This window comes from Lactuca virosa, chromosome 1 (genome assembly GCF_052849685.1).
Source record: "Lactuca virosa cultivar CGN04683 chromosome 1, Lactuca_virosa_CGN04683_v6, whole genome shotgun sequence".
Taxonomy (NCBI): Eukaryota; Viridiplantae; Streptophyta; class Magnoliopsida; order Asterales; family Asteraceae; genus Lactuca; species Lactuca virosa.
The window spans coordinates 168,617,008-168,689,096 of record NC_136426.1 but is presented as its reverse complement, the minus strand read 5'-3'; the positions used below and the strand labels follow the sequence as shown (position 1 = coordinate 168,689,096).

At 35.5% G+C, this 72,089-nt stretch overlaps 2 protein-coding genes across 5 annotated transcripts; both read right to left on the bottom strand.

Annotated features, from left to right (window-relative positions):
- Window positions 1–32,228: 32,228 nt before the first annotated feature.
- LOC145161016 (putative receptor-like protein kinase At5g39000) lies at window positions 32,229–35,522 on the bottom strand. Its single transcript, XM_079080442.1, has 3 exons — window positions 34,511–35,522; window positions 32,473–33,408; window positions 32,229–32,360 (listed from the first exon to the last, which is right to left on the bottom strand). Exons 1-3 carry the CDS (start codon window positions 35,450–35,452, stop codon window positions 32,346–32,348), a joined length of 1,893 nt encoding a protein of 630 aa, XP_078936568.1. The 5' UTR covers window positions 35,453–35,522; the 3' UTR covers window positions 32,229–32,345.
- Window positions 35,523–38,365: 2,843 nt separating this feature from the next.
- LOC145160997 (uncharacterized) lies at window positions 38,366–51,961 on the bottom strand. 4 transcript variants are annotated; one of them, XM_079080433.1, is made up of 20 exons: window positions 51,676–51,961; window positions 50,764–50,847; window positions 48,741–48,976; window positions 47,737–47,806; window positions 47,324–47,401; window positions 47,162–47,221; window positions 46,611–46,715; window positions 46,427–46,537; window positions 46,046–46,087; window positions 44,513–44,706; window positions 44,292–44,413; window positions 43,431–43,537; window positions 43,280–43,322; window positions 41,789–41,880; window positions 41,250–41,298; window positions 41,079–41,149; window positions 40,012–40,131; window positions 39,435–39,523; window positions 38,729–38,774; window positions 38,366–38,609 (listed from the first exon to the last, which is right to left on the bottom strand). In XM_079080433.1, exons 3-20 carry the CDS (start codon window positions 48,854–48,856, stop codon window positions 38,577–38,579), a joined length of 1,548 nt encoding a protein of 515 aa, XP_078936559.1. In that variant the 5' UTR covers window positions 48,857–48,976; window positions 50,764–50,847; window positions 51,676–51,961; the 3' UTR covers window positions 38,366–38,576. The 4 variants fall into 4 exon arrangements, with proteins under 4 accessions (XP_078936559.1, XP_078936546.1, XP_078936537.1 ...); XM_079080420.1 differs by having other exon boundaries at window positions 43,431–43,540; window positions 50,767–50,847; XM_079080411.1 differs by having other exon boundaries at window positions 43,431–43,540; window positions 51,676–51,960.
- Between the last annotated feature and the right edge of the window lie 20,128 nt (window positions 51,962–72,089).

Below are 72,089 nucleotides of genomic sequence, written 5' to 3'. Positions count from 1 at the left end.
AAATCAATGACACATGCCCGCAACATGTCCTCGAGGGTCTGAATAGTCCGCTCGCTCTAGCCGTCTGTCTGCGGGTGGAATGCTGTGCTGAAGTGCAGTCGCGTGCCCAGCTCCTCGTGACACTTTTGCCAGAAGCGGGAGGTAAACCTGACATCCCGATCATAGACAATGGAGACAGGAACCCCATGGCGAGACACGATCTCCCGAACGTACAATTCGGCCAATTTCGCGGCCGATGAGCCCTATCGTATAGCCAAGAAATGGGCGCTCTTGGTCAATCGATCCATGATGACCCATATAGCATCAAACCCCTTTGCCGTCTTCGGCAATTTGGTAATAAAATCCATCGTGATTTGTTCCCATTTCCACATGGGAATCTCTAGGGGCTGCAGCTTTCCATGCGGCCACTGATGCTCGGCCTTGACCATCCTACAGGTCAAGCACCTCTCAACGTACCAAGCGATTTCCCGCTTCATGCACGGCCACCAATAGCTCAAACTCAAATCCCGATACATCTTGGTAGCCCCCGGGTGAATAGAGAAATGAGACTTATGAGCCTCCTCCATAACCGTCTGCCTAACCCCACCCGTCATTGGACCCAAACCCGACCGCATCGGGTTAATAGTCCCCGACTATCCTGCATAAACCGGGTGTTCTCGCCCTTGATCCTCTCCAGCTTCCAATTTTCCGGGCGGATGCCCTCAACCTGGGCATCTCTGATCAAACTCACCAGCGGAGAATCCACCGCTATCCTCATACATACCGCTGGGGTGGAAGACCCCGCTGACTTGCGGCTCAAAGCGTCCTTTACTACATTCGCTTTACCAGGATGGTAAAGGATCTCGCAATCGTAGTCCTTGACTACGTCCAGCCACCTGCGTTGCCTCATGTTCAGGTTCGGCTGATCCATGATATGTTTCAAGCTCTTGTTGTCACACCCCGATCCTTGTCGGAATCGATCGAGGCGTGATATATTGTTCAAAGTCTCATGACAACTATGTTATAATATGATTAGATTCAATTAAGTACTAAGTATGCAAACAAGATCCACAACATACAAATACAAATCCAAATATGAACAACATTTATTACATCAAATTTAAATAGTCTTGTGGATTTCTAAGGCACAATCTATTTTTCATCAACTTCATTCTTCAAATCTGCATCATGGGTAAAAACAGGTCAACTACGAGAGTTGGTGAGTAATCTAATTTTAGTAGAGAAAATTGTGAAGTTGAAACCTTTATAATTGGAAATTTGTTTTCTTTTGTAGTCGGCAAACAATTGTATTTGAGATAACGGTTTATAAATCAAAAATTGATTAACAAATGATAACAACAACAATAAGTCCTCACCCTATATATACATATGTATATATATATATATATATATATATATATAAATATATATAGGATGGAGCATCTAATCATCATACACACTCAACCACGTGCGATCAATCACCTTAGCGTCCCAAGGCGGGGTGGTCAATCCAATAGCGCTATTATTGTCCATAACGTACCTCAAGAATACGGGCATAGTCATGGAGATTAGACTAAAAATGGTAATGCACTACAAGTAGATGTAGCGTAAACAAACAATAGTTATACAATTAATGACTCACGTATAAATGTCCCAACAATGTCTCAATTGTGATAAAACAATAAAATGAAGTTGGAATATATTAGAACCACATGATACACCCCAAAAGTATTGAAAATTATAAAGTATGGGGTAGATTACTCACCAACTCTCGTAGTTGACCTGTTTTTACCCATGATGCAGATTTGAAGAATGAAGTTGATGAAAAATAGGTTGTGCCTTAGAAATCCACAAGACTATTTAAATTTGATGTAATAAATGTTGTTCATATTTGGATTTGTATTTGTATGTTGTGGATCTTGTTTGCATACTTAGTACTTAATTGAATCTAATCATATTATAACATAGTTGTCATGAGACTTTGAACAATATATCACGCCTCGATCGATTCCGACAAGGATCGGGGTGTGACACTTGTGATCCGTGTAAATGGTACAACGGACCCCATAGAGGTAGTGTCTCCATATCTTGAGGGCGAACACCACCGCCCCCAGTTCCAAGTCATGCGTAGGGTATCTCGTCTCATGCGGCTTCAGCTGCCGCGATGCGTAGGCTATCACTCATAAAATTCAAGCCAATTTTTTCATAACATAATGTAACACCCATAAAATTCAAGCCAATTTGAAACTTTTTCAAACATCCAAAAACCATTATTTATTACAAAATGTTTTCAAAATAGTTTTATGTCAGAGTATCCGAGAAATCCAAATCAAAATATGAGGAAGTGTACGGTCACGCCTTCGCATTCTCGCGGTCATCCGTTGTACCTGAAACAAAAATCGATAAATGTAAGCTCGAAGGCTTAGTGAGTTACCCCCAAAATACCAACCTATACAACTATAACAATATCATATCAAACAGACAGCATACTATGGTTCCAATCAACCATCGGGTTGGAATACCCCGGACCCTCAACCATCGGGTTGAAATGCCAACACACTATGGGTCCAATCAACCATCGGTTTGGAATACCCCAGGCCCTCAACCATTAGGTTGGAATGCCAACACACTATGGGTCCAGTCAACCATAGGGTCGGAATACCCCAGGCCCTCAACTATCAGGTTGGAATGCCAACATATTATGGGTCCAATCAACCATCGGGTTGGAATACCCTAGACCTTTAACCATCAGGTTGGAATGCCAACACACTATGGGTCCAATCATCCTCGAGATGGAATACCCATTACTGTCACATACATGTGCACCTATAACAGATAATCATACAACAGTCTATAAAGACAATATACTAGGGTCCAATCATCCTCAAGATGGAATACCCTCAACTACCAACCAAGCATGTGCACATATAAAAGGCAATCACATACAGTCTATTGACAGCCAAAACCGATCTACAGATCACTAATCATGATAACACCCTAACTACCAGGGTACCGATCTAACAGATCATATATGCATAACAACATACTAAATCCAGGATAAAAATTCAAAGGGATCGGCCTAGTGTCGTAGACCCTGTCAGTATGGTGAGGAGAACTCACCTGGCACTGCTGAAGTCCCGCGGATAAAACTCCAACTGCTGGTTGACAGATTCCCGAACTGTCAACATCAAACAATACCCAATTAATAATTGGGTTCCAAGCCCAAAGTCCAACTCACACTCCAAAGCCCAAAAGTCAAGTAATGGGCCAAAGCCCAACATATGGCCCAATTTTCCAAATTGGGCCCAGACTTCTATATGATCTTCCCTTTAGGCCCATCCAATCATTCTAGTCCAAACTCTTAATATCCCCATGTCCCAATATCACATAATCATAAAGGCCCAATTATGGCCCAATTTTCCAAATTGGGCCCAAGTCCTTCACATGGGCCTTATCCTAAAGCCCATCCAATTATTTTGGTCTATTTACTTGTTCTTGGTTAGCCCATCAATAGCCCAATCACCAAAGCCCAATAGAAAGGCCCAACTCAAGCCCCAAGTGAAATTAGGGTTTTCACATGAAATGACGATTAGGGTTAAGTGTTCCTACTTAACCCATTAAGGACTTAATCCATTAAGTCCAATATTGCCTTAGGTTACTTCGCAAATGATTATTAATTAATATTTTAAGATTATTAATTAATTCCAGTGCGGGTCCCGATCAATGCCCAAAATTAGGATTTCATGACATTAGGGTTTTCCAAACCCTAATTAGGGTTTCCAACCCAATACTAGCCCATTAGTCACATAGTTGGGCTTTTAGATCAATTAGGGCTTCATTGGGCCCATTCCAGTTTCGTTGGGCCTACTAGGGTTTTATTGGTCCCACTAGGGTTTCATCGACCCATTCTGTCCAAGCATCCCAAACGAGTCAAAACGCAAACGAGGCACACCGCCACCCAACACGGCGGCTGGTGGCGGTAGGAAGCAGCAGCCACCACCTCACGGTGGTGGTTATAAGTTTTCTATTATTATTCTGGCCGATTACAGTACATTAAATTTTACATCCAAAAACTCAATAAACACACACACGTAAATAGCACACACACACACACAGCCGCATTGTGGCGGCAGGTGGTGGTCAGAGGTGCTAGCCAACACCTCATGATGGTGGTGGTGGTGGCCCTCTTGTGAAATCCGACCAAGATAACCACACACACGACATACACTAACAGTAGAACACCCCCACATGTCTTCTGCTTATAAACGGAACCCAGCCACCCACCTGGTGGCGTACGGCGGCAGCGGCGACGACTCGGAGTGGCAGGCAGCAACAGTGTCATCTGCGACAGCCACCATGGCCGGCATCCATGGTGGTTTTCTCGGGTTTTTCTGGCCAAACGAACAGATACACACGCATCCCATCTAACAACAACGAGTTCTTATCGTAAAAAGCATCCAATCTCAGCCACCCCTGTGGTCGCGTGAGGCAGTCGAATGGAGAAGTGGCAGTGGGATAGTCCTCGGAGCCACAGCAGCAACGCAGCACCGGAACAAAAACGGAGAAGGAGAAGAAGAAGAATACAGCAAGGAGGTGGCGGCGCCGGTGGGGAGACATAAGGTGGTGGTTGCGGCTGATGAGGGAGCCCTAGGGTTAGGGTTATGCGACTTTATATACCTGGTACCCATTGGAACTTCATTCCATAATGACACTATTAGTCCCTCATTTCCAGTTTTGTTTAAAACTAAGACCATAATTTACCTTTTTAACCCCTGTCTCCAAAAGTCCTTTCATAATGGGTCCCGAAATTACCAATCAGACCCCCTAAGCTTTCAAATCCTTTCAATTTAAGTCCCTTAATTACCAAACACACCCTGACTTCTGAAATCTTTTTCAAAATAAGTCCCGCAATTATACTTTAACCCCCGGAGATTCAAGACTTTTCATTTGGCTCCCCGAAACCAACACCTTGTTAATTATTATTTGAATTTTGGGCTATAATTACATAAAATAATAATAAAATTAGTTCTCGGGGTTTCGGTTTATTATTTAATAAATGGGATGTTACAACTCTCCCCCACTTAAATTGGATTTCGTCCTCAAAATCATTCCTTAGCATTCCTGTCACGCCAACCCACTCAAGTGACATGGCCATAGTCCCGAGTATACCCTACCCTTCCCAAGGCAATCAAAACTAACCCTAACAGGGTTTTAAAACCCGAAGATGAACAAATTCCTTGCAATATGATCACATTTACTCAATCCGAAATCGGAAGTCTCGAGATGGTATGGCTCCCTGATAGACCGCCGACACTGAATCATTGATGAACTCGTTGCACTTAACTCCCAACTGGCTACTCACTTTTGATAACGTGAGGTTCCTACTAGAAGACAGAGTCACAGACCAAATTTTCTTTGCAGTACACTTATACTTGACGAGAAACTCATCCGGAATACCGGATTCCTGCCCGGTTGTTGAACCAACGAGCGATCTTACAATCGCTCCACATAATTCCCGAAGGGAACTTCGACTAGCAATAACTGCCCTAGCTATATCGCCACTCATGGCTCCATCAATCCTTTTGGTCCATCCGACCATAATAGTCTGACAACCTCTCATCATAGAATCAAGTACGAAAAGTGAACGCTACTAGAATACTACAGTCTTACATCATACTTGTTCTCCTTCGACCTACCATTTCCTGATTCCAGTCGTGTCATGGTCTACCCACAATCTATCATCCAAAAACCTGCAAAGTCGAGCACGCACTCGGCCGAACACCTGATCTGAACTCAATTCATGACTAGAATCACAACTTGATTCCCCAAATTCTGCTATCAAGCGCCAAGCAGACACGATTCAAATGCTGGGGAGTTTTACCGAACTCTCAACTCACACAACCTTCAAACCAAACAGCCTCTTGGTCTCCTTTCTTCCTGACGGAAATGCGAAACTTATCCTAGTTTCAAAACCGATCCTACTTCTGCATTCCAGGACGATTCTCCCCCACTTAGGTTCAACTAAGTCTTCACAGTACACGAAAATTGGAGAATTCCCAATCCTTCTCACTTCCCAACGATCGATCTTACGACAACCAACTCTTTCCAACTAGTGCTCCATTAATAGCCGATCCTAAATGATCGCACACTTCTAAGAACTAGATGAACACTTTGTTGGATAAGGTGTCTAAGTACATAATTATATTTGAGTCATACTTGACCCGACCCGGCATGGTCCATTTGGGTTGCACTTCACCCGAACAATTTATGGATAATCTTTTGAGAATAGTATAAGCTATGATTTATTAATATATTATAAGTTCTAATATATTAATATAAAATCATATTATTTAATTAGTATTGATCTATAATTAATTTAGAATTAATTTAGTGATCAAAAGTATGACTAATTAAATATGGGCTCTTGTATTTATATAGTGTGGGCTAATGCTTATTTGGAATGGGCTAGGCTTGCAAGGAAAGTGTTGGATAAGGTGTCTAAGTCCATAACTTATTTGGTATATACTTGACCCGACCCGGCATGGTCCATTTGGGTTGCACTTCACCCAAACTGTTTATGGATAATTTTATGAGAATTGTATACTTACGATTTATTAATATATTATAAGTTATAATATATTAATATATAGTCATGTTATTTAATTAGTTTTAATCTTGAATTAATTATGAATTGATTTAGTGCTTAAAAGGAAGACTAATTAAATCATGGGCTATTGTATTTATATGGTGTGGGCTAATGCTTATTTGTTAATGGGCTAAGCTTATATGGAAGTCCATGGATGATCCATGGAGCTTTTAACCCATGGATCCTTGGAAGAGGAAAAGACATGGGTTATTAGGGTTTCACCCTAACCATGCACACTATATAAACAAGCTTATGTTGCATGAAAAAGACACTAATGTGTGTGTAAGTGTGGTGGCCAAAATCAAGAGTTAGTATACTCTCTCATACATTTTCCAAGTTTCTGGTGATTTGTGATTTCCATTTGAGGCATTCATATTATTGGTGCTTGGCTCTCAAACTCCAAGGAATAACCAATCAACAAAAGGTATGTAACTCATCTAGTTCTTTTATGTTTAAAAGTACCCCATGCCATGCTAGATAGGTTATAAACCTTGGAAAATAATATTTTGCATGTACCTTAGACAAACATAGATCCAAGGTTTATTAGGGTTGCATGTACACTTAGGAAGTGTTAGAATGCTCAAAACCCAACAGTGGTATCAAAGCCTAGGCTTGTTTGTTTGATACTTGGTACAAAATAGTGATAAAAAGTCGATTTTTTGCTGTCTGACTGAGGAACTCGCCGAGTCCATGGGGGGACTCGCCGAGTTCAGGTGTAAACTCATCCTACTCGCCGAGTAGGTTCGTGCACTCGCCGAGTAGGAGCCTCAGAATGCAGATTTTCGACTTTTGCTGCTAGAAATGGACTAGAAACATTACCCTAAACTGTTTTGGTGTTTTAAAACTTGTTTTAGTTGGTGTAATGGTAGTTCTAATCCATTTACAATAGCTTATATCAAAATTTCATGCTTTGTATGTGTTCATATAATTCTTGAAACTTTGATGATCATGTTCATGTTCTTATGAATTTAGAAGATGATAGGAATTATTTGCTGAATTGTTTAGGATTAATTCTTGATCATTTATGTGTTTTAATGGAGTCCATAATTTGTCCTCAAGTTATGGATATCCAAAGGTCACTTCTTTTAAACACACACTTAAAACACATAAGTTACATAAAATGAAGAGTCTTCATTTTTATGAACCTTTAATTCATAAGTTATGAAATGAAAAGTTTTGGGTAGTTACAAAACTTGCCCTCAAGTTTTGGAATTTGTAAAGTTTCACACACTTTAATAAACTTTAATTCCAAACCCTTAGAGTTTTAAAAGTTAAAATTCAACCCTTATACTATTTATAACATTAATGGTTAATTATTATATATATATGTATAAGATCAAGCCGTTTTACCGTTAGTAGGCCTCATTCACGAAGCCAGTCTATCAGGGGGGTATAAGGTTGTTGCCTATAAAATGGCAACTTAATGGGTGTCCATTCTCACCCACCGCTTCCTTGATCGGTGGAGGGTCGTTAGCCGAACGGGTAGGACAATGACTTTAAATTCTCATTAAAAGTATAATGAATATTATAAAGTAACTAAACCTTTTATAAATTCCCAATCTTAGTTAATTTAGGAAAATGTGAATATGGTGCTAACCCATGAAATTCACACTTTGTACCTTACCAAGTCGTTGGTGGAGCGTGTGTGGTTAACCGGCACACTAACTTGGACTAGTAAGGATCACAAAGGGTGACTTAATGTTTATCATAGATCGGTGGAGCGTGTGTGGTTAACCGGCACATCGATTAGGTGATAATATTAAGGGTACCAAGTGAGTTTGCATGGTTATTCACACCTTGTTTTGTGATCCTCGGCATCCCAGTCATAAAACCTAAAGGGCACAATCGAGATTGAAACATGCCATTGAAAAGTTCAATGAATCTCAAAAGATCTAGGAGTTTCAAATCCAATTAAAACCTAATAAATTATTTCGTTTTTCATGGTGGAAATTGGTGAATCGTCATTCACCTACCTTCAAATATTTTATAGCTTGGATTACGGCATCCCTCTTCCAAGTTATAAAATATTGTGTTGGGTCCTAGCCTTAATATTTCATATTGGGTGTTATATTAAGGACTTGAATCAACTAACTTGATTTTCTCCCATTGTAGATGTCTGGTTCAGACAACTATGATCTTCCCAAATCGCTTGAAACAAGCTTTCCTCTTGAAGATGATGTCCCTCAACATCATGCTTCACTCCCCCCACCTCCTCCATTTATTCTCCCTGACCCACAAGCCCGAAGACTTGAAAGGTTCAAGATCACTCAAGCTCTACTAGAAATGAAACATAAAGATGGAAGACCTGTGTGCACTCATGTCTTAGGAATGAAGTCACACATAGACAGGTTGAGAATGTTGGGTGCTGTCATTTCAAGGAAGTTCGCTATTGACTGGGTTCTTCAGTCACTTCCTGAGTCATATAGTGAGTTTATTAAAGACTACCATATGACAGATCCCGACATAACCCTAATAGATCTTTCTTATTTGCTTGTTGCTGCTGAATCAGCAATGATTTGGCGCAATGGTCGAGCAAATATTGATGGAAAATCTATTTCTCAAACTTCCATGGACATGGACAATGGTAACATTGGAAGTCCAGAAAAGCTTTCTCGTCCCAATGGAAGGGGATCGGCCTTGGTCAACCCGGTTGACCAAAAGGTAAAGGGAAAGGCTAAGTCTGTGACTGTCTCGTGTACCATTCCCAAAGAGTCTATATGTTTTCATTGTCATGAGAAGGGACATTGGAAGCGAAGCTGCCCTGAATACCTGAAATATTTGAAAGCAAGTAGAGACAAAATGTTTGACTCGGCTTCAGGTAAGTCCACTATCTAACTTTGTTAAAGTTCCTAATTGTTGATTCTTATTACATGATGTGACTAGGTTGCATCTTGATGTTTAGCAGGATCGAGCAAAAGGAAGGTTAAAATAAGAGTGTGCTGAATCTGATCACGAAGATGGATTTCTATCGCATGGTTCGAGGATCGGATTTTTGAGCTACTACTTAAAAGTTATGATAGATTGCTAGGAAATATGTAATATCATAGTTTTCATTTGAAGATGCATTGTAAGGAATATTTTTCCGCATTTTAATAAAGAAATAAAAGTTTTGTTTAGTTTATTTTATATTATATCCCCTTACAATGGCATTTATGGAAATTGATGTTTGTATGTTTCTAGCAATATTGGAAATATGAGTTTGATTCTCTTATATGTGGTAGTGTCTGAATTTACCAAATGAGGAAAGGTTCTCATCACCCAAGCTTCAGTTAGACAGAAACTTGGAATCATACAAGTTGTATTGTATGATGGATGAGAATTTTCATCTTTGTAAAAATTGAGACTAATTCATTGATCACATGCATATGTGAGTCGATTGAAGGACTAAGGAATTAGGTACACTGGGTGTGTGCTGGTCAAGGTCCACCACAAAGATCAATTCGTCATGATTTACTAAAGATTAGTAAATATGGTTATACTTATAAGGTTAAGTATAATTCTGTAACATTGGAAAAGTTTCAATGTATGGCAGAACGGATGAGAAGAATCAAATTTGGCAGAAAGATAAAAGTTTCTCAAATCTGAAAATATGGGAGAGTACTTTAGTATCATGTTTTTATGATCATCTTAATGATTATGAAACCATATCACAAATTCATACTCTAAGGACATCTTAGTGCATTGTTATGACTAAGATGAGGGGTCATGAATTGTTGGAATGGTTAAAATCAAGAAGATGGATCATACTTCGTTCCAAAACAACTCTTAGAGTCATAATCCAAGATTGTAACATTGAGTGACATAAAGTAAGGTTTAAAACACTTATCAAATGTAGTGTAAAATGTTTTCTACTCCTATACATTTGAAATTGGTAAGTTGTGATGTCTTAGATAAGACAAAGACCAACTAAGACCAATTGTGTGAAGTGTTTATCTTGATAAGAATCTGCACTATCCCTCGAATATTTGTTTTGTCAAGGAATGGTTCTTGACTAGGGAATCTTATATGTCAAGAGGACAGTGGGAGTCTTAAAGATCTTGAAAGGATTTCAAGATTTAATCAAGAGTAAAACCTGAGTTTTATCACTAGCACATGACTTAAGGTTTGAAACCTATTAAGTTGACATAATTCTTGTTTCTGTGTCTGTTCCTATTAAGTTGACTATGCATATGAGTTCTGTTAGTTCTAAACTGTGTGCATAACAGCTTGGAAGCATTGGTGGGCCTTGTGCTACCAGATGACAAGAAATTAAGATTGAACAAGTTCAATCCATGTAAGGCTGGATTTGTTACTAACCTTGTCTTGTGATTATGGTTTTGACAAATTCACATGGATAGGAACTCATACACCATAAAATCTAAGTGTCATAAGGTTTCTCTCCGATTCATGAAAATGATGGTGAGGAAATGCTTTCACTAAGAAGATTTTAAGTAGATATCAATTGTGATGTTTGCATTCTCAAAGTCGTTAGTGGAGCGTGTGTGGTTAACCGGCACACTAACATGGACTTGTGAGAAATGGAAAAGGTCTAAACAATTAAGACTATGATTACGGCATCCCTTTTCATAATTCTGGAAATTGTTTAGACACACATGTGAGCTATCTAAGAAAGGGTGTACGAATCTAAATTTCAGAAGTCCAGCTGATTTCTGGAAATATGTCAGAGCTAGTGGGAGCATAAGTGTTATGCTGATAATCATCATGTTAGTGGGAGCATGATTATTATGTTTAGTGTTGCAAGTTAGCAATGTTAATTATAGAAAAACAAAAGTTTCAATTCGTAAAGTTGTAGGGGTTGAAAAAGTTGTTTTGCTATAATTAAGGGAGAGGAAATTATACTTCATTTCAATTCTAAAAGCTTAGATTGAGTTTTAATCATCTTTAGTCAAGGATATATATATGAATTTTATGTTGGAATGGTTCAACATAAGGAAATTCTATATATATTGCGTTCTCAAGTTCAATTATGATCACGACATCCCTCTTCATAGTCGATTTTTGAAAACATGGAAAATAAAAAAAATATTGTAGCAAAAGACTGATCCAGTATCAGGTCTTTATGTGAGACATCGTGAATCGTGTCCCATATGCTTCGGGTATAGGATCGGTCACATGTGCTATAGTATTCATCCTTTCTAAATTTTCCAAATGCTCAGAGCATTAAGAAGGGAAAAGTCTAGAATTGGATAAGACTAAAATGATTAAGCAATTGTCGAGGACTATCTAAGGCTCACCAAAGATTGGTTGCTCAGGGACAGTTGGAAGTATAGTGTTAAATTTTGGAAGGACCATATGGATATATTCTGAAAAGAGGTAGCTCTTGTTCAGATATGATAATCAAAATAGGAATATGGAAATTTTCCATATTAGGAGTTGGATATTAAGAATCTATGAGAAAGTTAGAAACTTTTATGCAAGAAGGATGTTCAAAGCAATGTACTTTGAATATGAGAGTTCGTTTCCATAGAGTTGATATCCTTTGGAATCCTCTGTAATGACTGATGACAAGGTTTTGGTGACCTTGTGCATAATCATTACGAGAGGATCAGTGCATATAAGTTTAAAATCTAACAATTTTTTTTGGTAAATGGTAGGAATTAGGAATTCTTACATTTACAATAAGGATTTGGGATTGTGAAATGAGCATCATTGGAATCATGTTCAATTGATCTATTTCACAAAGTAAAGATCATAGACAAACATAGTGTGCATACTTGGAGTATGGCATAACTATTGTTTAGAAAAACAAAGTGTACATGCTAGGAGCATGGGACGACTGTTGTTTTTGTTCAAGTATTAAGTTGATTATTTGAAACATTATACAATGAATAATGTGTAATCAATATGGTGATAAATAAAAGGTGGTTTTATTTATATTCAAAAGGGTTCTGAGTACTCATAAGTCTAAACGTGTTTAGACATTATACAATCGAGTTTGTAGATGGCTAAACGTGTTTAGACATAACAATGGTTGCTACAACATTCATGAGTACTCATAAGTTATGAGTATTGGAATTAACCCACGCTCACTTGTATCACTTCATGGAATTTATCTCGAGTGATCGTGAGACGGTAATATCATATAAGTCTTCAAACCTAGAGATATGAGTTGTTACCTATGAGTTGGTTGTGCATTGATTGCACGTAAACGCATCAGTAACTTGATGTTATAAAACGTGCCTTTGTGTATAATTCAACAAGTAGTAGAAACAAGTATATGAGTCGAAGTTTATCTGTTCCTTCTAGTCCTTGGAGGATTAGAAGCGATATCTGGGCCCCTCGATGATTTTGTTTTGACCTATGTACCGGGCCCGGTGATGACCTAATTGATGTGTTCAATTTAGTTCTTTGTCAAACAAATCGGAAATCGGGAAACAAACTGCTGGACAATAAGTACGACGTTGTTCCATGTATTTGTCCGGCTGATATCATGAGAACAGAGGATTATATGATCACTTATCTAAAATGGCGCTTCATAGTTCAACATAGTTTTCGAGAGCTACGATTGCTGGTTGGTTCCTGAAGTAACATACGCAAATACAGTTATTAGACTTATCCAAGTGGGAGACTGTTGGATAAGGTGTCTAAGTCCATAACTTATTTGGTATATACTTGACCCGACCCGGCATGGTCCATTTGGGTTGCACTTCACCCAAACTGTTTATGGATAATTTTATGAGAATTGTATACTTACGATTTATTAATATATTATAAGTTATAATATATTAATATAAAGTCATGTTATTTAATTAGTTTTAATCTTGAATTAATTATGAATTGATTTAGTGATTAAAAGGAAGACTAATTAAATCATGGGCTATTGTATTTATATGGTGTGGGCTAATGCTCATTTGTTAATGGGCTAAGCTTATATGGAAGTCCATGGATGATCCATGGAGCTTTTAACCCATGGATCCTTGGAAGAGGAAAATACATGGGTTATTAGGGTTTCACCCTAACCATGCACACTATATAAACAAGCTTATGTTGCATGAAAAAGACACTAATGTGTGTGTAAGTGTGGTGGCCAAAATCAAGAGTTAGTATACTCTCTCATACATTTTCCAAGTTTGTGGTGATTTGTGATTTCCATTTGAGGCATTCACATTATTGGCGCTTGGCTCTCAAACTCCAAGGAATCAACAATCAACAAAAGGTATGTAACTCATCTAGTTCTTTTATGTTTAAAAGTACCCCATGCCATGCTAGATAGGTTATAAACCTTGGAAAATAATATTTTGCATGTACCTTAGACAAACATAGATCCAAGGTTTATTAGGGTTGCATGTACACTTAGGAAGTGTTAGAATGCTCAAAACCCAACAGAAAGTCCATAGATAGTCCATGGAGCTTTAACCCATGGATCTCATGGAAATGAAAAGACATGGGTATTAGGGTTTACATGGATGTAACCCTAATCCATCACACTATATAAAGGAGGTTTTGGTTCTTAAAATGGCACTAGTTTTATGTGTGAGAACAAGTGGGCCGATTTCAAGAAGAGTGAAGCTATTCTATCAAGGTTTCCAAGTTTGTGGTGATTTGTGACTTCCATTTGAGGCATTCACAATATTGGTGCTAGGCTCTCAAACTCCAAGAAATCAATCACTACTAAAAGGTAAGTGACTCTACTAGCTTTATTTGATTCAAGTACCCCATGCCATGCTAGTTAGGTTAAGAACCTTGGAAAAATAATTATTTGCATGTATCTTAGTCAAACATAGATCCAAGGTTTCTAGGATTGCATGTACACCATAGGAGTGTTAGAATGCTCAAAACTTATCAGTGGTATCAGAGACTAGGCTTGTTTACTTGATACTTGTTGCAAATTGCTTGAAAATCGAAGTTGTTGTTCACATCACGCATGAACTCGACGAGTCCATCGGGGGAATCGACGAGTCCATGAAGAAATGCATGCTACTCGTCGAGTTAGTTCATGTACTCGACGAGTAGAAGCCTCTGTGAGCAGATTTTCGAGTTTAGCTGCTGGAAATGGACTAGAAACATTACCCTAAACAGTTTTGGTGTTATAAAACTTGTTTTAGCTGGTGTAATGTTTATGCTAATCCATTTACAATGGCTATTATCAAAATTTCAAGTTTTATATGAGTTATTTATGATTCTTGAAATTGTTGATAATCATGTTCATACACTTATGAGTTTAGATGATCATAGGAATTATGTGCATTAGTTGCTTGAATTGAATTCTTGATCATGATGTGTTTTAATGGAATCCATAACTTGTCCTCAAGTTATGGATAACCAAAAGTCAATCTTTAATAAATCCATTAAAAGAACACATAAGTTACAAAATGAAGATTCTTCATTTTTTAATAAGCCATTAACTCATAAGTTATGAGAAATGAAAAGTTTTGTAAGTTTACAAAACTTGCCCTCAAGTTTTGGAACATGTAAAGTCTCACACAATTTGATAAAACTTTAGTTCCAACCCTTAGAATTTTAAAAGTTAAAATTCAACCCTTATACTTTATAATATTATAAGTTTAATAATATTTATATATGTATAAGAACAAAGTCGTCTTACCATTAGTAGGCCTCATTAACGAAGCTGGTCTATAAGGGGGGTATAAGGTTGTTGCCTATAAAATGGCAACTTAATGGGTGTCCACTCTCACCCACCGCTTCCTTGACTGGTGGAGGGTTGTTAGCCGAAAAAGGAAGGACAAGGACTATAATTCTCATTTAAAAGTATGATGAATATAATAAAGTAACTAAACCTTTTATAATTCCCAATCTTAGTTACTTTAGGAAAATATGAATAAGGTGCTAACCCATGAAATTACACTTTGCACTTTGATTAAGTCGTTAGTGGAGCGTGTGTGGTTAACCGGCACACTAACCTGGACTTAACAAGGTAGGCAAAGGGTGACTTAAAGTTTATTATAGATCGGTGGAGCGCGTGTGGTTAACCGGCACATCGATTAGGTAATAAACATTAAGGGTACCAAGTAATTTGCATGGTTACTTCACACCTTGTTTTGTGATCCTCGGCATCCCAGTCACAAAACTTGAAGGGCACACTCGAGATTGAAACATGCCATTGAAAAGTTCAATGAATCTCAAAGAATCTAGGAGTTTCTAAACCAGTTAAAACCTAATTAAAATATTTCGTTTTTCATGGTGGAAATTGGTGAATCGTCATTCACCTACCTTCAAATATCTTATAGCTTAGATTACGGCATCCCTCTTCTAAGTTATAAAATATTGTGTTGGATCCTAGCCTTAATATTACATTTGGGTGTTTTATTAAGGACTATCTTTATATCTAATCTAAACTTGTCTTTCTTCCTTTCAGATGTCTTCCAACAATGCTGCTTCTGGCTCTAACCCTACTGGCTCCTTCTCTCTCATGAACCTTTGTGGGAGAGTCATCTTTGATGGTACCAACTTTATGGATTGGATCTGGAACATCAGGATGGTCACTCGTTATGAGGACAAGGAATATGTCCTTGACAAGGAGCTAAAGGAAATTGATGAGTCCATTGCTACTGAAGAGGAGATCGCTGATTTTAGGGCACATGAAAGAGATGCTACCAAAGTGGCTTGCATCATGATGGCCACTATGACAGCTGAACTCCAAAAGTCCTATGAGGACTATTACCCTTTTGAGATGCACCAAGATTTGATGGATCGTTACCATCAGAGTGCTCGTCAAGAGAAGTATGAAATAACTCGAATGAAGGATGGTGAATCCATCACAGGCCACATGCAGAAAATGCAAAGGTATGTGGACCGTTTGAAGAAACTAAATGTTGACTTTCCTGAGGAGATGGCAGTTGATATCATTTTTCACTCCTTACCTTCATGTTATGATCAATTCCGAATGGCATACCACATGAACAATGAAGAAGTTACACTTAGTAAACTTCAAGGACTTTTAAAGACTGCAGAAAGTGGTCTTAAAGGTAAGTCGGTTGTTACTACTCCTACTCCTACTGCGGCTCCTGTCTTGGCAATCAGGCAAGGCAAAGGAAGGAAGAGGAAGAACCCTTCTAAGGGTACCAAGGGTAAGACCCTTGAAGGCTCCTCTTCAAGCAAAACCAAGAAAGGTTTTGTCACTCCTTCTGCTAACCCTAATGAGTTTGAATGCTTCAACTGCCATGAAAAGTCACACTATAAGCGAAACATCCCAAAGTATCAGCAAGATGTTAAGGATGGGAAAGTAAAACCCAACCATGCAGGTATATACACTATATTGTCTTATAAATCACCCCATTCTAAGTCTTGGGTCCTTGATACAGGTTGTGGTATTCACATATGTTCTGATTTGCAGGGACTAAGAAGAAGTAAGGATGTGGAGCATGGGAAGATAAACTTAATCATGGGAAACAGGAAAGCTTCACTTGTCACCAAGATAGGAGTCTATTCTTTGTTGCTAAGTAGTGGGTTTACATTAGATTTGAATAAATGTTGTTATTCGCCATAAATGGCAAGAAATGTTATTTCCTTTCATGCTTTGTACAAACAAGGTTTTACCTTTTCTTTTGATAACGAAAATGGTGGTATTTATGCTTTCTTTAATAATGTTTTTCATTTTAAAGTATTACCTTGTGATGGTGTGTATGAAACTGTATCTGTTGTAGATAACCTAGGAAATAATATATTATGTATTGATTCTTCCACTAGCTTGGATAAAGCATCCTTATGGCATTGTCGTCTTGGACATGTAAGCAAGAAACGCATAGGCTAACTCCAAAAGGATGGAGTCTTGGAGTCATTCGACCTAAAGTCGAATGATAGTTGTGAATCATGCTTGCTTGAAAAAATGACAAAGTCACCCTTCACTGGTACTTGTGCTAGGGGTGAAGGTTTGTTGGACCTCATACATACTCATGTGTGTGGACCCTTCAGAACCGCCACAAGGGATACTAATCGCTTCTATGTGACTTTTACTGATGGTTTTAGTAGATATGAATATGTCTACTTAATCAAGCATAAGTCAAAAACCTTTGAAAAGTTCAAAGAGTTTAAGCAGGAAGTGGAGAATCAGTTGGGCAGGAACATTAAGATGCTTTGATCCGATCGAGGTGGTGAGTATCTTAGTATTGAGTTCCTTGACTATCTTAAGGAATGTGGGATTTTCTCACAATTGAGACCTCCCAGAACACCACAGTTGAATGGTGTGGCTGAGAGGTGCAATCGGATCTTGTTAGACATGGTTCATTCCATGATGAGTCGAGATTCGCTACCAATCTCATTCTGGGGGTATGCCTTAGAGACTGCCGCCCATATCCTTAATCTAGTCCCTACAAAGAAGGTTGCCAAAACACCTCATGAGATGTGGACTAGAAAAGTTCCAAGTCTAGATCACGTCAAGATTTGAGGTTGTGAAGCTTTCGTGAGACGCGAGACTCACGATAAGCTCGAACATCGAAGTGAGAGGTGTATTTTCATCGGCTACCCACATAAATCCTCTGGTTACCTCTTCTACAGACCCAGTGACAATGTGGTCTTTGTAGCAAGGAGAGGAGTCTTTCGAGAGAGAGAGAGTTCATAAGCCAAGGAAACAGTGGGAGGCAAATTGACCTTGAAGAAATTCAAGAGTCAAGTGGTGAAGGAACCTCAAACCCTAGCCATCAACCTGAGGAGGAAACTCCTGTTGAACCGACTGAAGAATTTGTACCTCTGAGGCGTTCCACCAGGGTTAGGAATGCACCTGAGCATTACTATGGTTTCCTTATTAGTGCAAAAGGTGATACACTTATTAGTGATAACACACTGGTAAGTCTGCATGAACCTAACAGCTACACGGAAGCCATGGCAGGCCCTGAGGCTGCTAAATGGAAAGAGGCTATGGATAGCGAGATACAATCCATGTATGACAATCAAGTTTGGAACTTGGTTGACAATGTGCCTGATCGTAAGACAGTTGGGTGCAAATGGATCTTCAAGAAGAAGACCGACATGGATGGTAATGTACACACTTATAAGGCACGGTTTGTTGCAAAGGGTTTTTCTCAAACTCCGGGAGTTGATTATGATGAGACCTTTTCACCGGTGGCCAAGATTAAGTCTATTAGGGTTATGTTAGCCATTGCTGCATTTCATGATTATGAAATATGGCAAATGGATGTCAAAACCGCCTTCCTTAATGGAAATTTGGCTGAGGATTTTTACATGAGTCAGCCAGAGGGTTTTGTCATTTCAGAGTACCCTAATAGAGTGTGTAAGCTTGAGAAATCCATTTATGGATTGAAACAAGCACCTCGCAGATGGAATCTTTGCTTCGATGAGAAAGTCAAAGAGTTTGGCTTCTCAAGATGCGAAGATGAATCTTGTGTATATGCCAAGGCTAGTGGGAGTATAGTTAGCTTTTTGGTATTGTATGTGGGTGACATACTACTCATAGGAAATGACATCCCAACCTTGCAGGAAGTAAAGTCCTGGCTTGGGAAGTGTTTTGCTATGAAGGACCTTGGAAAAGCTGCCTATATCCTAGGGATAAGGATTTTGAGAGACCGGAGTAAAAGACTAATTGGACTTAGTCAGAGCACCTATGTGGACAAAGTGTTGAAAAGGTTCAACATGCAGAATTCCAAGAAAGGTGAGTTACCGATCCAGAGTAATGCCAGACTGAGTAAGACTCAGAGCCCGAGTACAGAGGCTGAGATAGCTGAGATGAGTCGAGTTCCATATGCTTCCACTGTAGGCTCGATCATGTATGCTATGACTTGTACTCGTCCTAATGTGGCCTTTTCTTTGAGCATGGTCAGCAGATATCAGGGGAATCCTGGAAAGGCACACTGGACAGCGGTAAAGAACATTCTCAAGTACCTGGGGAGGACTAAGGACTAGGTCCTTACCCTTGGTGGGAGTGATGACTTGAGAGTAGTAGGGTATAGTGATGCTAGCTTTCAGACTGATAGGGATAACTTCCGCTCTCAGTCAGGCTGGGTCTTTACCTTAAACGGAGGAGCAATTACTTGGAAAAGTTCCAAGCAAGATATAGTGGCTGATTCAACTTGCGAATCAAAGTATATAGCAGCAAGCGAGGCAGCAAAGGAGGCTATATGGCTAAAGAACTTCATCGGAGACCTTGGAGTTGTACCAGCTATAAAGGAGCCTATGGAGATTTTATGTGACAACAATAGTGCGGTTGCCTTAGCCAAGGAACCAAGAGATCATGGCAGATCCAGACACATTGACAGAAAGTATTATTTCATCAGACATCGAATAAAAGAAGGACTCCTCGTGGCAAAGAGGGTATCATCGGATGAGAACCCAGTAGATCCCCTCACGAAGGGACTGCGTAGGGTTAAGCATCTTCAGCATGCAAGGCGCATAGGGCTAAAGGATGATATTAGTTTTTAGAAGTTAGATAATTTTTGAAATTTGTAAAGTTTAATTGACATTTGATGATAAATAAAAGTTGTGGTTTATTTATGAGTAAAGTGTTGCTATCTCTTGCCAATCGTTTACTATTATTTCTTTTTGCATGTTTTGACTTCCAGAATAATTATGTTATGGCATATATCATATTATTCAAATTATCCCCAGTCGGTCATATGTTGGAAGTAGATATGAATTAAGATTGTCATGAGTTGGTTTGTAGATGTTCAATATGGTGAACATAGCAAAGAGTTGCTACAACACTCATGAGTACTCATAAGTTCTGAGTATTGGATTCAACCCACGCTCACTTGTATCACTTCATGAAATTTATCTCGAGTGATCGTGAGACGGTAATATCATATAACTCTTCAAACCTAGAGATATGATTTGTCGCCTATGAGTTGGTTATACATTGATTGTGCGAAAACGCATTGGTAACTCAATGTTATAAAACGTACCTTTGTGTGTAATTTAACAAGTTGTAGAGCAAACATATGAGTCGAAGTTTATCTGTTCCTTCTAGGATTAGAAGCGATATATGGGCCCCTCGATGATTTTGTTTTGACCTATGTACCGGGCCCGGTCAGAACTAAATTGATGTGTTCAGTTAAGTTCTATGTCAAACAAATCAGAAATCGGGAAACAACTGTTGGACAATAAGTAAGACATTGTTCCATGTGTTTGTCCGGCTGATATCTAGAACAAAGGATTATATGATCACTTATCTAAAATGACGCTTCATAGTTCAACAGAGTTTTAAGAGCTACGTTTGCCGGTCGGTTCCTGAAGTCATGCTTGCAACGATAGTTATTAGACTTATCCAAGTGGGAGACTGTTGGATAAGGTGTCTAAGTCCATAACTATATTTGAGTCATACTTGACCCGACCCGGCATGGTCCATTTGGGTTGCACTTCACCCAAACAATTTATGGATAATCTTTTGAGAATAGTATAAGTTATGATTTATTAATATATTATAAGTTCTAATATATTAATATAAAATCATATTATTTAATTAGTATTGATCTATAACTAATTTAGAATTATTTTAGTGATCAAAAGTATGACTAATTAAATATGGGCTCTTGTATTTATATAGTGTGGGCTAATGCTTATTTGGAATGGGCTAGGCTAGCAAAGAAACTCCATGGATAGTCCATGGAGCTTTAACCCATGGATCTCATGGAAATGAAAAGACATGGGTATTAGGGTTTACATGGATGTAACCCTAATCCATCACATTATATAAAGGAGGCTTTGGTTCTTAAAATGGAACTAGTTTTATGTGTGAGAACAAGTGGGCCGATTTCAAGAAGAGTGAAGCTATTCTCTCAAGGTTTCCAAGTTTGTGGTGATTTGTGACTTCCATTTGAGGCATTCACAATATTGGTGCTAGGCTCTCAAACTCCAAGCAATCAATCACTACTAAAAGGTAAGTAACTCTACTAGCTTTATTTGATTCAAGTACCCCATGCCATGCTAATTAGGTTAAGAACCTTGGAAAAATAATTATTTGCATGTATCTTAGTCAAACATAGATCCAAGGTTTCTAGGGTTGCATGTACACCATAGGAGTGTTAGAATGCTCAAAACCCATCACACTTCTTGAATCCCCGTGAAACCAACAGTCCCTAATTCTTGAATGATCCCACACTCAAATCTTGAAGACTAAAAGGTAGATGCTCCAACTAATATCTCAGCAACGAGCTACTTCCGTTGGTGCTTTCATCCGCCAATCAGTTACGGTTACTAAACCAATGAATCCTGACAATGTTGAGTAGCCATCATGTGGGATCCTGTCCGCAGACCTCCCACATAATACCCCTCTTCCCAAGGTGCTCCAAACAAATCTCCAGCTCTCGGGCTCTAGAATTCATATCATTCAGGGTCTCGCACCCTGACTCACTCACCAGATCAGTCACCCACAGCTGAACTGCCATAGCTGAAGCAACCTCTGCCCTAAACCGGGCTACAACTACTCCCAATACATAGTCTCCAATCCCAAAAGTGCAATAGGTTGCACAATCAATCCTTACCGCTCGATACAAGAGATCCAAGGCGAATCGGTTCTTAGCTCCTATGGGTAGGGATGGTAATCGCGTACGCCTCACAAGATACTTATGACACATCGACCCACCTGCGCTTACCAGCGCTGAAATAATGTCGCCAACCCCTGCGACTAACTGAGACCGAGCTGGAATACAACCTGATCCTGGGGTCACAAGCCCGATCCCTCCTTCGAGCTCGAAAAACTGAAAGGGCACAATCCTTGCCATAGAAAACGACATTCCAATCCATAAATTAACCATTCTACCTCCAACAGCAAAACCCCAGCTGAACATAATCATCACCCTCTTCCGGAGTTCCTGCGACTCGAATCCTGGCCTCGAACAAAACCCCCCCGAAACCTCAAATCCAGAAACTCCCATGCCAGCCTCTCCCGCTCAACCCGCGGAATGTAATGAGTACGGAACATATCCATGATCCCAATTAACTGTAGCCCTCTTCTCATCAAAACATGTCCCAGTAACAAGTCCCGGTACTGGAAAGCTCGACCAGCTCCTCCCCATGCCGCCGTTACAGCTGTTGTAGCTGCCGCGGCAGCCGCTTCGGTACTGGCTGCATAACGCTCATCAAATACTCGACCATGGTGGTCTTTATAGACCCAAACATCTCCGGCAACTACCCCCGGACAATCTTGATCACCTCCTCCCGGATGATCTCTCTGACACGATCCTCTGACAATACTAGCCTATCCTGGCTGCCAGCTCCCGATCCTGACTCGGATCCGATCTCAAGATATATCGTAACCACCATTCTGATAATACACCAAAAAGATCTCTGATAATCCATATAATGACAGGGAACCAACTCCCAACCAAACCCTAGGGATTGTGACTTCCTTGATAGGCGTATGGGTCCTGTGCTTTCAGTAGTACGGGCCCATACTACCTTCCACACGTACCCATATTTGTCTAAGTATCATCACAACGCCCTAGCAATATACATGATCATGGCGAGCGCTCAGTCCTCACTCCTATAGGAATGCTAAATATCTCATAACTGGCCTACCGGCCTCACACAACCCACCCATGAAACTTCCACCAACCCTGCAGCACTCGTGTATGCTAACCATACATAACGTTGGACCCTATAGACTTTCGAATACTTAATCCTACCCTAAGCCCTTCATCAAACAAGAACAGGAAATAAGGCCAAACCAAACATTCTCAAGCTATAAGATCTTAATTATGTACGGCCGTGATGCATACACTAAGCAACTACAGTAATGATGTCAATTTCATATAAGAAAAACCCTAGGCTACCAGGCATCATATAATCAGGCAATTCTATCATGTAATTCCTAAAGATCCCTAGCCTAGTACTAGCATGATGTTCTATCATATCATAATATCATATATCCGTATGGTATTTTGGGGTCTACTTACTGGCTCCGGCTGATCGTACACTCGACATCCTCCCTAAATCCAAAGTTAAGTCAAGGCCCACGTTTTCGATCCCAAGCCAACAATCAAACAAGAACATGACAAAAGACCGGGCCCATGCCCTTGAGTCAACTCTTTTATTATAATTTATTTTTCAAAAACATTTTGCAAAAACTCTCAGGTCCCAGTTTGAGACTGGATTCACACAAGTGTTTATCCAATTCACTCAAACCAGGGCTCTGATACCAACTTGTAACACCCATAAAATACATGCCAATTTGAAACTTTTTCAAACATCCAAAAACCATTATTTATTACAAAATGTTTTCAAAATAGTTTTATATCAGAGTATCCCAGAATTCCAATCATTCAATCATTCTATTCCAAACTCTTGGTATTCCCATGGCTCAATGTCACATAATCATAAAGGCCCAATTATGGCCCATCTATGGCCCAATTTTCCAAATTGGGCCCAAGTCCTTCACATGGTCCTTATCTAAAGCCCATCCAATTATTTAGGTCTATTTACTTGTTCTTGGTTAGCCCATCAATATCCCAATCACCAAAGCCCAATAGAAAAGCCTAACTCAAGGCCCAAGAGAAATTAGGGTTTTCACATGAAATGACGATTAGGGTTAAGTGTTCCTACTTAACCCATTAAGGACTTAATCCATTAAGTCCAATATTGCCTTAGGTTACTTTGCAAATGATTATTAATTAATATTTTAAGTTTATTAATTAATTCCAGTGTGGGTCCCGATCAATCCACAAAATTAGGATTTCATGACATTAGGGTTTTTCAAACCCTAATTAGGGTTTCCAACCCAATACTAGCCCATAAGTCACATGGTTGGGCTTTTAGGTTAATTAGGGCTTCATTGGGCCCATTAGGGTTTCATTGGGCCTACTAGGGTTTCATTGGGCCCACTAGGGTTTCATTAGGCCCATTATGTCCAAGCATCCAAAATGAGTCAAAACGCAAACGAGGCACACCGCCACCCAACACGGCGGCTGGTGGCGGCAGCCACCACCTCACGGTGGTGGTTATAAGTTTTCTATTATTATTCCGGCCGATTACAATACATTACATTTTACATCCAAAAACTCGATAAACACACACAGCCGCACTGTGGCGGCAGGTGGTGGTCGGAGGTGCTAGCCACCACCTCACGGTGGTGGTGGTGGCCCTCTTGTGAAATCCGACCAAGATAACCACACACACGGAACACACTAACAGTAGAACACACCCACACATCTTCTGCTTATAAACGGAACCCAACCACCCACCTGGAGGCGTACGACGGTGGTGGCGACTCGAAGTGGCGGGCAGCAGCAGCGTCTTTTGCGACAGCCACCATGGCCGACAGCCATGGTGGTTTTCTTGGGTTTTTCTGGCCAAACGAACACATACACACGCATCCCATCTAACAACAGCGAATTCTTATCGGAAAAAGCATCCAATCTCAGCCACCCATATAGTGGCGTGAGGCAGTCGAACAGAGAAGTGGCAGTGGGATAGTCTTCGGGGCCACAGCAACGACACAGCACCGGAACAGAAACGGAGAAGGAGAAGAAGAAGAATACGGCAGGGAGATGGAAGCACTGGTGGGGAGACATAAGGTGGTGGTTGCGGCTGATGAGGGACCTCTAGGGTTAGGGTTATGCAACTTTATATACCTGGCACCCATTGGAACTTCATTCCATAATGACACTATTAGTCCCTCATTTCCAGTTTGTTTTTCAAACTAAGACCATAATTTACCTTTTTAACCCCTGTCTCCAAAAGTCCTTTCATAATGGGTCCCGAAATTACCAATCAGCCCCCCCTAAGCCTTCAAATCCTTTCAATTTAAGTCCCTTAATTACCAAACACACACTGACTTCTGAAATCTTGTTCAAAATAAATCCCGCAATTATACTTTAACCCCCGGAGATTCAAGACTTTTCAATTGGCTCCCCAAAACCAACACCCTGTTAATTATTATTTGAATTTTGGGCTATAATAACATAAAATTACTTCTCGGGGTTCTGGTTTATTATATAATAAATGGGATGTTACACATAAATATAAGAGCACTAAAGAACAAAAAAATATAAATAAAAGAAGTTGGGCCGAAATTACAAATATAAATATAACTATTTTATTAACTTGAATAAAAATAAATACGAAAAAACTAAAAAATAGTTCGAAAATAAATACGAAAAAAACTAAAAAAATACGAAAAGTGTAAAATATATGAATATAAAATAGTATATAAAAACGAAAATAAAAAAATTATATATATATATATATATATATATATATATATATATATATATATATATATATACACACACACACGAAAAATATAAAAATACAAAAAACGTAAAAAAAAAACAAAACAAAACAAAAAATATTTAAAAATTGAAAAAATAATATAAAACAACGTTTAGTTTTGACTAAAAAACAAAAATAAATGAAATAAAGAAGTTAAAAAACATAAAACCGAGTTTTGGACATGTGGTGTAATTTTTTTAAAACTATAGGGACCAAATTTAAACTTTAAACCTAATTTTATGTCTGATTTTGCAATAAAGATAATGGAGTTAACCATGAAACCTGTTAAATACGCTAAACTGATAACTCTACGTCCAATTTGTGGCCAGAGCCAACCTGATGTGAATTATGAGCACGTGATTTGGCATGCGGAATTAAAGAACACAAAGAACATCGAGATTTATGTGCTAAAAGATGTATTTGATCATAGGAATGAGTACAAAAGGGATCTATATCTAGTCTACATAAATATCTCACTCACTAGTCACAATGAACTACATCTCTCAAGCACACATTTACAAGTGGTATGAAACCCACTTTATATAGAGGTGTTTACATGTCTCTCTCTCTATCTCATGTCACAAGGCTACTCTGCCACATGCAAGTGGGTCTATATAAGTCAAACCATTACAAAGTTATACATGGATAACTTTGCACCCCCAACATTCTCCCCCTCAAAGTTAGGAATGGATGACTCGCTTCACATCTTTAGAAATCCGAGCAACTCCACGAACCAAGCCTCAAGCATGACACATGTAGAAATGAACTTTCAAATCTTTCAACTCTTCATTGACTTTCCAATCCGGGTTCTAGAGTGTGAGACCATACAAACCAAGCATCACATGTTAATTAGGAGTATCCAAATCTCCATAAGATTACCCAAAGTTGAGCATAAAAGCACACCTTAAAAATCTTCAATAAGTCCAAACCCATCATGAACCGGGAAAACCCAAATCACTTCCGAATCTCCAATCGAATCATTTCATAAACTTCGTTGCTCAAGGTCACTTCGGTCTTTAAGTCCGCGTAATATGAAAAAATCAACTTTCGAATTCCCATATTTAATTTTCTCCCCCTTTTTATAATCGAAAAATGATTATAAAACCAAAAAGGGATGAGAAAGCGCTCAAATTCAGAATTTTTCTATCCAAATATCCCCTTAACACATGGCATAAACGTTTTGCAAAAATCCGGAAAATCCAAAAAATCTCAATTTTCGAATTCGTTTACGGACCGCGTTTGACAACTATCAATTTCGAAATTTTGCAGTGACCCGGTGCGCCCAAAAACAGCCTAAGATGTGAAACTCTACCCCATTTGCAAAACTGGGCATAAAGTGTTAATTTGCATTAACTGCAGGGACCTGTTTCGAAAATTTTCAGCGCAATGTTGAAGTTGGGTAAATTTTGCCATTTCGCACAAACTCCAGGGATTCAAAACAAAAACTCAAGTTATAACATCATTTTTACTCCCATTTCAAAGTTAGGTAATTTTTGCCAAATCACTGAAAGCTTAGGAACTCGAAGCGACAAATTATGTTTCTTCTCCCCTACACTTCGCTTTCCAGTATCATGACCAATGACAAACTCAAAAAGTGATGTCCTCAAATGTTGAACTCCAGACTTCGAAATCAAACCATCGAAATCAAATCGTCGAACCTCATTAACTGATCCTCGATATCGACTCCAAGCCTTCGTTCTTCAGTCAACCCAAAACATCCAAAACTTTCGATCTCTAAATCAAGTAACCAAATTCGAACGACTCCAAAACAAACTCACATACAGTCGAACTCTTTCATTCGATTTCCAAGCCAGAAACCCATTTCGAACATCAACAATCACTCGACCATATTCATCCCGTCAATACGTCAACATACCTAGTCTTCGAAGTCAACCAAACCTTTGCAATTTGATTCTTCGTTCTCAGCATCACATGTTCGACTTCAAGGCAATTAATCTCAAATCGAAACTACAAACCATATATGTGAGCCCGATTTTGACTTTCTCGTTATCAAAATTGTGTTGACGTTACCTATTCGACCATTGAACACGATCGTTCTCGATCCATCCATAGTCAAAGACAAAATCGATTCCAACTCAAAATGGACTTTCGATGTTAAAATTTATTCCTTCCAACACTTAGTTTTCTTCATTCGAAATCACTATTGTACAGAAAATGACTTCGAGTTTCAAATCAATATTCAAGTGTCAGAATGAAACTCATTTATTGTGTTCGACATCAAGAACATAAACCCAACCAATTTTCAAAATCGAACCCCAAATTAGGGATGTCAACGGGACCAAACGGGAGCAGAAATAGTTGCCCCCGCCCCCGCCCCTGGATCCCCCGCTGACATAGCCCCCGGTTACCTCCATCGCCCCCGGTCCCCCGGTTTATAGGCTTAAAAGTCGATTTTTTTTTGCTAAAAACTGTTTTGTTTTAGGCTAAAAAGACTATTTTTAATAACTTTAAAAGCTTAAAACATAATCTTTTAGAAACTACAATATTACGAATCCAACATTACAAAATGACAATTCTAACAATCTTACAAATATAAAATACTTATATGTCCAAAAATATATGATCAATTCACTACATCTTCAATATCCATTAATTGGAAACGGGAAAGTGAAACCTAACCTAAACCTAAAATTATAAATTCTATTTTGTATATGTATTTTATATTAAATATATATTTTTTACATAAATGTACAACTGGGGCCCCCGCGGGAGTATGGGACGGAAATACCGACTCCCGACCCCGGTCCCAAAAATAAACGGGGTTTAATTATGCCCCCGCTCCCGCTCCCGGTTTTTTTTAAAATTTAGTCCCGTACGGTATCGGGGTCCCACGGTAGCGAGGTCCCACGAGGGTTTTTGACATCCCTAGCCCAAATCAAACTTGATTTCGATCCATAGCCCATGTTCAACTCGTATCCAACGATTTCAACCTCCAATTCATTGATTCATCACTTAAAAATTGACTTTGACTTTTTCTCAGTTTGACATTTTTGATTTCAAAGTTCAACAAACAATAAATTGACGATTCTAATACCAAATTGCAGATCAAAAAGTGGTTATATCACTGTTCTTCACCTCCTTCAAGTGTTCTTGATCAAGTTCATCAAAATCAAAGATCAAATTTTCGATTTCCAAGCTATAACTTAGTCATAATCGATTTTGAGATTGAACACATAACATAAAATCGATTCGCAAGTTTAGAATCACAAACAAAACTAATCGATTTTTAGGATCAATAGGAAGAAAACGTAATACAAGAACTCGTTGAACAGAATACGAGTTAAGAACATCAGTGATGTACAATTGCTAAAGCATATGATGATGAACGATGAACAGTGATTTAAAGACAAACGGGTTTCAATAATCTTTGGGCTCAAATAATGAGTTAATTGGATCCAACAATTTATGGGCTCAAAATATGAAAAATGGACACGATTGGTAACTGTTCATAATAATGAATCTTAGATGAATATCACGTTGGGCTCAAAATGAATTAATGAACAGTAACCATAATTGATTTGTTTTGGGCCAAATTTTGATTAAAACGAACAATTGCAATTGAGAATCGAATAAAAAAAATAGGATTGGATCGGGTTGTTGGTGATTTGTTATCATCAATGATATTTAAGTGTAATGGGATTACTTTGTTGACCAAAGGTGATCTTGATAAATACTAAACAAGTAAGGAAGGTGTGGAGTACACACATGTTTAAGTTTGATCAAGTATCAAAGTACACTGTCATTTATGGGCGAAGCCCCTGAACGAACGGGGGTCCGGGGGCAGTGCCCTTGGGAGTGGGGTCCAAGGGGCGGTAGCCCCTGGCGGGGTCCAAGATAAAAAATGCATTAGAAATCCGGTTTTTTTAAGAATTGACCCATTTTGACTTTTATTCAAAATACCCGTTTTTGTGACCGTTTTTGGTGGTTTGTGACAGTTTTAAATTGTCATATGACAGTTTTTCAGACAAAGATCTAAAAAGTCAGTTTTGGTCTCATTTTCTGGTACTCACGAAAATATACGCTCTCATTCTCTTTCTTTGTCTCTGATTTTATCCGAGTCTTATCCAATTGAGTATTTGGGAGTACCACCCAAATACTTCGATTTGAAAGTGATAATCACGATTCTCATATTTCCATGTGTCATTAAACCCATATTTCCAACACGGGATTGATCAATAAAAATTTTTATTAGATCATAACAAATGGGTTTTTCAAAAAAAAATAAAATTGATCCAATTAGTCAAAATGATCAAAATATTCAAGAACGAAAGCACGAATCAAAGATTTTTAGAGAGATCATCGAGAGACTCGCCATTAACATTCCAATTGTGTTGAATGTAGCCAAACTGAGAACAGTTTCTTCAAAAAATCGCTTTGATCTTCGAAGACCCGCTCTGATACCAACTGATGTGAATTATGAGCATTTGATTTGGCATGTGGAATTAAAGAACACGAAGAACATGGTCATTTGGGTACTAAAAGATGTATTCGATCATAGGAATGAGTACAAAAAGGGATCAAAATCTAGTTTACATAAATATTTCACTCACTAGTCACAATGAACTACATGTCTCAAGTACACATCTACATGGTATGAAACCCACTTTATATAGAGGTGTTTACATGTCTCTCTCTCTCTCTCTCTCTATATATATATATATATATATATATATATATATATATATATATATATATATATATATATATATATATCATATCATATCATGTCAAAAGGCTACTCTACCACATGCAAGTAGGTCTACATGAGTCAAACCATTATAAAAGGTCATACATAGATAACTTTGCACCCCAATATTATCTATATATGTATGTATATATATATATATATATATATATATATATATATATATATATATATATATATATATATATATAGGATTTTCACAATTATGCGTGAAAATGTTGTAGCTTTTATGGTATTTGCCCAAAATATAAACCTAGTAGGCCGTTAGCTTACGCTAAAGGTCTGATGAGGGGGAGAGAGAGGGTAAAGGCACAATTGGTTTATATTTCCTAAAACTTATTTATATTTTGTATAATCACAAAAATATTACAAAAAACATATTTTTACATGTAATTTTTTTTAATAACACAATATATATATATATATATATATATATATATATATATATATATATATATATATATATATATATATATATATATTGTATGTAATGTAAAATAGATAAATTTTTACAAACAATATTTTTTTTGTATTTATTTTACATAAAATATTTTTGTATGTATTTTAAAAATATATTTCCGTATAATATGTTATTACATTGCTATCATCTTAAAATATATTTTCATGTTTTAATAAAAAAGTTTTTTGCTTTCATGTAAATACGTTTTTAAGTACGTATTGTATGTAAAATATGTTTTTTTATGTATTTTAAAACTAGTTTTTCGTATTATACTTTATTACGTTGCTAATCTATAATATACTTTTACGTTATGTTGACGTCTTTAGTTTATTTAGTACTTGTCGTTTTGCTTTAAATCAACTAAAGACATTAACATAGCATAAAAGTATATTTTATTGTTATAACAACGTAATAACTTATTATATGGAAATGTTGTTTTTAATTACACAAAAAAAAACATATTTTACATAAAATAAATACGTAAAAAAATTTACGTGAGAAAAAAATTATTTTAAGAAAACATTAAAATATGTTTTAGAATCATAACAATGTAATAATATATTGGCTAACAAGGAGATTCTAATCTAACAACTAACTAGGAGGTTCTTGGATCAATCCCATGTAAAGATGATATTTAAAATTATTTGACGTTTTAAAAAAAAAAATTAAAATACAAAAATATATTTTAAAATAAATACTTTATGTAAAATAAATACATAAAACATATTTTTACATTTTCATAAAAAAAAATGTTTTGTTTTTTTTTTTTTTTTGCTTTCATCGTAAAAGAAGTTAGGGGGATAAAATAAAAATATATACCTTTGATAAATATTCAATCTTAAATTGGAATGTTAACCAATAAAATTAAAAGAATAGTAACTTGTCCTAAATGTTTTTGGGCTAAAGAATTGTAGCAGGCTGACTTAGATGTTGGGCTAAAGCTCTATCCCGCTGGACTTGGGATTGAAGTGAAAAAAGTCCGAAAGTTAAGGAGCTGTTTTTGTAAATATTGTCGAAGCCGGTACTTAAACTCATGATTGAGAGAACGATGTCATTTTTTCACTCACAATTCCACACACACTCGAAACTGGAAAAAGATGTCGCATCGTACAATTCACACATTGTGGATTTGCATTCATTAGAGTTCTTATTTCTGTCATTGGAAATAGTGTGTTTCATTTGTGTTAGAGATTTTGGTTTGTATAACTTTTAAAAATCTTCAAAGTTATCTTTGGTTTCAAGTTCAAACCTGATTTTCTTCATATATTTAATTCTTTGTTTTACCAGCAACATAAGTCAAATTGTAAACAATTATGTATATGAAACACGTTTATAGAAAACATAAAGAACACACGTACAAAGCATGAACCTTCATCAACAACATTAACACCGGCTACAAGTCATCGGCTCTTATTCTTTTACACTTCAATTCCCTGAAAAGAAACGAAACATGAATATATAGAGAAATTCATCTATAATCCCTGTAATTTCCATCCTTCCGTTTGCAAACAAAATTCTACAAAATAATTAAGTAAAATTACTTACTTGAAAATCTGCTGCAGCCTCAAGCGTCTCAATAATTGTCTCCATCGTAGGGCATCCTCCAAAACCATAGAAGGTTATGCACTCGTATGCAATTTCTGTAAAAGCTTCATAACAACTGCTATCGATTTGATCTCTTATAAGGGGATCAATTAATCTATCGAGTTCACTATAGTTGCGTATGAATAGATCTCCCAAATATTGTGGCTTATCATCATCTCCCAAGCTACTAGGCTCATTAGCCAATCTTCCACTAAACATTTCAACCAATATCATACCCAATGAGTACACATCCGCTTCTTTATGGAAAATGCTTTCTTCAAATATGGGATTCATGTAGAGTTCGATATCGACAGGTTTTTTATTGTGTCGGATACTTGGCTTATTTATGGGGCCTTGTATTGAAAAATGAAAATCACAAATTTTGGCTTCAAAATTTTTATCTAATAATACGTTTTCACTCTTGAAATTTCCATGTACAACATCATTGTCCTCACCAAGACCCGAGTGAAGGTACTCAAGTCCTCTTGCTGCCCCTATGCATATCTTCAACCGTTGTGCCCATGTAAGGGAACTCTTCTTATTAGGGTCTTTGATATGATCATTAACGCTTCCATTTGTAGCGTATTCATAAACTATAATCATTTCATTTCCTTCATCGCAATAACCAACGAAGGGGATGATGTTTTGATGTTGGAAACTCAAAATGATCTGGAGCTCATTACGAAAGTACTCCTGCTCTCCTTGGTTCAGGCGCTTGATGGCCACTAGTCGGTTTTGCCATTGTTCAGAGAGTTTTCCAGTATACACTGCATAAAATCTACCACCTCCGATACATGTATCTGCTTTGAAGTTTTCAGTTGCCAAGTTGATCTTGTCTAGTGGAATTCGAAAACTTTCTAGATTTCGTGTGGTAATTGAAGAAGTTGCATAGTTGTTCTGTAATTATAAACAAAACCGAGTTTGCTTATTTAGGTGTTGGCTTCTATATGTAAGAAATTAAATTCACTTCTTCTCATACTACTATTTCTTTTTTCTATTTCCGTAGAGTTTAGTAGTTCGTATAAATTAAACAATATCATGAAAGGCTGAATATTGATATCTATAAAAATTTATAAAGTTAAATGGACTATATAAATAAATTTTGTTAAGACAAAGACATTATGTAATATAACTACTGTTCACAATGTCAAATCAAGTTTTTTTTCTTTTTATTTTTAAAAAACGTTGCAAAGTTATAGAAATTGTCCTTTAGAAAATAAAAATTATAGAAATGATCACTATTTAAAAGTAAATTTACAAAAATGATCCATATTTTATAATAAAATTTCAAAATTATCCTTGCATAAAAGTGATATTATGGAAATAGTCCTTGTTACAACAGCAATCTTACAAAAATAATATTTGTATGATAATGAAATTGTTGAAATATATACGCATATCAGACTTAAAATTTTTAATTATTTTGGTTTATATTGGCTTAATAAATCGCTACAACAAATATGTATCTTCACTATCATATATATAACAACTAGGATGATCTTACCCTTTGCGAAGGGAGACCAAACCTAGCGAAATAAGATCTGGACCAAACTTGGCAATATAAAAAAGTTCTGTAGCTAAAGTTTGACACCCAAAAAATATAAGGACCAAACATGGCAATATACAAAAGTCTAGGGACAAAACTTGCTGATACATAAAAGTCTTGTGGTGAAAGTATGAAACCCAAAAGTTACAAGGACCAAACCAATATGTATAACTATTGTTGCAAAAATATAAATCATAAAAGTATATTATTCATTTGTGAATTGAAATTAAATACTATAATTATATTAATACGGGGTCAAAGTAGTCGTGAAAAACGTTACTGACAAATAATATTTTAGTTTATCTTGATGTTAGTCACTGACTTGTGGCACATGCAAACGCATTACATGATGAAATCAACAAGTTTATCTTTTTATATGGTCAACACTCAACAATGATTTCATTCATTCTATAAAATTATATTTTCTTTAAAATAATCAAATGAAAGACTTACTTGAAGATCCATTGCTTGCTCAATCTTCCGAATGATCCTCTCCATTGTAGGGCGTTCCTTTAAACTCAGGTTAACACACTCATAAGCAATTTCATTAAACATACGAAAAGACCTCATATCAATATGACCCTTTAGAATGGGATCAATCAACTTTTCTAATTCATCATCTTGTTGGTCGTCTTCATAATAGCTTCGCACTAAATCCATCAGATATTGTTCCTTAGTTTCTCCAAAGCACTTTGCATAAGCAAGCATCCCACTCGACATCTCAAACAACACAACTCCAAATGAATACACATCAGACTCTTTCCATAGTCTACCTCTTTCATTATAAATGGGATCAATGTAAAACCTCGTACCCGAAGCCTTTGTAAGGAGTTCGGAATCTGGTTGGTTTCTTGGACCAAATCTTGACAAACCAAAATCACAAATTTTGGCATCAAGATTTTCATCTAGCAATATATTTGCACTCTTCATGTCTCTATGTATTACTCTCATGTGTTCCCCAAGACCCGAGTGAAGGTATTTGATTCCTCTTGCTACTCCTAAACAAATCTTCAGGCGTTGTGCCCATGTTATGCAACGTCTCTTATTAGGGTTTTGGAGGTGATGATCAAGGCTTCCGTTTGTAGCATACTCATAAACTAAGATCATCTCATTGGCATCATCACAGTAACCGATAAAAGGGATGATGTTTGGATGATGGAAACTGGAAACCATCTCAAGTTCGTGATGAAACTCGTTGTTTCCTTGATAACCATCTTGATTAAGACGTTTGATGGCTACTGTGAGGTTTTGCGAGTGTTTAGAGAGTTGACCTTTGTAGACCATACCGAATCCACCATCTCCAATCAGAGTATCGAAACTGAAGTTGTTTGTTGCGTGAATGATCTCCTCAAGTGGAATTCGATACTTTTCTAGGTTTACTCCTGAAGAAGACATTGTTTTTTTCTATGTTCTTTTTGATAATGGTGATTATGTATGGTTATGGTGGAAGCAACTTTGTTTTTTTGTTTATATATACAAAACAAAACCGATATTCTACTTGGAAACGTTGTGGCTTAAAGAGTTAAAGAATATTACATATTAGGGTTGACTACTGCACATGATGCCGCAACGTGTTTATTTTACATTAGCAAGACATAAAATAAATGCAAGGGTGGGAAGAAACGTATAATAATCAATTAATTATAATAAACTGTATGCTCTTTCGTGTTTATTTTATCAAAATAAAGATGTAAGGGTTGTCTTTGGGGAAAATGTGTAATTCAAAAATACTCCTTGTAATTTGAGATTTTGTGACAATTAAAGGGTAAGATATACATTCTTACTAATACACGGTAGAAAAGAAATTATAAATAATAAAAATAATAATAAGTAGCAAGTTTATGATTCTTTTAATAGAAGAGAGTGATTGAATGTATGACGTTGTCTCAAAGGTTAAATGGTACTTAATATACGCATATCCACATAAATCAGTAAAAATTTAAAAAAAAAAAATAAATAATCATAATAATAATAATAATAATAAATCAATTTGTTGTATTTTTTGGTCAGTTTAATATGATATATTCTGGTTACACTATATGTTTCCTAATCATCATTCTATATCAATATTATTTTAATGTATTTTCATACATGGTTATTGTTGAAACATGTATATAATTGCTTTTTCTGTCATTGCTGAAGTATTTTAGCAAGTATAATTACTTATCTGATAATTAAAAACTTATAAACAAAAATATACCGTATAATGCTTTTGCAATATATGTCGATTTTCTTATTCATGATAAGATTTTTGGTTGATTTATTTGTCAACTTGCTATTATTCATAAACAAATCAATGGTGGGTACCTACTAGATTATTGATCGATATTCTATATATTGTGAAATAATAAATAAACAAAATGATGAATTGATTGATCTAATAAAAAAACTATTAAGATGGTCGATTAACTTGACTTTATAGAGATCTAAAATAAATATAGTTTTCTAGATCTAGATCTACATTGTATTCATTTAAACATTAAGGTGTTTGTTTTGAAAAAGTAAACGTTTGCAGTTCGTAAATCATATATGTAGAAGAAAATATGGAAAACGTCTTTAGTCTGTAAAAAACCTGTTTGTTTTTTAAAGTTTGCAGATTATATAAATGATATTAAACCACATTGATCATGGATGATAAAACAAACAAATCATATATACATACACACATTAACCACATTGATATCTAGATGATAGTTAAAGAAGATGGTGGTGGTGACAGATGGTGACGACGGTGATATGGTGAGGTGGTGGTGGTGGTTAAGGTGGCGGAGGTAGTGGTGGTAGTGGTGATTGTAGTTATGTAGGTGATGGCGGTGGAGGTAGGAGAGGAGGTGGTGGTGGTGGTGTCATAGATGGCAACAATGGTGGCGGTGGTAGTGGTGGAGGTGGCAGCGAGGGGTGGTGTTGGCAAAGGTTGTGGTAGTGGTGGAGGTGACGAATATGATGACGATGGTTGAGGTGGTTGAGGCAGCGATGGTGGTGGTGGCAGAGGTGGTGGTGGTGTTTGCGATAGGGTGGTGGAGGTGGAAAAAAAATCATGGAAGAAGAAAACGTGAAAAAATATGACTTTTTTAGAAGACTTTTTCAATATCTTCTACAAGAAGAGGACATTCAAACCTTTTTGGACAACCCAATTATTGAAGCTGAGTAGCAACTCCAAAAATATTATTGAAACCAGATTGAACTCGCTTTAAACAATTGGTTTGGGGGCTTAATGGGTATGGTGTCAATCCATACACACTCCCGAGGTTGGCGAAAACCCTTATCCAGCCCAAAGGCCTAGTAACCATGTCAGGAAAAGGCAAAGTAAACCGAGATTACCATCCCGACCTACAAAGGAACCCACAATCCATACTCAAAATAAAATGCTTTCTTGGTACAAAAACAATGATATCCCAGAAATCAGGAGAAAAGGCCCGGGATATATTATTTTATAAAAACAATAGTGACTACCAAAGGACAATGTCAATACTCGGATATATGAAACAACCAAAAGTCTTCCTATAAGTATAAATACTCCTCCCCGTTTATCAAGAAGGTACGCAACAAATAGATATCACAATTCATTTTTATCACATACGTATTATGATCCCAAGTCCTAAGTTTGGCATCGAAAAAAAAAAGGATTTTGGTTCATTTTTCATCATTCATAGTTTACTCTACTCGTATGTTTTGTACATGTTGTAATTGTAAGTATGTGAGAAGCTATAATCTTGTTCAAATAGGAACATTATCTTCTTCAACTGTAGACGTTATGATTTATTTTTCATGTTGGTTAGGCGACACATAAAGGTGGTATATATACCCATTAATTTTGTATGTACACTTTGGGATTTAGGAGTGGGGGAAATTGAAGAAGGTGTTTATGGTTTTAATTTATAAAGTATGAAACATAATTCTTGTTGTGGAAAGCCGCAAAAATTAGGAAGAAAAAATCTAAAGAAGACAGTATAACCATGTACAACTAAAGGCATACGATCACAAAGGGAATAACATGAGTGTCACGATACTCTACTTAAGTCGGGATGAACGGATGAAATGGTAATGTTCTATGAGACTTGTTGCAACCTATAATGCTTGTTTTCATGTTGAATGGATGAATTTATGAAGCTCGACTAAATAAAGACTAAAGAGATGATATCTGATCTGGTTAAGATCTTAAGATCTTAGTCAAGATCCTAAGATCCTAGTATAGTTTAAGTATAGTATAGATCTTGTTTCAAGATAGATCATGCATTCCATTAGTTCACGTCACATTGACGTATATTAATATTATATATGGGTTATAAAGACCTTTTTAGACGTATAGAATCTTAATAGCCCGTTGACTCTTTATAGAAAGTCAAAATCAACAAGAAATAAGGACATTGTAAACCAACACACCCTTGTTTTCACTCACACTCATTGATTCGAATCTAAACAACAAAACCTTCTACAATAGTCTTATTGTTCTTTACTTCATTTCTACAAAGAATGAGTATATATATAATACTTGTATCTATATCGAAGAATAAAAGTTTCATGCTCTTGCATTCCTTCTTTCATCCAATGCCTATTTCAGAAAAAAGAGAGAAATGTGTTAAAAAGAAATTTCCCTTTTTGGAAAGGCAATATAAAACCTTATAGAAATTGTCAATAAATGAAATTGGTAAACAATTTAGAATGGTATACCTTGCTTTGGAACATTCTCATGGTGAGCACCAATGTATCGCGCATTCTACAAAAATAGAAGAGTTAAATCCAAGAAATAGCAATGTACTTTTATTAATTCACTTAATTATAACATTTAACTTTCATTTTTTTTCCTATTATACTTTGAAAAAATCTACCCAATATAGCAATGTCATCTAAATACAAAGCATTTTTCACTGTTATAATTGAATAGATTTCTCAATATAGCAATGTCATCTAAATACAAAGCGTTTTTCAAAGTACAATACTTAATAAAATATAAAGTGAAAGTATAACGTTATAACAGAAAGAAATGAAAGTAGGATGTGATAATACAAAAATAAATGTAAATATGTTATTATTTCTTACATTTATCCCAAAAAAGAAAATACAATACAATAATATCTTGTTGACAAGAAAGATTGATCCATAAACCAAAGCCCTCAACAAATTGTTGAATATCAAGGCCAAGTATTAAAGTTGAAGCAAAAAGGTTGTACATTGACTTTTGAAAAGTCAAAATGTATTAGTGTAGGCATTAATTCTGCCATGAAATTAAATAAATTTTTTTAAAAAAATAGACGACAACAATTTTGAATCTGAAAAGAAGTTTGTTTGACCTGAAAAGTCAAAGAGTAACATCTCTTTGTTTGTAATAAGAAAATAACACTAAGTAAAATAAGAACATAAAGTTAAAATATTTTACCTAACATCATGGAATGTATTAAAAGGGTGTGAAGATCCATCCGAATATGTCAACACAAATTGTGTAGTAAGACCTGAAGGGATCTTTATCTGCAAAAACATTATAAGAGAGAAAGATATATGACAATTTATCAAAATCATAAACAATCTGCAAAATCTCAAGCTTTTTAGGGCTATTTTCGATGATAATGGATGACGAGGGCATTTACGTCTTTTGCACAGACCAAAGATCAAGAGTGGATCATACATTTTTATTTTTGGAAACTTTCCAAGTTAAAATTTACCTATTCATACACCATAATCATTAGGAAAGATCAAAGATTCGCCAACTTTTTTCATTGTTGAAGGGTATTTTGGACATTTTACTAAAAGTTAAGAAGGTATGTACTTTTTAGGCCAGTACATTACATTTTGAACATATTTTGTTCAAAATCGCTTGTTCAATTTCCTTTCAAGAAACGATGATTTGCTTGGAATAGAAAGTCGAAGCCAAATATATTTAGAAAGTCAAATAGTCAAATATTAAAATACATCTTTTAAAGTATATAAAAAAATGAAAATATATTTATTTTACATACCGATACATCATTGGTATATTTGCCTTGGATGAAAATCTCTTGTGTCCGATTAATCTTTACTTGATAATTCGATCTCCTTAAAGTGAAAGTTGTTTGCTCCCAATTTTCAGAGGAATCCATCTGCAAAATTAGTCACATATTTGGGTTAAAGAAACCTTAAATTTAACAAAACTTCTAAGGGCAAATTGGTCTATTTATTCCAATTTTGCAAGTCAAAAACTTCTAAGGGCAAATCGGTCAATATACTTCCATCTGCAAAATCACTCTCAAGTTTTATGACATGTTTGGGTTAAAGAAAAACCTTAAATTTAACAAAACTTCAAAGGGCAAAATAGTTATTTTATTCCAATTTTACAAGTCAAAAACTTCTAAGGGCAAATCGGTCAATATACTTCCATCTGCAAAATCACTCTCAAGTTTGATGACATGTTTGGGTTAAAGAAAAACCCTAAAATTAACAAAACTTCAAAGGGCAAATTAGTCAATTTATTCCAATTTTGCAAGTCAAAAACTTCTAAGGGCAAATCGGTCAATATACTTCCATCTCTAAATTCACTCTCAAGTTTTATGACATATTTGGGTTAAAAAAAGAAAAAAAAACCTTCAATTTAACAAAACTTCTAAGGGCAAATTGGTCGATTTATTCCAATTTTGCAAGTGAAAAACTTCTAAGGGCAAATCAGTCAATATACTTTCATTTCTTGCTATTAGAACATTGTAGTTTGAAAAATAAATACCAATTATAGCAATGCAATCAATATACAAAACATTTTTCAATGCTAAAATAGAGTAGAATTTAGAAAGCATAATGCCCTAATGAGAAAGAAATTTGGAGGTAGAATGCTATGATTGTGTCGAATTTTTGAAGTACAATAATACCCCTTGATAACAAAAAATGTGAAAGTAGAATATTGTAATGGAAATAAATGAAAGCAGGAATTTAGATATTATGATTACACAAATAAATAAAAGCAAGTTATTTCTCGAATTAAGTCCAAAACTAAATGAGGGCAAATTTGTAAAAAGTTAGGGTTTAATGTCAATAAGAAAAAAGAAAATTAATTTACCAGAAGCAAAATATTAAATGATGCTTGACCAGCTGCCATATATTTGTCTATTTCTTGTTGCATTTCTGGATCTGTGAATTATCATATTTCAAAAGATTAAAAAATCACTTTTTAATAAATTGTTCATGAATATTACCAATTTACCCTTTTTAATGAGGTTGGTTAACTTACCACACATTATCTTGTTCTGCTCATTGGCAAAAAGTCGGACTATTTCCCCCTGAAAACAACAAAGTTTCTCAAAGTTTTAGATTATTACTTTGATAATATAGTTTTTTAATCATATTTATAAAAATTAAAACAGAATCAGCAAAAAGAGAAAACTAACTAATAGAGTACAATTGTATTGAACTATGAAGAATTAGTTTTTAAAAAACAACAATTTAAATTACCATATCATGTTATATAAATTATATGTGGATTAAAGCTATTCAATTAGAAAGAAAAGTTGATGATTAATTGATTATATCAAGTTAATAGAAGATTACTTTTTCAATTAGTTTTGTATATATACTATTCAAAAACTATCATATTCTATAATGATTTTGTATGCAATATTACAAACTTAGATATGATTCTGTAATTTTACACTACATCCTACAATTTAGTAATTTACCATTATATTATTATATATAATATATCCAGCTAAAAATTTAAAATTTGATATAGATTTTGAATTTAAAAATTATAGATTTGAATATTTTTTTTACCTGTCGACCATGATCATCCATTGGTATGCATTCAACAGCAATAAGTTTATCAACATCATCAGCTGTAACTACATACTCTGGATTTGTGGCTCCTGTAGAAAATTTGGAATGAATTACCTTTTTACCCTTTAAGTAAAAGAAATAGAAATGGAATTTCATTGATTCTTTCTATGTTTTAAAACATTGTACTTTGAAAAATCTACTTGATCATAGTAATCAAGTAAAATTATCTAATAAGAAAAAAAAACATGCTAAAAATCGGTGGATTTTCCAAAGTATAATGTTGTAATATTAAACGTAAAATGCTATAACACATGAGAATTAAGGGTTAATCTCATAAAAGACCTTATATTTTGTGTTTCTTCCGGTTTAAACATCAAATTTATTTTTTGTCTAAAAAAGACCTTGTATTTTTATCATTTTTCTCCGAAAAAGCCCTCAACTTTGTATTTTATTTTTCCAAAAAAAACCCTTAGCCTACTAAATGCTTCAAAACAAACCCTCAACTTTTTTAGTTTTTCTCGAAAAAACCCTCACATTTTACATTTATTTAGAAAAAAAAATAACTAAAAGGGCCAGATCAGAAACAACACAAAAATATAAGGTCTTTTATGAGATTAACTCGAGAATTAACCAATGAGTGTGCATTACAAATTTCATACATTCATTTCTTCTTATTACAACATTATACTTTGAATAAGAAAATAATTAAAGTATAATTGGGTATTATTTTCAAAGCATAATGTTTGAATAAGAAAATAATTAAAAGTACAATGCTACAATTGCACAGATTCTTCAAAGTAAAATATTGTAATACAATAAAATGAAATTATAATGCTATAATACCCAAAATGGCCAAATTAATGCTATTTCTTGCATTTAGCCTTTAACAAAATACACACTTAGTGTCATAAATATGAATAATACATAAAAGGGTCCATCTTTATATCCTTAAACATATCAATATGTTAAAGTATTGCTTAAATCTTGGGGCATTTAAGTAAAGGGTTAATCTCAAATAAGACCTTATATTTTGTTTTTTTTTTCAGATTAAACCTCAAAGACTTTTTTGCTTGAAAAAGACCTTATATTTTTTCATTTTTCCCAAAAAAAACCTTCAACTTTGTCTTTTTTCAGAAAAATACCCTCAACCTTCAAATCATTTCCGAAAAAACCCTTAATTTTTTAGTTTTTTCCGAAAAAACCCTCACATGTTAACACTTTTCCACATTTTTCCGTAAAATGTGTGGGTTTTTTCGGAAAAAAACTAAAAAAGTTGAGGGTTTTTTCGGATATGGTTTGAAGATTGAGGGTATTTTTCGGAAAAAATGAAAAATATAAGGTCTTTATCAGGCAAAAAAAAATTTGAGGTTTAATCCAATAAAAACACAAAATATAAGGTCTATTTTGAGATTAACCCTTAAGTAAAAATGTAATTACTAATTACTATTTCTTGCATTTAGTCGAATAATTTTAATTTTAAAAACTTACCCTCAATGTACTCCCTAGTGCCATCTGGAAGGTGACGAACCCACTGAAATAGAGGCAAATAAATAAATATATATATAATAATTAATAATATCAATCTCTTCATATTTTTATTTTATATGAAAAAAATTTAACTTGTAGAAGTTTTATATACCTGAAACATGCATAGTGAGGTCCCACGCACTGGAAATCCACACCCTAAAAGTTTTCCTCCAGGTTTTGCTTCCCCAATTATTTGGAACCCTTCGATTCCTGGGCCATCTTCTATTAAAAAAAAATAAAAATTTATAAAAATGATTTTTTATGGGAGAATTAGAAATGAATACAATAAGGTTTAAGTGCAAGAAATAGCAATGTCCACTAAATACAAAACATTTTTAAGTGTTATGATAAGAAAGTAAAATGAAAGCACAATGTGTTAATAAGGAAATGAATGAATGAATAATGTTGTAATAGAAAGAAAACAAAGGTAGGAATAGGATGCTATGATATGATACATATAAATAGGGAAATATACAGAAAAGTACCAAACTTTTGGGAAAAGTTATAAAAAAGTCCTAAAATTTTATTTTTGAACAGAAAAGTCTCATTATTTTGAGAAAATCACATAATATGTCATTTCTTGTTCAAATATAAAAAAAGGATTTTTTCGTTAATTTAGGCAAAATGTTAAATAATCGGGACTTTTCTGTTCAAAAATAAAATTTAGTACTTTTTTGAATCTTTTCCCAAAAGTTTGGGGGCTTTTCTGTAGATTTCCCCATATAAATATATGAAAGTACATTGTATTTCTTGACTTGTTTATTATAGAATCCTACCTAGAAAATTATATATCCAATTATAGAAATGTGAACTAGATACAAAGCAATTTTCACCGGTATAATAAGACCAAAAAAAATTGAAAATTGGAAAGAAACGAAAGTAGGATGCTATAAATTTTAAAAGTAATACAAACATATATAAAAATACATTGCTATGTCGTGCATTTAACATTTTTAATAAAAAAAAAAATTACCTTCTAAGTAAGAATCACCACCATCATTTATAGGTGGTGGTTGAAAATAACTGACATCAGTCGCCACACCTTCATATCTATTATTCATCTTATTAGAATCATAAACATGATCAACATCCTGACTGACAAAATAAAAAAATAAATAAATTATTTGGGAGTGAATAATAATTTGATTATATGTATCTAATCACATATGATTTATATGGACAATATATTGAAACCTGAGAGGATTGGTTGCAAATCTCTGGCGATTATCATTATCTAGTGATCGATTCATTTGGCCATTATTGATAATCAAGCTATTTCTTTCTCTATGGTCTCTTTCAGGGGTATATTTGGAATTATCATAAAATGGTTCCAAATGCCCGCCACCTGTTGAATTGTCATAGGGTGAAGGTGAAAATCGTTGTTGACCCTGCAAATAAGAAAGAAAATAATAAATAATTACATGCACAATAAACTCATTTATATAGAAAAATATTATATGATTTCAACTATTTTATAAAGTGATTAAACTATTATACTTTTTTTGAACGTTTAAAATAGGGTTAATCTCATAAAAGACCTTATATTTTGTGTTTTTTTTCCGGATTAAACATCAACTTCATTTTTTTCATGAAAAAGACCTTGCCTTTTTTCATTTTTTCAAATCTTACGCTTTTAGCCATTTTTCTCTAAAAAAAAGTTGTAAAATGTGAGGGCTTTTTCAGGAAAAACTAAAAAAGTTAGGATAAATTTGGAAACATTTAGAAGGTTGAGGATCTTTTGAAAAAAAAAAGACAAAGTTGAGGGTTTTTTTCAGAAAAAATGAAAAAATTTAAGGTCTTTTTCATGAAAAAATAAAGATTAGATTTAATCTGGAAAAAACACAAAATATAAGGTCTTTTATGAGATTAAACCTTTAAAACATCATTTTTCCTGGTTACCTCGTTTTAGAAAAGTGCAAAATACATAAAAGTATAACTTACTTTCACCATTTTATTAATTTAGCCACTGAACTATTATACTTTTTATGATTATATAATAATAGTTTAGTGGCTAAAGTTATAAAAATAATAATAATAGTTTAGTTGCTAAGTTCAGTAGCTAAATCAACAAAATGGTGAAACTATGTTGTGTTTTTTTGTATTTTCACTGATATCAAAATCAGGAAACCAGAAAAAATATATTTTTTTGGTATATTGATAATTAGAAAATAGATAACTCTATAATGGAAACTTGCCAAAAAAAATGTTGCAATTCTATTGAAGCATTGCAAATTTTATTAAGAGATATTACAGAGATTACCTTTTGGATTCAAGGAATTCCTTTTACTAATTAGGGTTAATCTTAAAAATAATAATAATAATAAATAAATAAATAAAAACCTTATATATTGTGTTTTTCCGGATTAAACCTCAAATTTATTTTTTGACTGAAAAAGACCTTATATTTTTTCATTTTTTCCGAAAAAGACCTTATATTTTTCATTTTTTCCGAAAAAAATAATAATATATAAATAAATAAAAACCTTCTATTCATCATTTCCCAAAAAAATATATTTTTTCTGGTTACCTGATTTTGATAAATTTGAGATAAACCCTAGTAATTAATTCCATTGTTGATAAAAAAAAATGGTGGTTGCTATAATAACTATGAATTCACTTTAGAATATATATATATATATATATATATATATATATATATATATATATATATATATATATATATATATACAAAACTAAAAAATTAGGATTAAATTTCCAAAATCATACTTGTGATGCTCTAATCTTCTGCTGCATTTGATCATGTAAGTGCTGCAAGAAAAAAAAAACAATAAAAAAAATTTATGGAATATAAATATGATTAATGTGCTAAGAAAAACTAGCACATAAGTCTTGATTAGTCAGTTGTCAAAAGTTTTGGGCATCTGGACCAAAATGCCCTTGGACTATGAGATCTTTTTAAGCAAACTTTTCACAAAAAGATTCAAGAAAAGGGAAAAATGAGTCGATTTCAGTTTATATATATTCCATCTTTAAAAAAAGAAATGGTCAAACAGGTCAAACTAGGTCAAAGTCACCACCTAAATCATTTTATTAAATAAAATTATATTAATGTTTTTATAATCATATTTAATACAACTCATATCATACCTTTATGCTATCTGAAAGAGCTGCAGCATTTGTAAAACGAGGCAAAATCCCATATTCAGCCAATAGCCCCACTAATGATGACATGAAAATATACCTCTCATCCTCAGCAACCTAAAGGGTAAAATGGTCATTTACTCATGGGGGTTAATTTTAATCCAAAGGTTACAAAAGGCACATGACTTACCTTCAACTCATGTGCTAATTTTAGATTTTCATCAAGAACACCTTTTCTACGTGCCAGTTCATTTGCAGCAGCTTCAATGGCTTCATTTTGTTTCTCATCCAGAGCCTATAATATTAAACAATTGTTTCATTATTCAGGAAGGGTAAAATGGTCATTTACTCATATTCAGACAATTCACTCAATCTATAAAAGAAACAGTCTTTGTTTTTGAAACACGTATGACATCATTCATCCATTCAGCACTTAATTGGAAAAAAAAAAAAAAAAAAACGGGTCCCAAGTATTTTCATAAAACAATCAACATAATCAAATAATTGTATCATTGTTCAAGAAGGGTAAAATGGTCATTTACTCATATTCAGACAGTTCACTCAATTTATAAAAGAAACAGTCTTTGTTTATGAAACACGTATGACATCATTTATCCATTTAGCATTTAATGGGAGAAAAAAAAAGGGTCCTAAGTATTTCTATAAAACAATCATAATCAAACATAAAAATAAATAAATAAATAAATAAACTCATTAAATTAAAGAGAAAATAGGACAAACCAATCGTAGCTCGGAAAATTTCTTTTCCAATGTATATTTTTCATTTAATAATTGTCGTTCCTGATATCAAACAAATCAAAGTATTGGTTTAAAATATTCATATATAAACACATTAAGTCAAAAAAAAAAAAAAAAAAAAAAAAAAAGTAGGACAAATTGTACCTTGACACTTGAAAAAGTAATTTGTTCTCTAAGATATTGAATTTCCTCCGTTTGTGCTTTAACACGTGCAAGGTGTTCCTATGAAAATATCAATTAGAAAAAATGTATAAAAATAGCATTGGTTCTTCATTCTTCAATGCACAATTGGATTAAATGGAATTAGTTTTCACAAAAAAGTGGAATTAAGTTATATAGACTCATCAAATTTTATCATTTTATCATTAAATATTACAAAAAAAAAATATGTTATATAATGCATTTTTCATGATGAAATGAAGAAAAAAAATACCACCTCAAAGGAATGAAAGGAATCACATTCCTTCAAGAATGGTCAATTCCATTCCATCAAACAAAACAAATAGTTTTTTTTCACTCCAATGGAATCAACCATTCCATTCCATCATATTGTATACCTGTTCCTCTGAAGAATATTCGGTGTTATCATTTTCATTTGGAAAAGAAGAACTTGTTTGAGGATTATGCCTGTAGAAAGAAAGAAAGAAAAGTGATGAGAGGGATGAGAATATAGGGTTAAATGCAAGAAATAGCAATGTACTTTGTAACATTTCCGAAAAAGCCCTCAACTTTGTATTTTTTTACATTGATTTGTTTATTATAGCATGCTACTTTCATTTGTTCTTATTACATCATTGTAATTTGACAAATATACCCAAATGGATAAATAAATGAATAGATTTTCAAAGTAATAAAAAAATGAAAGTAAAATGCTATAATTGGGTAGATATGTCGAAGTATAATGCCTTAATAAGAAAAAAGTTAAAAGCAGAATGATGTAAAAAAAAACCATATATTTTGTGTTTTTTCCGGATTAAATCTCAAAGTTATTTTTTACCTGAAAAAGACCTTGTATTTTTCCATTTTTTTCCGAAAAAGCCATCAACTTTGTATTTTTTTTCCGAAAAAACCCTCAACCTTCTAAATGCTTCCAAATAAACCCTCAACTTTTTTAGCTTTTCTCGAAAAAAACCCTCACATTTTACAAATTTTTTTGGGGTTAATCGCAAAAAAGACCTTATATTTTGTGTTTTTTCTCGGATCAAACCTCAGATTTACTTTTTGCCTGAACAAGACCTTGTATTTTTTCATTTTTTCCAATCTGGCCCTATTAGTTATTTTTTTCCAAAAAAAAAATTGTAAAATGTGAGGGCTTTTTCGAGAAAAGACTAAAAAAGTTGAGGGTTTATTCGAAAAAAATGAAAAAATACAAGGTCTTTTTCAGGCAAAAAATAATCTTGAGGTTTAATCCAGAAAAAACACAAAATATAAGGTCTTTTTTGAGATTAACCCAATTCAAGAAATGAAAGTAAAATCCTATAATACACAAATAAATGAAAGTACATTGATATTTCTTGCATTTAGACATAATGATATACATGAAGTATGGTATTATTATTACCTGGTTGAGGAATCAGAGGCTTGTGTCTGAATACCAATGGTGGTTTTGTTCTTATTCATTAGGCTCCTTTCAGAAGACATTGAATTGAGATTTTCAAGTCCTCTAGAAGACCACATTTAATTGTAAAAGATAAATTTCCCATTGTTATTGGATGAATGTAGAAGCATTTTATCCAAATCTATTCTCATCATCCATTGTCAGCACTTTTCAAACCATCATCTCATAAGGGGCCACACCTAACAATTATCAATATGGTGAGAATTGTTTGTTGGAGTGTCAAAAGGGCAAAATGGTCAATTACTCATTTATTCCGTTAAAACAAGAAAGGCTCTTTGAGTATATATGTGGCCACACCTAACAATTATGAATATAGTGAGAATTGTTTGTTGGAGTGTCAAAAGGGCAAAATGGTCATTTACTCATTTATTCCGTTAAAAATAGAAAGGCTCTTTGTGTATACAACACTTGCTTTACATTTCGAGTGACAAAAGGGCAAAATGGTCAATTACTCATTTATTTTGTTAAAAAAAAATTAAAAAAAAATGAAAGGCTCTTTGTGTATACAACACTTGCTTTACATTTGGAGTGTTAAAAGGGTAAAATGGTCAATTACTCGTTTATTCCGTTAAAAAAAGAAAGGTTCTTTGTGTATACAACACTTGCTTTACATAATAAACATCATTACCCATTTAGTCACTTTATTTATTTAAGTCCCTAACTTTTTACTAATTTTCCCTATGTATGCCATTATTTTATCATCGATTTTTTTAACATCATTTATCTTGTTTAACATGATTAACAAGTTATTCCCAAAAAATTATAGCATTTCTCCATAATAACTCGTTTCACATCAAAAATCAAGGCGAATGGAGCACAAATCGTACATGAAAACTCAAGAACAATGACACCCACTAAAATTGGTAGGTAAATAAACATAACAAAGAAGAAAAACAATATAATTGATCAAATCTTGACATAAATACTCTACAATTGGAGTTTATCAACAAAACTATATGTACAATTGGAAATTAAAAGAGATACAAATCGGGTTTCTTTACCTAGGTATTTTTCGGAAGACACAAATGGGAAAATGGTAGATCTATCAATTATTGAATGATAGATGGAGGAAGATATCGGTGTTTATGAGCTTTTGTGATAAATTTTGTAGAAATTTGTCAAATTTGTGGCGAGATTTTTCAAGGGGAAGAAGACATGAACAAGAAAGTGATAGAGAAAGGAATAAAAACAAGATTTTTATATACTACTTGCGTGGAAGAGTGAAAGAGGCAAGAAGAATGGCATTAAATTCGTTAGAAAGATCATCATTTTTTGGTTTTTTCAATAATAAAATATTGACTTCTATATTTTAAATTAGAAAATGGTTTGCTTTTACAAAATGGTGAACCAAAAATAGTATTTAACCTTGACTTGACACTGCCTTTGGAAGTCTAATGCTTCCACTACTTTCTTTGTTATTATTTTAATTTGCCACCGACTTTTTTGTTTCTAATTACATAAGATATATATATGATCACAAATTCATGATAGATATTAAAAGCCGTCTTTCATTTACTATACCAAATTACCAATGATAAAAGTTACAAAAAAAGTTTCCAACCATGTAAAGGAAAAGTCAACCGTTTTCTTTTAAAATTGAAGTAAACAAATTCCAAGTCAAAGAAGACCTCAAAAAAGATATATAGACTTCATCATATAGTTTCAAATTTAAAATTGAAGTAAACCAAATTCAAAGTCAAAGATCCTACTCACCATGAACTTGTAACAACATTTCAATTTTCAAGTTTCTTTGCTCTTTTTATACTTCTAAACAATAGAATTAAGAAGCAAGCCTTGGATAAAATGGTAATTTACTGATATACGAGGTTTAGGCTTACATGATCCTAGAACAAACCCTACTTTCTTCACGTGTAAACCAAATTTATGCTAATTTTGATCACATACAAGAGTAATCATATGTAATATTTTGCAAAATGCAAAGGAGAAGTTGCATACAAAGACTTACCACCTTAACCCTTATAGAGCCAAAGGAGTTGTTCCACTTTGTATGCTTTGCAAATCGAATAAATTCAAACCTTTTGATTGTTCCCTACAATTAAAATGTATTTCATCATGACTTAATGTCTATAAATCTCAAAAAGATGGTATGAATCCCATCAAATTCAAGATCAAACAAAACATATATCAATAGTGAAAGTAAAGTACATATAAAGGTAAGCCTAAAATCCTATATACAAGTCTTTCTTAAAGGAAACAAAAGGCATGTTGGCTATAGGAGTTAACCAAATTAACAAATCCATGAAAAAAGTTTCAACTTTCAAGATTCCTTCTAAACGAGTTCTTAGAAAAGTCAACTCATAACTTTACAATGAAGTTTTATGCCACAAGTTGCATACATATTCCCACACATAACACATAGTTAATCAGAGCAAAATGTAGTGATGCATCTACAGAAAGCAGAGTAAAGTCTTCCAGTTGCACAAACTAGTTTTATAAACAAGTAGACATGACCCACTAATCGTTGATTTATTCATTTATTAATTCCAAATGTCAAACCTAGTACTTTCAAATGCAAAATCGATACTAATTTTGTTGCAAATTTCAAACCTAAACGACCCTAAACCTGGTACTTGCTGTTTTAGTTTAGTATAGTTAACAAGTTATTCCTCAAAATCTATACAATTGCTACATAAAAACTCGTTTGACATCAGAATCGAAGTGAATGGAGCAGAAATCATTCGGGAAAGCTCAAGAACAATGCCACACACTAAAACTGGAAGACGAATAAACATAACAATAGAAGCAAAAATGAAAAAAATTGATCGAATCTTGAGAAGGAAACTATACAATTGGGATTTATCAGCGAAACTATACGCACAATTGGAAAGTAAAAGTGATACAAGTTGCGTTTCTTTACCTGGATATTTGTCGGAAAACCCAAATGGGAAAATGACAGATCTATCAATTATTGAATGACAGATAGAGGAAGATATCAGGGTTTATGAACGTCGGTAGTAATTTTCCAAGAAATTCGTAAAATTTGAATCAATATTTATTCGAAAATCGCTTTGGAGTCGGAAGGTATGAACAAGAAAGTGAAAGAAAATAATGGAAACAAGATTATATACTCCTTCTTGCCTGGAAGAGAGAAAGAAGCAAGAAGGAGACGCCCATCGAATTCTTTTGGAAAATGGTTTTTTTTTTTTAATTTTGACAATTTTAGCTTTTTCCAAGAACTTAATATTGATTTTTTTTATAATTTAAATTAGAAAATGGTTTAATTTTCGGGAAATGATGAACCCAAAATTAGTATTGAACCTTGACTTGACATTGACTTTCGAAGTCTAATGCTTTCATTTCTTTCTTTGTTACTATTTTATTTTGTCAACATTATTTTGTTTTCTATAATATAAAATAAACAAAATTTAATAGTATATATTTTTTGTCATATGAACAAGTTGAAAACTTTAAATGGTTGTCAGACCATATAACTCTCCATCACATAAATAACTTTATTTAAATGATCATTCAGAACCAACAACTTGTTGTTTTATTAAGATCTTAATCCAAATTCATTTATAAAATATTTATAGTTATGATAATATATTTAGTATATTGATTTCACTATGTAAGTTTTATTATATATATGTAATGCTGCAATTATTTAATATTAATAAAGAAATCTTTAAAAAATAAATATTTCAAGTCAAAGATCATTTTTTTCTAGGAATCAATTGACTTTAATATAATATTTAGTATTTGATTATTTAAATATGTAACAGAGGTTAAAAATGGCTAAGTAGTAAATAATAACACCAACCGTTTCAAACGAAAGTCGCAAAGTTTATCAAGAAAATAACCACGCCAGCACGCCTAGGGTTGAATTTTATTTGTTGGTTAGTTAATTATAATTCAGATATTTTTTTAAATAATTTATTTATCTAAGGAATATTTCATAGTAAAACGAATGAAATAGTTATAAAAGAAAGAAAGAAGTGGGATCGTGTGAGGAGGAACCAACGTTGGAGGCTCGGAGCAGCAGCCTTCCGAATTTAGAAAGTGATGATTATACACTTATAGTATATATAAAGTACAATTATGTTCCTAGATCTTATGATGCAATGAAATTGATATTTCACGTTAAATATTATATTATTTATCACCAAATTGAATCTTTGAGAACAAAATTAAATCAATATCAAAGTTGTTAAAATCAAATTTTTATTTATGATTGTTTTTAATTGATTTTGATTGTACCATTGGATCCGAATTGAAATATTTTATAAAATTAAAAAATTGAAAATGTTATAAAATCTATAGTCATCAGTGTTTTAAAACCCGATTTGAACCGGCTGGTCGAACCAGTTGGACCAGGATCCGGTGAAGAGAACGGTTCAACTAGCATCGTTTTTATGTCTATTTCTGAACTAGAATGAATATGTCAGTTTTCACAAAAACTCAGTTTAACCGGTTGAATTAAATAATTATACATGAAAATGAATCATTTTGCATAACAAACTTTAATGTTTTTTTCACATTTATGTAGATTTCTTTGAATAAAAATACATGATAATGTTATAAAGTTTTTAATGTGTTTGTATTCATCTAAAATTATATTATGTTTCCGTATTATATTTTATTTTCTTTTTGATTTACGTAGATTGATGTAAAACTTATGGTTATGTAATTTTTCATGTATTTTGATTGATCTACAAGATGTATTTTTATATGAATTTTTAATGTTTAAACTTGTGAATGTCTATGTGTGTAAAAAAATAGGAAAAAAATAAAAAAGTATAGAAACCGGTTGAACCAACGATCGAACCGGGAACCAATTACTATATCGGTTCAACTAAAAAACAGGTTTTTAAAACATTGATAATCATTGATCTCATAGTTAGTGACTTATAAGGGTAATAAATTTTCATCTTGTTAAATTTTTTTTACCTACAACCTTTAATATATATATATATATATATATATATATATATATATATATATATATATATTCACTTATGTTTTTCTTTAAACTTTTTTTTGTATATATATTGTTACTTATGTTTATATAATTATATTTTTTTTGTCAAATGTGTAAAAAAATATAAATGATTAAGTAACTAAATATGTATATAAGATAATGTTTATTATTTTTTATAAGTGTTTGCCTCTTGATGTCACATCTAACTTTTTGATTGGTCATATTATTTTTTCCACTAACTTTATTAACCAAAAACATCTTAATTCAAACTAGATAAGCTATCCATTCCGTATGAGCCGTGTGCGTCTGATTTGAGTGTCGTTTTTGGTTATAGATTAATAGGCGTTGTTGACTATTTTAGTTGACTTTGGTGAGGGCAGGAAAAAACAAAAAAATAAATATGATGACCAATATAGAAAAAATATACCAAAAGAAGAAAATGACAGGCGTAGAAAGTGCAAGGATGAACAACCCGGGCTTTGCCCCGGGCCGTTTTTTGTGTTTTTATGAATAAATGTAAAAGTTTTGACTACAATGACCAAAAGTGTCAAAATGACTAAAGAATTAAATGGATTGGAATTAGCAAGTTTTTAGAAAAGGGACCAAAGTTGTCAATTCCGTAATGTTTTGTGGCCAAACTTTGAATATTAAAAGGTTCCTAAAAAATATAAAAATTTTGATTGAAAGGACCAACAGTGTCAAAATTGCTAAAGAATAAGGGGTAAAGTTGACAAAAAATATAACAAGTTTACTATTTCTAACTCTTAACTTTTTTAATATATATATTAATCATATCTAATCTCTGATCATTAACCACTTTAGTAAAAAAAATAATAATGACTTAACGTCAAAACTGAAAGTTAACTGAAAATTGTCACTTTGGTCTAAAAAATTTAGGAGTAGCACCAGCTACTCCAAATCTTTTCATTTTGTTGCGAGTTTGGTCCAACTTATTTTGAACTTTTTTATTATGAGAATATTACACTTACTTTTCTTTTTAGTTTTTTTTATTTATTTAAATACTTTTTTAATTAAAATAAATAAAAAAGAAATTTTGACCCCCCCTCCCCCCCCCCCCCCCCCCCCGATCTCTCTTCTCGCTCTCTCAACAATCGCACACACTTATGTTTGACAAGACATTTACAGAAAAACCTAACTTTACCATTTCTCTTCTCTCTTTCTCTGTAACACACCTCCATTTTTGTCTCAAGCTCTAACTTTTTTCTTCAGAAAAATGATTACTGTGACATGGGTTTCTCGTAGGGTTTTATCAAACAATATTTTTTTAGCTAAGACTCACCTAGATCTTCAAAATCGAAATGTTTTTTTTCCTCCTATAAAAATCAACATTTTCTTGAACTCTTTTTGAAAACCCCAAAGAAATATTTTGTAACATCTCAAAAATCACAACAAATATAAACTTTCAAAACAACTCATTTACTAGAAAGAAGTGTTTACGTAACCACTGTTTCTGAAAACATTATTCAAAATTAGAGTCTCTCAAGATCAACCACATAAAACTAAGGATGTGTACGGTCACACCTTCACCTTGTCATGGTCCTCAAAAGTACATGAAACAAAACTAAAACTATAAGTCAATGCTTAGTGAGTTCCTCCAAAGTACTACCACATAAACATAACAAACAACAGCATGCATACAGAGCCTTCAACATGACTGGACCGCCTCACCGGGCCTTCAGCCTATCTGGACCGCTCTATGGGTCTTCGTCCTGACTGGTCTGCCCCGCATGCCTTCAGTCTATCCGGACTGCCCTGGGTGTCTTGGCCTTCAGTCTCAACTGGTCCGCCTCAAACCAATAACCATCACATATCAACATACACCAAAACAATCAATAACTAGCAGATACAGATAGTCATACAGATCTAACAGATCACTACATCATAGCAACATCCTATATATTTATTAAGAGAGCGAGAAGAGAGATGGTCATACAGATCTAATAGATCACTACAGCATAACAACATCCTATATATCTTGTCAAACATAAGTATGTGCGATTGTTGAGAGAGCGAGAAGAGAGATGGGGGGGTCAAATTTTCTTTTTTATTTATTTTAATTAAAAAAAGTATTTAAATAAATAATTACCGTGACATGGGTTTCTCGTAGGGTTTTATCAAACAAGATTTTTTTAGCTAAGACTCAACTAGATCTTCAAAATCGAAATGTTTTTTTTCTCCTATACAAATCAACACTTTCTTGAACTCCTTTTGAAAACCCCAAAGAAAGATATTGTAACATCTCAAAAATCACAACAAATTTAAACTTTTCAAAACAACTCATTTACTAGAAAGAAGTGTTTACGTAACCACTGTTTCTAAAAACATTATTCAAAATCAGAGTCTCTCAAGATCAACAACATAAAACTAAGGATGTGTACGGTCACGCCTTCACCTTGCCACGGTCCTTAGAAGTACATGAAACAAAACTAAAATTATAAGTCAACGCTTAGTGAGTTCCCCCAAAGTACCACCACATAAACATAACAAACAACAACATGCATACAGAGCCTTCCGCATGACTGGACCGCCTCATCGGGCCTTCAGCCTATCTGGACCGCTCTATGGGCCTTCGGCTTGACCGGTCTGCCCCGCATGCCTTCAGTCTATACGGACTGCCCTGGGTGTCTTGGCCTTCCGTCTCAACTGGTCCGCCTCAACCCAGTAACCATCACATATCAACATACACCAAACCAATCAATAAATAGCAGATACAGATAGTCATACATATCTAACAGATCACTACAGCATAGCAACATCCTATATACCAGCATACAAATCTAACAGATCACTACAACATATCAACATACAGTAAACCAGGATATCAATCCAATGGGCCAGCCTTGGTGCCTTCGACCCGTAAGTACAGTGAGGAAAACTCACCTCTCAATCCGCATACTGTCTGAATGAATCTCTACTTCGACACTAATCAACTCCTAGAAATCAAAACATTTCCCATTCTAGATTAATAACACTTCCCAAAATACCTTTGTTCAAACTTGGTCAACGGTCAAAAGTCAAGTCAACACCCAGCCAAGTCAACCCAGCCGAGCCAACTCAACCGAGTCAACCCATCCGAGTATGCTAGGTATACTCCTATATACACGGGGCGTACTCGTTGGTTGACTAGACGACAGGACTCTGACCGTATACGCACAACATACCACTCAGTATGCACAGCGTACGCGCCTGGTCAGCCTTTTCCGCATTAAGAGATTAACACACCAAAGTTTCATGTCCAAAGTCAGATCGAAGTCCCAAATAACGTTTTTGACCATAAAGTTTCCAACTTTATGGTCTTGCATGGTCAATAAGGTCTTAACATCAAAAACCTTAACCACTTAACCCATCAAGACCTCAAAACATATGCATGGAAGGAAACATATGATCAAGACTACATTTTATGCTTCTAAACACCTCAAAGTGACTGAAAGGAAAACTTAAATGGATTCGAGTAGCTTATAATCAAAATACCTACATCATGGGACCAAAAGGACACAAACTCCATGGCTATCTTAGATCAATGCATAGAATCATCAAGTTCATAACTTTATACCTCAAAATAGATCTTGAAGGTGATGTGTTCCTGGATCTAAGAAAGTATTGATCTTCCAAGATGATGTTTCTTTCTTCACCTTGCTTCAAAGGCAACACAGACACACACTTTTGAGCTCAAAGGATCATACACAAGATATTAGGGTTGCAAAGGACGAAATGAAGGTTGGAGGCTGGAGGGGGAATGAGGAATGAAGAGTTAATGATGCTTATATATAGAGAAAACCCTAAAAATTAGGGTTTGATCATTTACCATGTACGCCCGACGTACGCGGTGTACGCCCAGCGTACTAGGGTCCGCCCCAGCTTACTAACCTCTTGCCCAAAATTACCAAAATGCCACTATGGGCCATTTTGAAAGCTTCCTCATACCCAAGGGCTAAAAATCAAAACCTTCATACTTAAGAGTGAATTTTGGAAATACCTCATGTCGGGATGTTATAATTCTCCCCCACTTGAACTAGACTTCGTCCTCGAAGTCTGCTGCATCAAATAACTCAAGATAATACTCTCACATCTTAGACTCGGGTTCCCATGTCCATTCGGAACCCTTCCGATGCTGCAACTAAACCTTGACCAAAGATACCACCTTGTTGCGTAAGGCCTTCGTCTTCCGATCTAAAATCGCTATTGGTCTCTCAATGTAATTCAGATGATCATCAACCTAAAAATCATCCAAAGGAATAACCACATAATCATCAGCCACACACCTCCTCAGCAGCGAAACATAAAAGTTGTTGTGGATCTGACTAAGCTCCTCGGGTAGATCTAACCTATAAGCTACCCTGCCAACCTGGAAATCACCCGAAATGGCATGATATACCAAGGCCCCAATTTTCCCCTCTTCCTAAAGTGTATTACACCCTTCCAGGGTGATACCTTCACCAAAACCATGCCACCGACCTGAAATTCCAACTCAGATCAACGCTTGTCGGTATAAATATTTTGCTGACTCTAAGCTGTCTGCAATCTCTGCCTAATTTGTTGGATCAGCTCTGACGTCTGAAGGACTAACTCAGTCCTTCCCAATACTCTGTGACCAGTCTCTCCTCAACAAACTGGGGTACGACACTTCCTCCCATAAAGAAGCTCGAAAGGCGGTGCACCAATATTGGAGTGATAATTGTTGTTGTAAGAAAACTCAGCTAAGGGAAATTAGGAGTACCAGCTCCCACCGAAGTCTATGACACAGGATCACAACATGTCCTCAAGTGTCTGAATGGTCCACTCACGCTGACCATCAGTCTACGGATAATATGCAGTGCTAAGATGCAACCTCATACCCAGTTCCTCATGGAACTTCTGCCAAAAACGAGATGTGAACCGAACATCTCGATCTGATACAATGGAAACCGGAATACCGTGTCGAGCAACAATCTCGTGCACATACAGATCGGCCAATTTCTCGGCCGAAGAACTCTCTCAAATGGCCAGAAAGTGGGCTCTTGGTCAGACGGTCCACAATAACTCAAATCGCATCGAAGACCTTAGTCGTCCGAGGCAACTTGGTGATGAAATACATGGTGATATGTTCCCATTTCCACATGGGAACCTCCAATGGTTGCAGCTTGCCATGCGGCCTCTAATGCTCGACCTTTAACATTCAACAGGTTAAGCACCTCTCAACATACCAGGCTATCTCTCTCTTCATACACGGCCACCAATAACTAAGCCTCAAATCCTGATACATCTTGGTGGCTTCATGGTGTATCGAAAACATGGACATGTGCGCCTCCTCCAGCACAGTCTGCCTGACCCCACCAAAGTCCGACACCCAGACCCGTCATACCGGGTCAATAATCCCCGACTATAAGTGGAAAACCTGTCAACCTCACCCCTGAGTCTCTCATGCTTCCAATTCTCCTTCTTGACTCCCTCGGCCTTAGCCTCCCTAATCAGATCAAGAAGCAGAGAATCAAACGATATTCTCATACATAGACTCTCAATAGAGGAACTAGTCGTATTGCAACTCAAATCGTCAGCGACCACATTCGCTTTCCCGGGGTGATACAGAATCTTGAAGTCATAATCCTAGACCACGTCAAGCCACCTACGCTGTCTCATATTTAAATTTGGCTGATCCATGAGATATCTCAAACTCTTGTGATCCGTGTAAATAGTACACCAGACCCCATACAAAATAATGCCGCCAAATCTTGAGAGCAAACACCACTGCTCCCAACTCAAGATCATGAGTCAGATAGCGAACCTCATGTGGATTCAGTTGTCGATATGTTGGATTAGTGTCTAAGCCCGTAACCATATTTGGTATGTACTTTACCCGGTTAAGCATGGTCCGTTTGGGTTGCCTTCACCAAAGCAACAAGACAAGGTAATTTGAGGAGAGAGAAAGGATATTATGGTTTATTAATATATTATAAGAATAATATATTAAAGGATAAATCATATTTATTTAATTAGTATTAGTCATAAGTTAATTAGGAATTAATTTGGTGACTAAAAGAGATTAATTAAATAAAGGGGCTTAAACTGTCAAATGTGTGATAGTTGAGTTTTGGGCTGGGAAACATAATGGACTAAGGGGGAACGAAATTATGATGAAGGATCATCATATTTTCGTCCAAGGCCTTATTCCAGAAGGTTCCTTGGGCTGCTTGGTGGCTAAGCTGTCCATTAGGGTTTAGACTGAAACCCTAGCAGCCTACAGTATAAATAGAGACCCTTGCTTGCAATTTTCGGCCACTTGCTTCCAAGAGAAACCCTAGGGCTGATTTTAGCATTCTCCCTCCTCTCTCATAATTGCCTTCTTGCTTGTGGTGTTTGTAAGCCATTAGAGGAGTTGCACTTGTGACTCTAAGCTCAAGAAGAAGAAGATTCAAGAGGACTTTCCAAGAGGTAAACTTTCAGATCTGGCAGTATTTCAATATGATTAAAATATGTATGCTAGATTAGGGTTTGTAAGTCTTGGATTCAATTGCATGTACAATAGAGAAACCTAGATCCAAGCATTAGGGTTTGCATGAGCACATAGGAAAGTTCTTGTGTATAAAACCCATCAGTGGTATCAGAGACTTGATTGGTTTCTGTTGTATGTGATGTAATTGTCGAGTTTTTGCTGAAAATCGGTTTTTTGGCCTCTGCCCGACCCAACTCGGCGAGTCAGTATCTGGACTCGGCGAGTCTGCCCAACTCGGCGAGTTCAGATAGTGAATCGGCGAGTCTGGGAGTCAGGCAGAGGATATCTCGGGATTTCTTGTTGTTTTGCTTAAGGATAAATGCCAAAATCGTTTTTTAATGATAAAATCTGAATTTTATTGTATTTAAATGATTATCCTTACCAAAACAAAAGATAATATCAAATCTTTTAAATAATTGTTCCTTTATATGATAAATATTGATTGTTTAAATTATTTGGTAATTATATTGTGAATAAAATTGGAGTAGTACAAATATAGATAATCATAAAATTAATTGTTTAATTTACATTATTTGTTATTTGATCCCTTGTGTTTTGAAAAGTTCAAAACTTGCCCTCAAGTTTTGAAATTTAATTTTTGATTAAAAGTTTAATTTTGAGAATTTTAAATTTCAACCCTTAGAATTTTACAAGTTTAAAATTCAATCTTATACTTTATTTATTACAAGATTAATATATATATATATATATATATATATATATATATATATATATATATATATATATATATATATATATATAAGAATAAGCTAGTCTTATCGCTAGTAGGCCTCATTCACGAAGCCAGTCTATAAGGGGGTATAAGGTTGTTGCCTATAAAATGGCGCTTAATGGGTGTACACTCACACCTGCCACTTCCTTGATTGGTGGAGGGTCGTTAGCCGAACGGGTAGGATAGGGAATTTAATTCATCATTATAAGTATAATGAATATTGCAAAGTAACTACAATGTTTTTACAAATTCCCAATCTTAGTTACTTTAGGGTAAAATGTGAAAATTGATGCTATTCCATGGAATTACACTTTGTACCCTTGTCAAACGTTAGTGGAGCGTGCGTGGCTTACCGGCACACTAATTTGGGATTGACATTGGTGGCGAAGGGTGGCTCGATGTTTATCATAGATCAATGGAGCGTGTGTGGCTAACTGGCACATTGATTAGGTGATAAAGACATTGAGTGCACCACGTTGATTCGCATGGTTATTGACAACTTGGTTGCGATCCTCGACATCCCAGTCGCAAATTTGAAGTGCATATCGAGATTTAAACATGCCATTGAAATGTTCAATGAATCTCAAAAGAAATCTAGGAATTTTCAAATACATTTAAAACTTAATCTCTTTTTCGTTTTTCATGGTGAAAATTAGTGAATCGTCATTCACTTACCTTCAAATTATTTACTTTTAGATTACGGCATCCCTTTTCTAAGTTGTAAATAATGTTGTTGGATCCTAGCCCTAATTTCTCATTTGGGTGTTTAATTGGGGATTCATTTCTAATCAAACTTTGTTCCTTTCTATTTCAGATGTCTAACGCAAACGCAAACAACAACGCTTCTGGGTTATTCTCGGTAATGAACCTATGTCAAAAGGTGACATTTGATGGGTCGAATTTCAACGAGTGGATGAGATACATTCGCATGATCACGCGCTACGAGGACAAAGAATATGTTCTCGATGAGAAACTAGAAAAGATCAACCCAGAAGTTGCTACTCCTGACGAGTTGGCCGCCTTTGAGGCCCACGAGCGTGATGCTACCAAAGTTCATTGCATCATGTTGGCCACCATGAACCTCGAACTCCAAAAGTCCTATGAGGACATGTATCCATATGAGATGCATCAAGATTTGCTGGACAGGTACCACCAAAGCGCGAGGCAAGAGCGCTATGAGATCATTACTAACATGATCACCGCTAGGATGGGGAGTGGAGAATCCCTGACCGCTCAATTGCAGAGGATGCAAAGGTACATTGATCGTCTTCTCAAACTTAGTGTTAAGTTTGATGAGGATTTGGCTATCGACATCATCCTCCACTCCTTGCCTTCCTGCTACAACCAGTTCAGAATGACCTACCACATGAACAAGGAAGAGGTCACCCTGAGTAAACTTCAAGGGCTCCTGAGGACTGTTGAAAGCAACCTCAAGGACAAATCTATTGCATCATCCTCTACTGTGGCTGCTCCTGTGTTGGCAATTGGTCAAGGAAAGGGTAAAAATAGGAAGGCTCCTTCTAAGAGCCACCAAAAGGGTAAGACCCATGATGGTTCCTCTTCAAGTGGGACCAAAGCAGGTTCTGTTAAGCCATCTTCTGACCCCAAGGAAGCATAGTGCTTCTACTGCCACCAGAAGGGCCACTGGAAACGAAGATGCCCTAAATATCTGCAAGATATTAAGGATGGGAAGATAAAGCCCACCTTTGCAGGTATGTATTTAATTAAATCTAATAACTCATCACTTGCTACTTCATGGGTCCTTGATACTGGATGTGGTTACCACATTTGTTCTGATTTGCAGGGGCTAAGAGAAAGTAGGGAAGTGGAGCATGGAAGAATAAACTTGATCATGGGAAACAAGAGGTCCTCACCAGTCACCAAGATCGGAGTTTATTCCTTAGTGTTGAGTAATGGGTTAGGGCTAGATTTAAATAATTGTTGCTATTCGCCAGATATGGCAAGGAACATCATTTCTTTTCATGGATTATTTAGACAAGGTTTCAGATATTCATTTGATAATAGCAATGGTTCTATTAATGCTTATTTGAATGGTGTTTTTTATTTCAATGCATTACCTTGTAATGGGATTTATGAATCTGTGTTGATTGTAGATAATTTAGGAAATGATGTCTTGAATATTGATTCGTCCACAAGTTTGGACAAAGCATGCTTGTGGCATTGTCGCCTTGGCCATGTTAACAAGAAACACATAGCCCAACGCCAAAAGGATGGAGTCTTGGAGTCATTCGACCTTAGGGACGATGACGTGTGTGAGTCTTGTTTACTTGGGAAGATGACCAAGTCATCCTTTACTTTAATATTTATCTTTTAATTAACTATTAATCAAATTATTAAATCTTGTAAGGATTATCTAATCAAATTAATCAATTAATTTAATCCTAATCCTTATCCCTCTAAATTTCGAAAATTAGGGTAAGGATAATTATCCAATTAATCTAATCAAGTAACAATTATCCAAAACAAAGAAACCCTAAAAGGTATAGCATATTTCGAAATTTTCAAGGGAGGAGGCTAGGGTTTTCAAAACCCTAACCCTAATTTCGATTAGGGTTCTTTGGAGGCTAGGGTTTTTGAAAACCCTTTGAACCAAAACCCTAAAATCGAAAATTTGGCCTTTAGGGTTTAATGGCTATAAACCCTAATTTGCAATTCAACAATTATAGCAATTCAATTTAAAACAAACAATGGCTCTGATACCACTGATGAGTTTTAGGTAAAACAAATAAACCAGAAAACAATTCCTAAGTTCACATGCAACCTACTTTGGATCTATGTTTTAACTATTGAACATACAACTTTGAATTGCAAAACAAGAACCCTAGAGGAGGAGGCTATTTTCGAAAATAGTAAACTAGGGTTTAGGAGTTAGATACCTTTCAATTGTTATAGCAAACAATTGATAATTCCCTTGATCTTGATCTTGATCTTCTTGGAAGCTTAGCACCACAAGTGTAATGCCTCTAATGGAATCACACCCAAGAACTAGCAAGAAGGAAAGTATAAGAGGAGAGAGGGGAGGGAGTATGCAATTTCGGCCAGGGTTTCTTCCAAAGTACCAGTGACCTAAAATGTGAGCCAGGAGGCTCCTTAAATAGCTGAGGGATCTAGGGTTTAGGGAAAACCCTAGCTATCCTTTGCTTAGGGCCTAAGCAAAACCCAAGGGCCTTATCTGGACACCTTGGACGAAATCTCTAGGGTTTCCCCTATGGATTTCGTCCACCTCCTTCCAAGGGGTTTCTGAATCCTTCCACTCAACTATTAGTTAATTGCAAACTAGTCCCTGCACTTTATAATTAATTCTTTTAACCCCAAAATTAATTCTGATTAATTTCTGGCTAACTATTAATTAAACATAACGATTTCTAATTAATATATTAATCCATTAACATATTAATAAATCATTTATATATTAATTTATTAATCTTATAAATTAATATCTCTCCTTTCATAATTTCCTTGTCCAGTTGCTAGGTTGAGGGCAACCCAAAAGGACTGTGCTGCTATCAATTCAAGTACATACCAATTATAGTTATGGGCTTAGACACCTAATCCAATAGAGAGTACCTAAGTCTTGAGTTTTACGACTATCTAAAAGAATGCGGAATAGTTTCGCAATTGACTCCTCCTAGAACGCCACAATTGAATGGTGTGGCTGAGAGACGTAATCGAACCTTGTTGGACATGGTTCGTTCTATGATGAGTCGTGCTTCGTTATCAATATCATTCTGGGGGTATGCCTTAGAGACTTCCGCCTATATCCTTAACTTAGTTCCCACCAAGAAGGTTGCCAAAACACCTCACGAGATGTAGACAGGGAAAGCCCCCTCACTAGCACACATCAAGGTTTGGGGTTGTGAAGTTTTCGTAAGACGAGAGACTCACGACAAGCTAGAACCTAGTAGTGAGAAGTGTTATTTCATCGGCTATCCACAAAAGTCTTTTGGCTATCTCTTCTATAGACCAAGTGACAATGTTGTCTTTGTTGCTAGGAGAGGGGTTTTCAGAGAAAGAGAACTCATAAGTCAAGGAGACAGTGGGAGTCAGATTGACCTTGAAGAGCTTCAAGAGTCAGGTGATGAAGGAACCTCTGACACTGGCACTCAACCTGAGGAGGAAGCTCCTGTTGAACCAATTGACCAGTCATTACCTCTTAGACGTTCGAGTAGAGTTAGTGTTCCACCCCAGTTGTATGGTTTCCATATTACTACTGAAGGGGATACGTTTATTAGTGATAGTACACTAATAAATCTGGACGGACCTAATAGCTACAAGGAAGCCATGGTAGGCCAGAGTCTGCTAAATGGAAAGAGGCGATGCACAGCGAAATTCAGTCCATATACGACAACCAAATTTGGAATTTGGTTCATAATGTACCAGGTCGCAAGACAGTCGGGTGCAAGTGGATCTTCAAGAAGAAGACAAACATGGATGGGAAAGTGCACACTTATAAAGCGCGATTGGTCGCGAAGGGCTTTACTCAAACTCCTGGAGTTGACTATGATGAGACCTTCTCGCCAGTTGCTAAAATAAAGTCTATTAGGGTGATGCTCGCAATAGCTGCGTTTCATGACTATGAAATATGGCAGATGGACGTTAAAACCGCTTTCCTCGGTGGGAGTGATGACTTAAGAAGACAAACATGGATGGGAAAGTGCACACTTATAAAGCGCGATTGGTCGCGAAGGGCTTTACTCAAACTCCTGGAGTTGACTATGATGAGACCTTCTCGCCAGTTGCTAAAATAAAGTCTATTAGGGTGATGCTCGCAATAGCTGCGTTTCATGACTATGAAATATGGCAGATGGACGTTAAGTACCTACAAAGGACCAAGGAATGGTTTCTAGTCCTCGGTGGGAGTGATGACTTAAGGGTGCGAGGGTACAGTGATGCTAGTTTTCAAACGGATCGGGATAATTACCGATCACAGTCGGGCTGGGTCTTTACCCTGAATGGAGGAGCAGTAACTTGGAAAAGTTCCAAGCAAGAGACCGTTGTTGATTCAACGTGCGAATCAGAGTACATTGCGGCAAGCGAGGCGTCAAAGGAGGCTATATGGTTGAAGAACTTCATTGGAGATCTTGGAGTTATGCCATCCATAAAGGAGCCCATGGAAATTTTCTGTGATAATGAAGGAGCGGTTGCCTTAACCAAGGAACCAAGGGATCATGGCAGATCTCGACATATCGACAGGAAATACCATTTTATTAGACATCGGGTAGAAGAGGGACTCCTTGTTGTGAAGAGGGTATCGTCAGAAGATAACCCAACAGATCCCCTTACGAAGGGACTGAGTAGGGTCAAGCATTTGCAGCACGCTAGGAGCATTGGGCTAAAGGACGATATTAGTTTAGATTAGATAGGTAGGAAACTTGTAATGGATAATTTTGTATTCGACATTTGATGATTAAATAAAGGTGTGTTATTTATAAGAAAGGTTACTATATTGTGTTGATTATTTATCTACTGTTTCTATTTTTACATGTTTGACTTCCTGAATAATAATATTATTCGAACGGTCCACAATCGCTCATATGTTGGAAGTAGATATGAAAGAAGATTGTCATGAATTTGTTTGTAGATTGTCTAAAAGGTTTTAGACATAGCAAAGGTTTGCTACAAAGTTTATGAGTGCTTATGAAATATGATTTGAGCATTGGAATAAACCCGCACTTGCTAGTATCACTTCATGAAAGTTATCACGAGTGATCGCAAGATGATAATATCATATAATCTTTAAACCTAGAGATATGGTTATTGTTTGCTCGTTGATTATGCATTGATAATACGAAAACGCATCAGTAACTTGATGTTATAAAACATATTATTGTGTGTAACTTAGCTAGTGGATAATAAAAGCATATAAGTCGAAGTTTATCTGTTCCTTTTATTCTAAGAGGATAAAAGCGATATCTTTGCCACTCGATGATTTGGTTTGACTTATGTGCCGGCCCGGTCAGGATGAGGTTGATGTGTTCAACTGAATTCTATGTCGAACAAATCAGAGATCGAGAAACAAAATGTTGGACAATAAGTATTGTCGGCATGATATCTAGAACAGAGGATTATACAATCCCTTATCTGAAGGACAATATTTTGATCAGAGTTGACAGAAGCGTATAAGAGCTACGATTGCTCACCGGATCGTGAAGTCGTATGTGAGATATAGTTACTAGACTTATCCAAGTGGGAGACTGTTGGATTAGTGTCTAAGCCCGTAACTATATTTGGTATGTACTTGACTCGGTTGAGAATGGTCCTTTTGGGTTGCCTTCACCAAAGCAACAAGACAAGGTAATTTGAGGAGAGAGAAAGGATATTATGGTTTATTAATGAATTATAAGAATAATATATTAAAGGATAAATCATATTTATTTAATTAGTATTAGTCATAAATTAATTAGGAATTAATTTGGTGACTAAAAGAGATTAATTAAATAAAGGGGCTTAAACTGTCAAATGTGTGATAGTTGAGTTTTAGGCTGGGAAACCTAATGGACTAAGGGGGAACGAAATTATGATGAAGGATCATCATATTTTCGTCCAAGGCCTTATTCCAGAAGGTTCCTTGGGCTGCTTGGTGGCTAAGCTGTCCATTAGGGTTTAGACTGAAACCCTAGCAGCCTACAGTATAAATAGAGACCATTGCTTGCAATTTTCGGCCACTTGCTTCCAAGAGAAACCCTAGGGCTGATTTTAGCATTCTCCCTCCTCTCTCATAATTGCCTTCTTGCTTGTGGTGTTTGTAAGCCATTAGAGGAGTTGCACGTATGACTCTAAGCTCAAGAAGAAGAAGATTCAAGAGGACTTTCCAAGAGGCAAACTTTCAGATCTGGCAGTATTTCAATATGATTAAAATATGTATGCTAGATTAGGGTTTGTAAGTCTTGGATTCAATTGCATGTACAATAGAGAAACCTAGATCCAAGCATTAGGGTTTGCATGAGCACATAGGAAAGTTCTTGTATATAAAACCCATCACGATATGCATAAGCGATAAACCTCCCATGATGCATAAGTACCACTCATATAATGGTGATGGTGTTGGATAAGGTGTCTAAGTCTGTAACTATATTTGGTATCAACTTGAATCGACCCGACATGGTCCATTTGGGTTGCACTTCACCTAACAATTTGTATGGATATACTTTTGAGAATAAGATGTTTATGATCTATTAATATATTATAAGTTATAATATATTAATATGAAATCATATTATTTAATTAGTGTTGATCAAGAATTAATTTTGGAATTAATTTAAAGATCAAAAGAGGCTAATTAAATATGGACTCTTACATATATATGGATTGGGCTAAATTTTATTTAGGATGGGCTAAGAGTATATAGAAGTCCATGGATAGTCCATGGAGCTTTTAACCCATGGATCCTAGGTAAATGAAGAGTCATGTGTATTGGGGTGTAATCCTAATCCTCCATACTATATAAAGAGGTCCTTGGTTCTAGAATTGGAACTAGTGTGTGTGAGAAACAAGGGTGGGCTGATTTTAGCAAGAATCATATTCTATCAAGTAGTTCCAAGTTGTTTTGGGTGATTTGTGACACCACTTGAGGCATCCACACTATTGGTGCTAGGCTCTAAAACTCCAAGCAATCAACCACAAAAGAAAGGTATGTTATTCTACTTAAAGTTTTGTATTACAAGTACCTCATAACATGCTAGTTAGGTTGTAAACCTTGGAAATCAAATTTGCATGTATCATAGTAAAACATAGATCCAAGGTTTCTAGGGTTGCATGTACACCATAGGAGTGTTAGAATGCTCAAAACCCATCAGATGGATGCATCATAAATACGACAAAGTCCTCAACACCTTTGGGGAGGGTCAACACTGGTGCCTCACATAACTTTTGTCTCAATGTCTCAAATGTAACCTGTTGCTCAGGTCCCCAACAAAAATCCATGCCCTTCCTTGTTAGACGAGTGAGGGGCACTGCAATCTTGAAGAAGTCATGAATAAATCTCCGATAATACCCTTCTAATCCCAAGAAACTCCTGATCTCCGAAGGAGACATTGGGACCTCCCACTGCATAAGCGCCTCGATTTTGGCCGGATCGACCAAAATCCCATCTTGATTAACTAGGTGACCCAAGAACTGGACCTCTTGTAACCAAAAATCACACTTTGAGAACTTGGCATATAATTGTTCTTGCCTCAAGACCCCAAGAAGCTCTCGAAGGTGCTCCTCGTGCTGCTCCCTAGTCTTGGAATACACCAAGATATCATCAATGAACACAATAACTGATCGATCGAGCATCATCCTGCACACACAATTCATCAAATCCATAAATACCTCAAGCGGTGATCCCAAATGGCATCACCACGAACTCGTAATGACCATCACGAGTCCGAGACGTGGTCTTCTCCACGTCTTCCTCTCTAACCCTCACCTGAAGATACCCTGACCTTAGATCGATCTTGGAGAACCAAGACGACCCTACAACCGATCAAAGAGGTCATCAATCCGCAAAAGGGGATAACGGTTCTTCACCGTCAACTTGTTCAACTCCCGGTAATCAATGCACATACAGTGCAAACCATCCTTCTTCTTGACGAACAAAATTAGGGCTCCCCATGGAGAACTTATCCGTCTGATGAACTGTTTTCCTAACAGCTCCTAAATCTGAGAGGACAAATCCTGCATCTCAGGCGGTGCCAGTCGGTATGGTGCCTTGGCAATCGAAGCCGCACCTAGAACCAAATTGATCATGAACTCAACCTTCCTCTTAGGAGGCACACCGGGTAACTCCTCTGGAAACACATCAGCGAACACATCAGCGAACTCCCTGGCGAACGGCACATCTGAAACTGAAGTTTGCTCCCATACCTGAGTATCAATCACATATGCAAGATAACTCATACAACCATGCTGAGTATATTGCCGAGACCTGCTAGCAAAGCAAAAAGCTGACCCAATCCTGGTACCCTCCCCGTAGATAACCAGTTCTCCCCCACTTGGGGTGCGAACCACCACCCGCTGACCCTCGAAGTCTATCATAGCACCAAACCTGCTCAGCCAATCCATCCCTACTGTCATAAACACATCCTCCATGGGGACCACATTAAATCAATGGGATAAGGTACCCAAAAAATCTTCAAAATACAACCCTGATAAACACTGGATGCAGAAACACCATTTTCATTGGCGCTAGAAACCCGCAACGGACACTCTAACTCTCCAATAGGCATATCGAACCCCCTACTGAATGTGGGATACAAAATATCGACTCGCACCCAATTCAAAAAGCACAAGAGCAGGCAAATAGTTCACTAGGAAGGTACCTAACAAAATCATAGACATAAGGATATCATAAATAACTCGACATAATATAAATAAAAACATACTAGTAACAACGTTTGGCGCTGCCCTGGGCTCCTTGGCAGTAAGCTGAAAAGCACAACCTCGAGTCCTCGGGGGCTCTGCCCTACCTTGGCGCCCATTGGTGATCCTCAGAGTGGTTGACGCCAAGGCATGTGTCGGCTTGGCAGCGAGCAATGGACAATAGACCTTCATATGGCCAACCTGATCACAATGGTATCAAATTGATGTGAGTTATATATATATATATATATATATATATATATATATATATATATATATATATATATATATATATATATATATATAATTGCACAAGTTTTAAATTTATAAAAGTAAATTTATTGGAACCGGACTAACACACTCACTAGGCAGTGAACCTAATCGTGTAATAGTATAGTTATGGTAAGAATAGGTGTTGAGTACAAGGGAACGGTGGTGAATTAATTTGGAGTTTTTTATTATAGGTGACACTAAGTACACTAAAGCAATAAGGAAATGTTTATTAAATACTTTAAATACCACTCAACATCAAATATCGATAAACTGACTGGAAGACAAATTTCTTTAGGTACATTGGTATAGATAAATTACATCTCAAATTAATGGCTAACTAATGATACAATGGATATTTATTCATTATTCACCGATTCCTAATATGATCGGTGTCATGGTTACGACTACTTATCCTTTGATTTCTACACAACTATTAATTCATTGATCAGGTGAACAAACAATCAAGCAAATCAATATTCAGTTTGTATTAAGCAAGATTTGATCTTATTTAACCCTAATAGTAATAGGAGTTAAATCATGCAGAGAATGGTCATTCTACTCATGCATACACATTAAAGTTCATTACCTTATTTCCTAACCTTAGGTTTTGGTCAAAACTCTAGTCATAATCACCAATGGTCGTTGGACAACTATGATTCAATTTAACACAACTAGATGGTCATCTAAACTCTATTAATTCAACAATAGGAAAAAAAACAACAATCTTTAACACATATCGATCTTCAATCAAACTTGAAAAAATAAACTAAATAAGAATTAACAATCCAAATAGCAATTAAACCATAAATTCAAAGATTCATTCAGTCACAAACACAAAGTAGAAGGTTTTTACACCTAAATCAGAAAGTAAACACATAACGGAATCATAATGAAATGCTAAACATGGTCACAATAACTGTAACGCCCTGTTCCGAATCGATTCCTAATTCGAGGCTATGGCCTGAAGATCGGTCATAATAAGGCTTAGGGCCTTTGAAAAGGTGAGATCTAAACCCATTTAGGTGAGAGTAATGTAATTGAAGTGATCCAGGTGTTTGGTTCGTGTTTTGGAGCCTAGGGGTATTTCGATAAAGTGTCAGTTCGGGCTTTTGTGGATATTGAATTTTTGTTCGGATGGTTTTAAGGCTTGTATGAGTTGATAGAAGTGTAGGGCTTCTCGTTACCTTTCCGTGGATATAAGGAATTCCAGAAACGGACTTATAACGAAAAAGTTATGACTTTCAGAAGTTTGGTGGTTTTAAGGTTTAGCTGGGTACGCGAGGCGTACACAAAGGGTACACGGGGCGTACAAGGGAAGAGGGCAGTACGTGGGGCGTACCTTGGCGTACTGACTAGGATGGTCGCGGATGCTCTACGGAGTACGCTGGGCATACGATATGTACAATGGGCGTACTTTAATCAGACCCAAACCCTATTTTACGGTCTTGGACCCTATTTAAGCTCCTTATCTCATAACCTAACCGTAATATCTTC

Bases quoted from the DNA above. Each gene is read 5' to 3' on its own strand.
- LOC145161016 (XM_079080442.1), bottom strand. From the start codon at position 35,452: ATGTCTTCTTCAGGAGTAAACCTAGAAAAGTATCGAATTCCACTTGAG. The intron at 33,409-34,510 runs GTAAGTCTTTCA...TTATAATTACAG, and splicing joins AGCAAGCAATGGATCTTCAA to AACAACTATGCAACTTCTTC.
- LOC145160997 (XM_079080420.1), bottom strand. From the start codon at position 48,856: ATGTGGTCTTCTAGAGGACTTGAAAATCTCAATTCAATGTCTTCTGAA. The intron at 47,222-47,323 runs GTACAATTTGTC...GTTTGATATCAG, and splicing joins TTACTTTTTCAAGTGTCAAG to GAACGACAATTATTAAATGA. The intron at 43,323-43,430 runs GTATATAAAACT...CCTCTATTTCAG, and splicing joins CCTCACTATGCATGTTTCAG to TGGGTTCGTCACCTTCCAGA.